A 72,089-nucleotide genomic window follows, 5' to 3' on the forward strand; every position below is an offset into this window, starting at 1 on the left:
TATCTGATGATCGCTCAATTCTAGTTGAAATAAAGGTTAAACTTACTTCCCTACAGCAGGTCTGCAAGTTCAGAAATGTAGTAATGAGTTATCGGTTAAATGGATATAGCATACAGATGATTTCTGATTAAACATTTTGGATTGGATATGATGGTTGTTTGCTATTTAGAAATAAAAGCTGAACAGAGGGATTCAGAACTTATACAGGAGAATTTGCATGAAATTATAGTAGTACTATGTCTATGCATTCTAGAAGAATAAGATGTACAGTGATTTGAGACAGATGTATTGAAGACTGGGAAAAGAAAAGCAATACTTTGAATTTGCATATAAATGTTTATATTAGGTACAGATATCTTCAGAACTGTTACAACCAGTGGTGACATCAGAATGGAAATGGGATAAAATTTTTATGGAATCTAAGCTGGAATTATCTCTATTTTTGAAAAAGAATATGTGGAGCTGTTTGATTCGTGAAATTGAAGAAAAGTGGAAGTAATTCGAGATAGACTGAAAGCAGTTTTGACAAACAGAAATTATATATAGACTTGAAACGTTGGGATATTGAGTATTTTGTTAGAGATATGGTATTTCTTAGAGATTCACCTTGGAAGAACATTTTGAAGATCGGGTTGAAAGAGAAATTAAGTTATTGTTCTGTTGGGCTATGTGAAGTTGTAGAAAAGTCAAATCGGTAAAATATTGCTTGGTTTTGCTTCTGAAGTTACAGAAAGTTTATGATAATTTTCCCTGATTTGAAGCTCAGAAAATGATATAGATCAGATTTGTTACATGTTATATCGACAAAGGATATTGAGATTTGACACAATCTATTATATGGGAAAGAGCCGGTTGAGATACTAGCCTAAGCGGTAATGTCATAATATTGAGGAAACAATACGGGAACCGAAAGAAACAGTGAGATCACTCAACCCCCACCTCTCTTTTAGGCAAATTTCGAGGACGAAATTTCTTAAGGGGGAGAGAATTGTAATGACCTGAATTTTACCGTTACCGAAAAAGAGTATTTTCGGGTCTCCATTTTTAAAAAACGGATTCGTAAATATTTATTAAAAATATTTACGAAGTAAAATGAGTGGTTAATTAGACTTTAATTAAGTAAATTTAGCTTAATTAAGAGTAATTAGTGGAAAGGATTAAATTGAATAAAGTGTGAAAGTTTAATTATAAATTAAAGAAAAGTTAAAGGGACCAAATAGGGAAATATACCAAGTCCCATAAATGAGGCGGCAAATGTGGATAAAAATCTTAGATTTTTTTTCATGAATGTTATTATTATATTATATTATATATTATATATTATATAAATAAGTAAAGAAACATAATAGAAGAAACGAAACAGAGAAGAAACAGGGGAGAAAGAAAGAAAGAAAAGAAAAAGGGAAAATTAAAGGTTTGAAGCTTTAATAGGTAAGCCAATCAAGCCTTTTTTACTTAATTTTGATGTTTTAGAAGTTTTAGAACAAAGTTTTGATGAAATTAAGTTGATATTTTGATAGTTATTAGATTTCTAGATATTGTCCATGTTAAATAAAATGATGGAATTGGGGGTTTATATGATAGAAATTTTGATTGGAATTGAATAAAGGATTGAATCGTAAACTAAGCTATAAGTTTTGAGTTTTAGAGATTAAATGGAAATAAATTTGAAATTATGAAAATATGTTGGAAATTTAATAGTTAAGTATGAGTTTGGACAAAATTTGAATAGAAATAAAGTATGAATTAAGATAGAAAAGTAAGTGAATTTAGTTAGGATTAAATTGAAATTAAAGTAAATCAACATTTTGCACTAAAACTGTTTTAGACAGCAGCAGTATTCTAAATTTGAAAAATCATAAAAAATTATAGAAATCGAATTAGAAGATGAATAAAATATGAAATTAAATCTTATTGAGTCTAGTTTCTTATAGAAGAAACGATATAAGCAATTGAATTGTAAATTATGAGATATAATGAATTTTGAGAGACAAGGTCAGAATGAATTCGGGTTCCCCTATTCTGACTTTGGAAAATCACCAAAAATTGAAGAAAAATAATTAGAGGCTTAAAGTTATATTTTTAGAATCCCTAATGAGTCTATTTTCAGGAGAAATCAACGGGAATATTATCCGAGTTCTGTACTGTGAGATAATTAATTTTTAGTGAAGAAGGGACGAAACTGTCAGACAGCAGAATAGGGGTAAATTTAAAGAATAAACTGTACTTAATGGCTAAACCAAAAATTCTGAAAATTTAATTGTAAGAAGATTTGTGAGTCTAGTTTCAGGAAAAATTAGCGGATCTTAATTTAGAATTCTGTAACTCAAGATATGAATTAGTAATGTATTAATGATTATGAATTGTATTAATTTCGTAGTCAATGTGGTACCGGAAATCTCGGCTAAGAAAGGACAAGACAAAGTCAACGGGAGTTAGCTCAAAAATTACGGTTTGTATTTCTATAATCTGAACTTAGTTATTATTTGTTATATTTATATACATATTGCAATTGTTAGTGTTAGAATTATGATGTTTTACAATTGGAATGGATTGATTTTGGTATGCGATGAATTTATTGAATTTATATTTATTGAAATTATTTTGATTGAATTTATATTGATTGAATTCTATAATATATATGACTTATGTAGAAATTTGAATATTGAATGAATGTTATATTGAAAATATATTGATTGGAAATATGAGGAAATTGATATGAATATATGAGATCGTGATATTTAAATATTTGGTATTGAAAAGTAAATTGAATTGTATTGAATTATGAATTAATGTGCATAATTGAAATATATTTGTTGAATTGAATGAAATTGTATGAATTGTGAAAATTGGTAAATATGTGTAATTATCGGAATGAGATATTGATGAAAGAATTATTAAATTGAGAAAGTGAATGAAATACCCTATTAACTAGTCGGGCTGAGTCGGATATAATTGGCATGCCATAGGATCTGGAAGTGTACGGGATTTGCCGGCTTTATTGATCAGGCACTTTATGTGTCGTATTTCAGGCACCTCGTGTGTCGTATCAGGCACATCGTGTGTCATTTTAGGCACTTTATGTGTCGTATACTGATCAGGTACTATGTACCGTTTTAGGCACAATATGCCGTACTGGTGTGTTTGGGTTGGAATCCGTGTATCCGTCAAAGTCCGGGTTTGTTAATAGGGGTAAATAAGTGAAAGATAAATCGAATAAATTTGATTGATCAAGCTATTGAAATGAAACGAGAAATTGAATTGAGAATTGAAAATTTAGATATGAAATTGAAAATATGAACCAAAGGTTCATGAAATGATTGGAGTTCGAATTGATGATATGTGATGCCACTTGATGGATTGAAATGTCATTTGAGATATATGAATCGTATGTATATACTGAAAGCTATCAGGGATAGTAAGTTGATATGATATAAATGAAATTGACTGTTATTAAAATGAATTAAAATGGAATATGATTGATAAGTGTATAGTTGAATATAGTTTAATGATATTGAATTGTGAGTAAATTAAGGTATAAAATAACTGATTATTACTGAATAATTGACTGTTACTGAATAACTGGTTATTACTGAATATTTGATTGTTACCGAATAACTGACTGTTACTGAATAAATAATTGTTCTGAGAGTTAATGAACATTACTGATTGATTAATTGCTATTGAAAAATAATAAATGATTTTGAATTTAAAGTAGACCAAAACATTTGGTTGGAAAGTGAATGTTTGAATTCTCATTGAGTTTGAATAGTTCAATATATATATATATATATAAATTAATACGTTTTATAATTGTTTAAGTGTTCAGATTATAGAAATACCACTGAGTATACCATACTCAGCGTACGGTTTATTTTCGTGCGCAGGTTAAGTAAAGATAGTACGTTGAATCAGCATCCCAGGACGATCCCGAATTCATTAAGGTAAAGTATGTTGAGTATTGATAATGGCATGTACTCAGGATGTTTAATGAGAGTCATTTAGGTTGTAAAAGTATTGATGAAATGAGTAAATTATGGTTGGTAACGGTATGTAATATGAATTTTGAAATTTACTAAGAATTCGTAGTGATTCTAAATTAGTCCCGAATTGAAATTACTGTTCATATTGGACCGCAAGGGCCTATTAAAGGGACGACATCTTAAAACTAGGATGTGTGTGAATATTTATTTTAATTAATGACCGAAATTGGACTGTACTGACTGGTAATGTCTCGTAACCCTGTTCCGGTGACGGTATAGGGTTAGGGGACGTTACAGCTTGTTTGTGTTTATAATTTCATTAATCCGATATCTTTTCTTTTCTACGATCAAGTCTCATATTTGAGTCGTCCGGATCTTTATAAATAAATTTGATCATCATTTTCATTCATTTCATATTCTAATGCATTTAATTAATGCTCTAGGAAAAATTACCATTTTGCCCCTAAACTTTTAATTAATGACGATTTCATCCTTAAGGTCAGGGAAAATAAAATTCTTGCAATTTAATCCTTATTTCCAGCTATTATTCTCATATGTATTGATAACAGTTCATGAATTCTATAAAATATCAGAATTTTCCATAATTTCAACACTTTTCAATTTAATCCCTAAAAGATGTTTTCCCCCGATCTTGAACTAAATTAATAATTTCATTCAATTTTGTAGTTTAAATAATAAAATAATCCATTTCATGCAATTTGGTCATTTCTGACATTTTTACAAAATTGCCCATAAAGTTTTACTTTTATTCAATTTAGTCCCTGAGCCTAAAATATACAAATTAGCCATGCTAGATGAATATTCATACATATTTTTCCTCCTCCTCCTCCTCTCCATTCCACATCCTTAATGTAGATAACACACTTGTAAGTAACATTATCCATAATTTTTATTATTTACTTTTATGAATATTCAAGCTGTCTATCTGCGTCATAGTCACTAAATTATTTATATATGGAGCTATAGAACTCAAAATTAATATCAGCTAATTTTACCTGAAACTAGACTCATATATCTTCTTACCATAAAATTTTCAGAATTTTTGGTTTAGCCAATAAGTACAGTTTATTCTTTAAAGTTACCCCTGTACTGCTGTCTGACAGTTCTGGCCCTTCTTCACTAAAAATTAATTATCTCCTCGTACAAAATTCGAATGATGTTCCCGTTTGTTTCTATTGAAAATAGACTCATTAAGGATTCTAAAAATATAAATTTAAGCCCAAAATTATTTCTATCCAATTTTTTATGATTTTACAAAGTTAGAATAGGGGAACCTGAAATTATTCTAACCTTGTCTCACAAAATTCATCATATCTCATGATTTACAATTTCATTGCTTACATCATTTCTTCTATAAAAAACTAGACTTAATAAGATTTAATTTCATATTTTATTCATCCTATAATTATATTTCTAAAATATTTGATGATTTTTCAAAATTAGACTACTGCTGCTGTCCAAAACTGTTTTAGTACAAGATATTAATTACCATGTTATAACACCCTTATTTTCTTTTTCTACACCATTTCTCATCACTTTCTTTTATTTTCTCTTCACTAACATATCAAGAACATAGGACCTTATGTAAGAAAACTCTACTATAACATTATTTCCATGCTTTGTCAATAATAACAAACTTAAAAACATATTGAAATCTTGATATACTTACCTTGTTCTATTGATACTAATCTTTAACTTGATTTTCTCTCTCCTCCAGCTTCTATTTTTTGAATCCAACTTGATATTCTAACTCTCCATGGTCTCCTTAACATTTTTTCTCTTAGTAGCTATGGAAATTCTTTTGATTTCTAGGTGAAAATGGTGAATTTATGGTGGAAGGACCAAATTGTAAAGAAAATAAAATTTCTTTCTTTTCCTTCTCTTCTAACGTTGGTTGCATGAGAAAGGAAATGTGATGTTAATTCTTCATCTTTTCTTCCTTTTATACTAAATAAATAATAATATAATAATAAACATCTCATAAAAATATTAATAAAATAATATTTATCTAATTAATTAATTTAAAATATCATCAACATAATCATTACATTCTAGAATTCTCTCTCTTACTTAATTGACCATTTTGTCCTTCATGATCTTTTAGAATTCCATCCTTGAGTCATCACTTAATTTGGTAAAATTGCGATTTAGTCCCTCATAATTTTTCACCTATTCAATTTGGTCCTAATTCATCAATTTTTCTTGGTTTCTAGATCATTCCACCCTTAAAATATTTGCACCATTAGTCCTTCAACTTTTTTATATTTACACTTCAACCCCTTAAATTTTGACTCTTATGCAACAAGACTTTTCTCATCTTTGCAATTTAGTCCTTTCTTGAATTAATATATCATAATACACTTCCCAATATTGACATAACTCAAAAATTCCCTTTTTTTCACTTTATTTCCTTATTTTACTATATCACGGATAATATTTTACTGTAAAAATTTTCGGAGTATTACAAACATTTCCAGTATAAACCAAAAAAAAAAAGAAAACCCTAAGCATTTTCGCGCCGCAACCTCGCCATGTCAACAGGCGTGCCGTCTGACACCCCTTCTACCACTAGCTCCGTTGACTCCAGAGCCACCTGCAAAAAACTAAACATAGCAGCAGCATAAAGAACATGCAAGAGCAGTAGCAAAACAGTGTATGGCAGAAACAGAAAAAGAAAAAGCAAAATAATACTGTAAAATTGGCTATAAAAGCCCAAGATGTGTTTTGACAAAAACAATGAGAAATACAAAAAAACAATCAGCAAGTTTTAAAAAAACTAGATAATCTTTTTGTTTTAAATCTGTTCTTATCTATTATTTTTTTACTTTTTCGAAAAAATAAAAATTTTCTTCTTATCAACGCCATTCGCCTTGCGAAGCCGAGGCCCTGTCTCCGATGAAAGACAATCTGCCATTGAAGGAGAAACTGAAAGGTTTCTTAAAGATTTCCATTTCTTTTTGTCATTTTTTAAATTAGGATAAAATGTTTTAAAAAGAGAATTTAAAACGGTTTAAACGAAGTTAAAAGGGTATTTTTTGGGGTTTTCGGCCACCACAGATGGCGGCCATAGTTGCCGGAGACTGGTGGTCGCCATGGTGGCTCAAAGGCCAAACATGAGAAAGCTTGAGAGAAAAACTGAGGGGCTTCTAGACCTTTTTTTTTTAAATGAAGGGGAGATGATTTTTTTTTGAAACTTTTTTAACTTATATAGACTAAGTAAAACAACATCGTTTTGAAGTAACTTTAAACGTCTCAAAACAACACCGTTTAGAAGCCGAACCAGAAATCTGACCCGGTCCTTTAATATGATCCGCGTGTTTTTTCTTAATGCTCTATTTATGCTTTCGGTCCTTCCGCTTTTTAATGACATTTCAATGCAGTACTATTTCTTTTTTTCTTTTTTTTTAATTTTTACCACGTAATTTTGATTTTAGATCATTTTCGTCCCCATGGAACGATGCGTTTAGAGGGCCTAGGAATAATTTCCCAGTTGGTCCCTACTCTTTTATGCGCATTTTATTTGAGTCCTTATTTATGTTTTCTTATTTAATTTATTATGATTTATGCTTGTAATTTCATTTAAATTCCATTTTAGTCCTTATTAGTCTATTTATTTATTTATTTACAGTTTACACTCCTTAATTTCAATTAAGCCCTCTGTTTATTTAATTTCAATCTTTCTACAAATTGTTTTATTTATTTATTTATCCATTTATTTGTTTATTACCTTTTTCTTACATTTAAAATTAAATTTTTCATATTCTTTTATTTGAGCGATTTTTATTATTATTATATTTATTATATATATTTATTTATTTATTTCTTTTTATTTTATTATTTCTTTTTTTTATTTTTGATATTTTCATGTCATGTTTATTTATTTTTTAAATCATGCATATTCCACTTTTTATTTATTTATCTTAAATTACATCATTTATTTATTATCACTATGATATGATTATTAATGTCGTGTTATTATTATAATTATGTTATTATCACTATGATATCATTATTTTGGAATTAGAAAAGTCGTGTTCTTAACTTATAGAATACAGCTTTTTTCTAAAACCGAGATAGTTGAATATTTACTCTAAAATAAAATAAAAACGGGATTTAAGTGATGATTAAATGCCGTTCATTTTTCTTCTCGAGGATCTAAGGCATTGTGTCCTAATTTAGGTACATGATCCTTTTCTTCTTGATTAACTTCAAATAAGCCCCTTTTCGTGAAAATTAATTTAGTTAAGTAATGTCTTAATAAAGGATCGTATTTTTAAATCTCTCCAAATTTTCAATTTGCGACACTGAAGACATCAAGTAATCAATTAGGTACCAATTTCGGGCGTAACGAGGGTGCTAATCCTTCCTCGTGCGTAACCGACTCCCAAACCCGTTCTCTGGATTTTTGTAGACTGAAAAACATTGTTTTAATAAATCAAACCTCTTATTAAAATAATTAAATTACGAGGTAACCCGATCATATCTCCTAAAAGTGATTAATGGCGACTCCATTTTTATTTTAAAATAAAAAGTTGATTTCAAAAAAAAAAAAAGGTTTTGACAAATGTTTTTAAAATCAGATTGGTGATTGAACTAATTAGACAACCGATTTAATTAAAAATCATAAAAAGAAAAAATCTAGTTCAACCCATTTCATGAGTCAATTGACCCAACCTCTTCTTCTAGATTGATACCTTATCTAAATTCCTAATCCATCCCGATTTAGTTCAAAAAAACCTTGATGATAATTATTAAATTGGGAATATTAAATTCTATTATTTTAAAAATTTTATTTAGTAAATATATCATCCACATATAGGTTGCAAATTGATTAGTATAGGTGTATGTGCTTGTTGACTCACCATAAACAGAACACAATAAAACGAATGATTTTCTTAACACGTTTACAGACTGTTATCCATTTTCCACAGTGCCAAAGGTTTTTTTATTTATTTAAGCGTTACGAGAAAGAGATGAAAGAGCAGATGGGGTTAACAACCACAATGGAGCTCTTTGCTCGCATTACGATTTATGATATCGATGACATAAGGGTGCGCGTGACCAATTTTGAGATTAAAATTGAGTCATTATTGAAGACTGCCGATTTTGCACTCGGTGAAGAAGATGCGTTGAAGCTTGTAATGGATGAAATCAAGAAAAAGTTAGGAGAATTTATGGAAATCATCGAGAAATTAGGTGAACAAGCCGATAAGTGTAGCCGTGATATTAGGATGGCAAGGGCAGTGATTTTGCACCGGATGATGACACACTCTAGCACGTCAACAACCGGATCCATGCCTTTGGATCTCTAGCAACAGCAGACCGACCTCGCAGTGTTTGTCTTATACCGAATTTTTACGCTCTCGAGATAATGAAATCCTGCTTCTACTCATAAAGTGAATAGTTATAAATATATCGATTCTGAAACGTACTTGCTAGTTCAATGTTATATACGATGTTTTCAACATATCTAATACATGCTTGTTTCGTTGCAGGTGTTGTTGTACTTCACATTGTAACTGTGCTATGGATATTCTAGTAAGGCCGGTTTTGTTCGGACCGATTTTCCGTCAATAAATCGGGTCTCTTTGTTACTTTTAGCAATAGAGTAAGTTGTGAAAGTTGAAAGAGTTAATTGAAAGAATCTGAATTCTCAAAACTTCATACTAAAAGGAAGTGTTTGTTCAAAACTTCCAAATGATTGAATTAGATGTGTTGAGCTTCATCAATGTGTTAGAAATTAAAATAAAAATAAAAATTTATTTTGGTTTTAGTCCCTCTACTATGTTATCATTTAATATTTGATTTTTTTACTTTTTTTTGATAAATTAAACAAAGAATTACATAAAGTAGATCATAGACAAATTATCAAAAGAGCTATCATCCTTTAATATTTCTTTAATCCCCAAAGGGGGATTCTCAAAAATATGCAGAGATTTATCACTCGAAAGGGTCATTTTTGCCGAAGCATCAACTACCCGAATAGTCTCTCTAGGAACATAAATCAAGGACCAATTCTCTTCAAAGGCTAGAATTTGTTGAATACTTCTTATCAATGAATTTTTTTGGACCACCAAACTTGTTCTTGCTGATAGAAATCACATTTTCAAGATTATCTGATTGAATAATGACCTCATCGTAGCGTTGTTTGTGAAGGATAAGTATTCCATACAATAAACCTCACAATTCAATTTTGTGATTGTGATTTAAAAAAAAAAAAAACATTCCATTGATATGTAAATTAACAACATTAACTGATAATGTTATTAATTCCAACATGTTGATAATGTTATAATGACTAAATTATATGAGATGAAATTTCAGTTGAACCGAGGATTCAATTTTTTTTAATTAATTGGTTTCTTTTTCTTATTTCCAAGTGGTGTACTTTATTGTAAAAATACCATGAGTAAGTGGTGGAGTTCATAAAGATTTAATTAAAAATCATAAAAAATAAAGAAAATTAGTTCAACCCACCAACCTCTTCTTCTAGATTGATACCTTATCTAAATTCCTAATCCGTACGATTTAATTAAAAAAAACCTTGATGATAATTATTAAATTCTATTATTTTAAAAAAAATTATTTAGTAAAAATATCATCCAGATATATAGGATGCAAATTGATTAGTATAGTTGTATGTGCTTGTTGACTCACCAGAAACAGAACACAATAAAACAAGACAGTCAAACGTGTAAAGTGATGTCCGAATGATTTACTTAACACGTTTACAGCCTGTTATCCGCATTTTCCACAGTGCCAAAGGTTTTTTTATTTATTTAAGGGTAAACTTTAAAATAGTCACTTTTATTTTCCTTAAGTTATATTTTAGTCACTTACGTTATCGTGTTGTAACATTTTAGTCATTGAGTGTTAATTGTTGTTAACGGTATAGCAGTAAGCTGACATGGCACATTAAATCATCATTTTAAACGAAAATTTTAGGTTAAATTATACAATTGGTCTCTAATTTTTTTTTTTTGTTGTGAGCAATTTAATTTTTTTCTTTTACATTAAAAGAGATGGAGAAGGGAGGAAAATAGAGAAAGAAGTAGAAGAGAATGGAAAATAAAGGGAAAAAAAGTTAATAGAACAAATAAATTGCTCAAAAAAATATGGGAACCAATGTATAATTTAATCTAAAATTTTTATTCGAAATGATGATTGAACATGCCACGTCAGCTTATCATTATATGGTTAACTGAAATTAATGGCTCAGTGACTAAAATATTACAACACATTAATATAAACAACTAAAACGTAATATTTCAAACATAAGTGACTAGAATGTAACATGAGAGAAACAAAAGTGATACTTTTAATAATTTACTCTTTATTTAATAGTATACTAGTCATGGGCCTAAAACTTAGTTTAACATTATTCCTTAAAAGCTTAAAAGCATAGTTGTTTTAACAATATTTTTATACTTAGAAACAGTGGTATAAACTCGCCCATAATGTTTGCTCGCTGATTACATTAAAAAACGCGAGTGTTGTCCAAATTTACATCCCACGGCCTGTAGTTGCCTATATATATATATTTATTTTACAGAAATCAAAACTTTACTCTCACAATCAACGTCTTTGAACCCTCGGCTAAGTTCTAACACTTGAAAACCCTTTCTGACTTTTCACGATCTTGTTTATTTTGTTCATTTGTTGAACTCCAAGGAATTTTCTTGAATTTCCCAAGGAATTTTTCACTTGATTACTGGATTTTACTTTGATTTCTGTATTAGGATTTGAATCTATTATCAGCCACGATGGCATCATCTAGTAGTTTTGAACCGTCATTCGGAATTGACATGCCACCGGATTCCCGATCCGAAGCTGAATCGAACTTGAACAGGGTTGCTAATAGTGCTAGTGATACTCTCCCGAATCGTATTGACAGTATCATCAACTCACTTGCGGTCGATTTGGACTTCAAGAATTTGATGAAGGAATACTTTACCGACTTCGAAATGACTTTGAAGTTCTGTATTGCCCTTAATGATTGCCTCGAACATGCTCCACACAATCACGGAATTATTGAGTCAGCGCTTAAATGTTATGATGAAGAGGACAAATTAGAAGTCGGGACCGTCGAGAAGAATTCCGTTGAGGCCTTGGAGGAACTGACGAGGTTCAAAGCAGCTGAAAAGCTTTTCGTTAAGGAGTTCCTTGTACTGAAAAGAATGGCCCATAGGCGGTACGAATCGATGCAAGGGAAGGTGCGTGCTCGGAAAAAAACGCTCGAAAAGAAGGTGGAATCAACGGCAACACGGAAGCGGCTGTCAAAGGCCTTATTTGTTGCCACTTTTATTTTATTGGTGGTTTTTTCCGTGGTGGAGCTAATCATATCCGCAAAGACTGTCATAACAGCCTTGGCAGGTGTGTTGACGTCTGCTATAGTTACGGTGGAAACATGGTGCAGCAAATGTTGGAAGCGGAACAAGGAAAAGATAAAGATGAAGAAGAAGTTAACGGTTATAATGGAGATCTATGGTTCTAGTGCAACCACCATATGGATGCTTGTTCAACAATTGGAAATTAAGAAAACGTCACTGTTGCACTCCGTTGATTGCGTGGTCAGAGAAGGATATACTTTGAAGGTTGGGATGGATGATATCAACGAAAAATTGAAACTTGTTACGCCTATAGTCACAGATTTGCTTCGAGAGACCGATGAATGTAGCTATAAATTTAGGACGGATTGGGAAGAGATTCAGCGGCAGATGATGCTCATGCTCTAGGACATCAACCGGAGAGCGAAGACAATCCCTTGGGAACTCTACATTTAGGTTTGTAAATACATATATGATAATAATGATTCTATGGTCCTATGTGATCATATACATTTGATCATAAACAGTAGTGGTTGTACTTTAGTCTCTTAAAGTGCTATACCTACTCCCTCGTTTCTGGGTTCCTTTGGACCGATTTCGGCGATGACTCGGAACTCTTTGATACCTTGAAAAATAATATTATTACATTATTAAATGCTTTAAATTGGATATGTACATTCAGCTGTGAGAATGCATACATTTATTTATATATGTGTGTGTGATGCAATGTTGCTATGTTCTTACTGTTGATTGAATCATTAGCCCCCAATCTCCATGCTTGTTTCCTAGCAGGTGTTGTTGTACTTTAGTCTCTTAAAGGACAATCCCTATTTCCCCGAATCCGGTTTTCTTTGGACAGAGCAATGAATTGGAACTCTTTGTTACCTTGAAAAAAATTTATTACATTGAGAAATGCTTTAAATTGGATATGTACATTCAGCTGTGAGAATGCATACATTTATTTATGTATGTCTGTGTGATGCACTGCTGCTATGTTCTTAGTGTTGATTGAATCATTAGCCCCGATCTCCATGCTTGTTTCCTAGCTAGTGTTGTTGTACTTTAGTCTCTTAAAGTGCTATCCCTATTCCCCCGTATCCGGTTTCCTTTGGACCGATTTCGGCGATAAATTGGAACTCTTTATTACCTTGAAAAATAATATTATTACATTGGCCAATGCTTTAAATTGAATATGTACATTCAACTGTGAAAATGCATACATTTATTTATATATGTGTGTGTGATGCACTGCTGCTATGTTCTTAGTGTTGATTGAATCATTAGCCCCCAATCTCTATGCTTGTTTCCTAGCAAGTGTTGTACTTTAGTCTCTTAAAGTGCTATCCCTATTCCCCCAAATCCGGTTTTCTTTGGACAGATTTGGGCGATGAATTGGAAATCTTTGTTACCTTGAAAAATAATATTATTACATTGACAAATGCTTTAAATTGGATATGTGCATTCAGCTGTGAGAATGCATACATTTATTTATATATGTGTGTGATGCAATGCTGCTATGTTCTTGGTGTTTATTGAATCATTAGCCCCCGATCTCCATGCTTGTTTCCTTGCAGCTGGTGTTGTACTTTAGTTTCTTATAGTGCTATCCCTATTCCCCTGAATTCGGTTTTTTTTGGACCGATTTTGGCGATGAATTGAAACTCTTTGTTACCTTGAAAAAAACTTTTATTACATTGACAAACGCTTTAAATTGGATATGTAGATTCATCTGTGAGAATGCATACATTTATTTATATATGTGAGTGTGATGCAATACTGTTATGTTCTTAGTGTTGGTTGAACCATTAGCCCCCGATCTCCATGCTTGTTTCCTAGCAGGTGGTGTTGTACTTTAGTCTCTTAAAGTTCTATCCCTATTCCCCTAAATCTTATTTTCTTTGGACCAATTTCGGCGATGAATCAGAGCTCTTTGTTACCTTTAAAAAGAATATTATCACATTGACAAATGTTTTCAATTGAATATGTACGTTCAGCTGTGAGAATGCATACACTTATTTATATATGTGTGTGTGATGCAATGCTGCTATGTTCTTAGTGTTGATTGAATCATTAGCCCCCCATCTCCATGCTTGTTTCCTAGTAGGAGGTGTTGTACTTTAGTCTCTTAAAGTGCTATCCCTATTCCCCCGAATCCGGTTTTGTTTGAACTAATTTCGACGATGAATTTTAGTGTTGATTGGATCATTAGCCCCCCATCTCCATGCTTGTTTCCTAGTAGGAGGTGTTGTACTTCAGTCTCTTAAAGTGCTATCCCTATTCCCCCGAATCCGGTTTTGTTTGAACTAATTTCGACGATGAATCGGAATTCTTTGTTACCTTAAAAAAAGATTATTACATTGACAAATGCTTTAAATTGGATATGTTTTTTTTTTTTTTTTGGTGCTACATTAGAACAAGAAAGAAAAATATCCATTAACTATGGTCCTAGCGTGCCAAAGCCAAGCATATCTTCCTCCATCAAAACTCGAACCTGTTGAGGGGGAGCGTCAGTAACACCATGCAGGGCATCACGAGTCATGTTCGCTAATTGATCCGCACACCTATTTCCTTTTCGGAAAATATGTCTAATTTCCAAATTCTAATCGCCTTTGATGAGTTCCAAGCAATCTTTAACCAAAGTGTAATAAGAATGAGAATTAACCATCGTGGACTTAATAAAATGAACAACCACTACTACATCGAGCTCTACTATCAAAGGAAAAAATCCTCTCTTGCCAGTAATAACCCTTGTTGTATGCCCCATAGCTCAGCTTCAAGGATGTTCGTCACTCCAATGTTGATCACAAACCCCGACATCCAAATCCCTACAACATTCCGAATTAACCCCCCAGCCGAGGCATGACCATCATCATGCCGTCTAGAGCCATCGATATTTAACAAAAAGACACCCTTCGAAGGATGTTTCTAGTTCACAATCTGACCTGAAGCACCACCTAAACTCATTGAAGAAGAAAACACCAACCCCGCTTCACGAGCAAGTTTAGTAGCATAAGCAAGAATACCATCCGCACTTGGGTTTTAGCATTGAAAATAAAATCATTCCTAGCCTTCCAAGTACTCCATAACAATAAGGAAAACAAAGAATTCCAATTACAACCATGATGACTTACGCGGATCTTCTTATTGATGTTGGTGAACAACCAATCCACTAACTCATGTTTGTCACCAAACTGAACCCCAAATTGCCTACCTATACATTCCCAAATACCAGCCACAAAAGGACACCAACGGAATATATGATCTACATTTTCCAAATCCGCTCTGCAGATACGACAATTAGACTCTATATCAAGTCCCTTTTGACGCAAAACGTCGAATGTGTTCAAGCAATTGAAAAACAGAAGCCAAATAAAGAAACGAACTCGTTCAGGCACTGAAAGTTTCCAAACTCATGAACATTTGCGCTTCCAAACATCACTACTGTTAAGATTCGCTAGGCCCCCATAAGCTGACTTTGCGGAAAACAAACCACGAATCTCCCAACCCCAAACACAACGGTCACCCTCCTTATTAATAGACATGAATGACAGTGTGGCTTGGATTGAAAGAGTAATGAAGTTAAATTATCAAGCTGCCAATAAGCATCTTGGGTCAAAATCGGTTCCACTTTCAAGTTGGTGTCCAGTGCAGCATCTATCCGAGTCACAGCATGTAACAAAGGACCCTCACCCACCACCAATCGACACATAACTTGGTCAATTTGCCATCTCCAATCCGCCACCTTATCCCTCTCCTGATACAATCTCGCGTTTGCAACAAACCCCTTCGGGTCGAAGAAAAATACCATGACTCACAGCCTCAATAAACTATTTATCATGAAGGAATTTTCGTTGAAATATCTCATTACACAAAGACTATTGTCTCGTTTGCAATTTCCAACCCACCTTTGCCATTAACGCCTTATTAGAAAGTTTTGCCTTTCGAAGACCAAGGCCACTATTCCCCTTCAGTCGACATACTCTATCCCAACTTACAAGATGCAATGGGATTTTTCTACATTGCCTCCCCATAAGAAATTTCTATTGCACTGATCAAGATGTTCACATACTGAAACTGGCAACATAGCTGTCTGCGTCGTATAAGTGGGAATCGAACTCAAAGTAGATTGAAACAAAGTTCTCTTCCTTGCATACGTTAATACTTTCCCTTTCCAATTGGACAACTTATTGATTACCTTGTCAACAATGTGACTATAGGTTGCTTTCATCACCTTCCTATGTATTATTGGGACTTCGAGATATGTCCCTAACTCAGAGGCTAAGGGAATACCACATAATTGACTAAGACACACAGGTCTGGCCAGAGACACATTAGGCGACACCCAAAGCTTAGACTAACTTGTTTTTTGAATCCTGATGGATCATTAAAATTCATTATGAGAATAGAGAGAGTAAAAATACCATATAAACCTTTGTACTAGGAGTTATATTGTATTTTGTTCTCTCTATTCAGAAAATGGGCAAATTAATAATTTTGTTAAAAATTTTATTCAACTATATTGTTAAAAATCAACTGGCTTAGAGAATAACTAAAAAGTGATAAGTAGTGTGTCATGTGTATCTAATGCTAATGTACATAGATCAGTTTTTAACTGTAGGAATGAATGAAATTTTTAACAAAAGATATTTATATAAAATATTTGATATGTTTTCGTCTATTTATCAGTATTATCGACTTTAATTTTTTAATAATATTATTATAGGTTCCGATTATATTTGCTCTTTTTTAACATAATGCTTAGAATTACCCATAGTCCCACCCAACTCATCAATGCACTTTGCGTTTCAGTGCACTTGAACCCACGTCCTCCTACATTGACAATAATGCCTATACCAATCGAAGTAAAACTCAAATGACCCAACATTAATTGTTTTTAATATACTATCAATATATTTGTATTGGAACCCACCCATTGTTTGAAAAGTCAAAAAGGGTGGGCACCGAAAGTAGAAAGTAAGATTGGTTGGCAAGTTGGGTTAAAAGTTGGCATGGGATAATTACAATTTTGGTCCCTAATTGTATAGGGACATTGCAAGTTGATCCTTGAACCTCAACTATAAATAGGCCTAACCATTTCTTACTTTCTTCATCCCATAATTGCCATTCTCTACTTAAGGCATTATTCTCTCTCTCTATTTGTAAATTTCACTTGTAATTTTGGAGTGAAATATATTTGGTAGTGCAGGGGCGTAGGCAAAATTTTTGAACCTCGTTAAAATTCTAGTGTTCTTTATTATTTATTTTGCATATTTTGTGAATGTGATTGTAGTGATTTATTGTGCTATTAAATTACGATAGAGGGATATTCTAGCTAAGAAAGACTTGGTATTTAAGTGATCTTTGTGATCTACCTCTCTTTCCTGAGAATTGAACTTAGTGTGATTTTTCAGTACAATATTTTTTTTCTCTTTCACACGCTTCCGCGCAACAATTGGTATCAGAGCCAGATTCGTACTTGGGGAATACAACCATTTACGGTACTATTTACGTATACGGTACTATTTACGATATCTGATCTTTGTTCACGATATCTGATGAGTTGGGATTGAGGAGAAAAATGGCGAAAGATCGTCATCGCAAGGACTCTTGTGACAAATGCAAAAGTAGAGAAATTTGACGGTACCAATAATTTTGGTATGTGGCAATGTGAGATCTGGATGTCTTATGTCGCAAGAGCTAGATATAGCCCTTGAAGAAAAACCGACAAGATGGATGACAAGGAGTGGGCCAAGATCAATAGGCAGTGTGGTACAATCCGCCTATGTTTGGCCAAAAGCGTAAGTACTCTGTCATGAGGGAGACATCGTGAAGAAGTTATGGGATACTTTGGAAGAAAAGTTTCTAACGAAAAGTCTTGAAAGTAGGCTTTATATGAAAAAGAAACTTTATCGATTCACGTATGCACCCGGTATGTCGATGAATGACCATGTGAACTCATTCAATAAAATTTTAGCAGACTTGCTAAATTTGGATGAGAAATTTGAAGATGAAGACAAGGCATTATTGTTGTTGAATTCCCTTCCTGATGAATATGATCATCTTACCACCACATTACTTCATGGGAAGGACACGATCACATTTGATGTAGTCTGTAGTGCGTTGTATAGATCTGAGACTCGAAAGAAAGATAAAAGAGATCACAGAGATACAACCGCAGAAGTCTTAACATAAGAGATCGTTCACACAGCAGCAAATCTGGTAGAAGGGGAAAGTCCAAAGGGAGACCCGCAAAAGATGAATGTGCTTTTTGCAGTGGAAAAGGGCATTGGAAAAAGAATTGTCCTAAGCTACAAAAGGGCAAGGCTATTTCTAATGCATGTGTAGCGGAGCATGATGAGGAGTCAGACTTTAGCTTGGTTGGCATGGCAATGGCATGCCAAACGGATGAGTGGATTTTGGATTCAGGATGTACTTACCATATATGTCCTAATAAGGACTGGTTTTCTAGTCTTAAAGAGCTAGAAGGTGGAATTGTTCTTATGGGCAATGATAGTGCTTATAAGACAATGGGAGTGGGTACAGTCCAATTGAAGAATCACGAAGGCTCAATCCAAGTCTTGACAGATGTTCGCTACGTACCTAGCCTGAAGAAAAATCTCATCTCATTAGGGACCCTAGAATCTAAAGGGCTCACAATCACTTTGAGAGATGGATTACTAAAAGTAGTAGCTGGGCAATTGACGGTGATGAAAGGCACAAGAAGAAATAACTTGTATTTTTTAAATGGAAGTACAGTTATTGGATCAACATCAACAGTTTTTACAAAAGATGTAGATTCAGAGGCTACCAGATTATGGCATATGCGATTGAGACATACTGGTGAAAAAGCTTTGCAGACTTTGGCGAAGCAAGGCTTGTTGAAAGGTACAAATTCTTGCAAATTGGAATTCTGTGAACATTGTGTTCTGGGCAAGCAGACGAGAGTAAAATTTGGTCTAGCAATTCACAATCTGAAAGGAATTCGGACTACGTTCACGATGATGTGGGGACCTACCAAAGTGGCTTCTTTGGGAGGTATGCACTATTTTGTTACTTTTGTTGATGATTATTCAAGAAAAGTATGGGTGTATCTAATGAAAAGAAAAAGTGAAGTTTTGGATGCATTTCGAAATGGAAAAAGATGGTGGAGACTCGATGGTTGAAAGGTCAAACGACTTGATCGATAATGGCACCTGAGTACAAAATGATCCATTTCTACAAGTATGTCAAGATGAGGGCATTGTGCAACACTTCACATTCGGGATACACCACGCCAGAATGGGGTGGCAGAATGCATGAATCGAACTATCTTGGAGAAAGTTCGATGTATGTTGTCCAATCTTGGATTGGGCAAGGAATTTTGGTGAGGCGATTACATATCGTGCCATCTAATTAACCATTTGCCATCACCGCAATAAATGGAAAAACTCCTATAGAGATGTGGATGGTAAATCACATCGATTATGATTCTTTACATGTATTTGGTTCCTTGCATATTATCATGTAAAGAATCTAAGTTAGACCCAAGAGCAAAGAAAGCATTATTCTTGGGTATAACGATGGAGTAAAAGGATACCGTCTCGGTGTCTGATACAAGGAAAATTGTTTTCGAGAGATGTGACTTTTAATGAATCAACCATGTTAAAGTACAAGGATTCACAAAGGATGACAAAACCAAGAGTACTTTGCGTGGTGGAGCTTGAAAAGGTTAACGATGATCCAGCTAATATTGAAGGGACAAATGATGAAGAGGTTTCTACCCAAGAACCTCTACAGTAACAAGATTCAATTGCATATAGGAGGCCAAGAAGAGAGATTCGTAAGCCTGCTCGCTTTGATGATATAGTGGCCTATGTATTTCCAATTGCAGATGATGATATTCCTTCCACTTAGACAGAAGCAATAAGTAACCCTGATGGTGTAAAGTAGAAGCAATCAATGAATGAAAAAATGCAGTCTCTTCATAAAAATAGGACCTGGGAGTTGGTGACACTACCCAAGGGAAAGAAGGCAATTGGATGCAAATGGGTATATGCAAAGAAGGAAGGATTTCCTGGTAAAAATGAAATTTGATACAAGGCTAGATTGGTAGCAAAGGGTTACGCTCAGAAAGAAGGAATAGACTATAATAAAGTGTTTTCTCCAGTTGTGAAGCATTCATCTAAACGGATTTTTCTAGCCTTGGTTGCGCAATATGATCTCGAACTAGTTCAACTTGATGTGAAGACGCATTTTACGGTAATTTGGAAGAGAAATCTATATGACTCACCGGATGGATTCAATGTTCTTTGGAAAAGAAAATTGGGTTTGCAAACCGACAAAGTCGCTTTATGGATTGAAGCAATCTCGGCGATGCTACAAGCGATTTGATCAGTTCATGAAAGGGCAAAGGTACACAAGAAGTAAATTTGATCATTGCGTATATTTTCAGAAGCTACAAGAAGGAACTTTCATATACTTGCTCTTATATGTTGATGATATGCTAATAGCATCTAAGAGCAAAATTGAGATTGAAAGATTGAAGACTCAACTCAATCTTGAGTTTGTGATGAAAGATCTAGGAGAAGCTAAAAAGATTCTCGGCATGAAAATATGGAGAGATAGAGCTCATGATAGAGTTAGCTTGTCTCAGAAGCAGTATTTGAAAAGGGTACTACAGCAGTTTGACATGAACGAACAAACAAAACCTGTAAGTACCCCGTTGGCTTCTCATTTCAAGCTTTCTGCACAACTATCTCTTTCAACGAATACAGAACGAGAATACATGTTGCAAGTTCCGTATTCTAATGCAGTGGGTAGCTTGATGTATGCAATGGTGTATACAAGACCCGACATTTCACAGGCAGTTAGTATAGTGAGTAGGTATATGCATAATCCTGGAAAAGGACATTGGCAAGCTGTGAAATGGATTCTACGGTATATTCAGAAGACCGTGGATGTTGGATTACTGTTCAAGCAGGATAATACACTTGGTAAAGGTGTTATTAGGTACGTTGATTCTGACTATGCCGGTGATTTGGACAAGCGAAGATCAACCACCGGTTATGTGTTTACACTTGCTGGAGGACCAATAAGTTGGAAGTCTACACTACAGTCTATAGTTGCGTTGTCAACCACAGAAGCCAAGTACATGGCTGTAACAGAGGCTGTAAAGGAGGCTATTTGGTTACAAGGTATGACTAAAACCTTGGGATTGGTCCAGGAGCATATTAACGTGTATTGTGATAATCAAAGTGCTATTCATTTAGCAAAGAATCAAGTTTATCATGCACGTACAAAGCATATTGACGTACGTTTCCACTTTGTGCGAGAAATTATTGATGAGGGGAAAATTTGTCTTCAGAAGATCAAGACTGCAGATAATCCCGCAGATATGATGACCAAGGTGGTAACAGTAACCAAGTTTGAACATTGTTTGAACTTGATTAATATCCTGCAAGTTTAACAGTTGAAGAAGGCACTATCAAGTATTGTTGTCAAAGACAGAAAGAATTGTGTGAAGATAAGATTATCCTAATTAAATCTTCAAGGTGGAGATTATTAGAACCCACCTATTGTTTGAAAAGTCAAAAAGAGTGGGCACCGAAAGTAGAAAGTAAGATTGGTTGGCAAGTTGGGTTAAAAGTTGGCATGGGATAATTGCAATTTTGGTCCCTAATTGTATAGGGACATTGCAAGTTGATCCTTGAACCTCAACTATAAATAGGCCTAACCATTTCTTACTTTCTTCATCCCATAATTGCCATTCTCTACTTAAGGCATTATTCTCTCTCTATTTGTAAATTTCACTTGTAATTTTGGAGTGAAATATATTTGGTAGTGCCGAGGGCGTAGGCAAAATTTCTTTGAACCTCGTTAAAATTCGGTGTTCTTTATTATTTATTTTGCATATTTTGTGAATGTGATTGTAGTGATTTATTGTGCTATTAAATTACGATAGAGGGATATTCTGGCTAGGAAAGACTTGGTATTTAAGTGATCTTCGTGATCTACCTCTCTTTCCTGGGAATTGAACTTAGTGTGATTTTTTAGTACAATATTTTTTCTCTTTCACACGCTTCCGCGCAACAATTTGTAATTAAAAAACTCATTCATTGCTCCAATTTATTAGTTAGTCATGTAACTCTCATTTCTCACGCCTATAAATGGATTACATTTTATCCCTTTACTAAAAAAACAAGCAAACTAATATCTATACATAAAAAAAAAAAAAGCAAACCGATCCTTTTGTTAAAAAATTTATTTATTTTTACTATTAAAAATTGGTTCATGTACGTCAGAATGACGTATAAGAGGCACGTAACATGTAACTGTTTGATTATTCTGTTAGTTATGTCAGCTTTTAACAATAAGAATAAGTGAAATTTTTAATAGAAATGATCAATTTTTTCTTTAATCTAATGTGCCTGAATAATTTATATATTTTCAAATAAAACAAATAAAATACAATTTTACTTTCTATCATAATTTAACCTTTTAGATAATCTGAATTTGTAGGTAGATCAAGTTGATTAGATTGGATTTATTTTAATTGAATAGTATTGGTTTGAGCCTTTGTTTACTAATTAAAAACAGAATCAAATAATAAAGACAACCTAACACAGTTACATTTCTGTCATATTCCAACAGCCTATAATTGCCTTTGGGTCAACGTTTATTTATTTATTTTACAAAAACCAGAACTTTATTCTCAAAGCCAGGGTCTTTGAACCCTCGGCTAACACTTGAGAACCATTTCTGGGTTTTTTTAGATCTTGTTTATTTTGTTCATTGTTGAACTTCAAGGGATTTTTTTAAGGAAGTTTTCGTGTGAGAAGACGGATGGCATCATCTAGTAGTTCTAAACCGTCATCCCGAATTGAAGTGCGACGGGATTCCTTGTCGGAAGCTGAATCGAGCTTGAACTGGGTTGCTAATAGTGATAGTGATACTCTCCCGAATCGTACTCACAACGTCATCAACTCTCTTGCGGTTGATTCGGACTTGAAGTCTTTGATGAAGGAATACTTTGACAACTTCGAAAAGACTTTAGAGTTCTGTACTGCCCTTAAGGATTGCCTCGAACATGTTCGAAACAATCACGGAATTATTGAGTCGGCGCTTAAATGTTATGATGAAGAGGACAAATTAGAAGTCGGGACCATCGAGGAAAATTCTGTTAAGGCCTTGGGGGAACTAAGGAAGTTCAAAGAAGCTGAAGAACCTTTCGTTAAGCAGTTCCTCGTACTGAAAAAAATGGCCCATAGGCGGTACGAATCGATGCAAGGGAAGGTGCGTGCTCTGAAGAAAACGCTCAAAAAGAAATTGGAATCATGGGAAACATGGAGGAGGGTGACAATGGCCTTTTTTGTTGCCGCTTTTATTTCTGTGTTGGTTTTTTCCGTGGCGGCGGCAACCAAATCCGCAAAGCCTGTCATAACAGCTTTGGCAGGTGCGTTGACGGCTGCTATAGTTCCGCTGGGAACATGGTGCAATAAGTGGTGGAAGCGGAACAAGGAAGAGATAAAGAAGCAGAAGAAGTTAACAACTATAATGGATATCTATGGTTCTAGTGCAACCACCATAAGGGCGCTTGTTGACCAATTGGAAATTAAGAAAAAGTCACTGTTGCACTCTGTTGATTGCGTGCTCACTGAAGGATATACTTTGAAGGCTGCGATGGATGATATCAACGAAAAATTGAAACTTGTTATGCCTATCATTACACGTTTGCTTCGAAAGACCGATGACTATGGCAGTAAATTTAGGACGGATCGGGAAGATACTCTGCGGCAGATGATGCATATGCTCTAGCACATCAACCGGAGAGCGAAGAGAATCCCTTGAGAACTCTAGCAATGACATACCTCATCGTATTTATGGCGTATCAATTTTACATTCCAGTTTATGTGCATTCATGTTTGTAATTTCATATATGATATAATGATTCTATGGTCCTATGTGATTATATACATTTGATCCTATATGATATAATATTGATATTGTTGTATTCAACGCTATATGATGATATTACGATATATATATATATGTGAGTGATGCAACGCTGCTATGTATTACGAGACTGTAGAGAATATTTTAATAAAAAAAAAACGTTGCAAATAAGTGAATAAAAATATACGAAAACAAGTGAAAAGAAAATTTCTATAAACAATTTATTTAATATGTACATATATTAGGTGTATGACTCACCTCAATTCGAGCTTTTAATAATAATCATTATTGTTAATTTAATATTTAATATGTTTGTATATATATATATATATTTTTCTTACAAACTACATGTATTAAATATTTATAAAGATCTGTATAAAATATTTGACATGTTTTATCCACTTTATTAATTAATTATGTATAAAATATTTAATAATAATCATTGTTACTAATTTAATACTTAATATGTTTTTCTATATAAAATATTTCTAAAGTATATGCTTGGTTGGAGTTATTTTAAATTCAAATTAATTTAGATTCATAATAATAAGATTTTGAGTTTAATCAAGTTGGTAGCTAGGTGGCAAGCCTTGACTCTACTTAAAATGGGATAATTGTGCTTTAGACCTTGAAATCTACCATCTTACAAGTTAATAAATAATAAAATTATAGTTTAATCACTCTAAAAATGATAATTTTTTATTTAATTCTTTAAAAAACTGCAGATGTAAGCTAATGCACTGTTGAATTATATTTTAGCTCTTATAAAAATATAAAACTCAATCTTAACCCCAAAAATCTATAGCTTCGCCTGTTTAAGATCAATTTTGAGTGATCTTAATCAAGGTTATTTGAATCAAACAACATCAACTAGTCGAACCGAAAACTGGCTAGGATACTAATTTGAAGAAGGACATTAAACCTATTGATCCCAAAGCTGATATCACAGAACAAAAAATTGATTTAACAAAGTCTTTAATATTTTTTATTTTTATAAATTTTTTAATAATTTATTTAATCGAACTAAATTAATTAATTGTACTAATGTAACCTACAAATAAATTACATGACTGATTTGTCCAGTTTTAAAAACCTTCACCAGTATAGCCGTAGGCGTTTGCTAAGTAAAAACAAAACAGCAGAAAAACAGGACGAGAGACTAAAGTGGTGTCCAAATGATTTCCGTAACACGTTTAGATTGTGTCATTTTCCACTGTAGTTACCTTTGGGACAAAGTTCATTTTATTTCCACACAAGTTGCCTTTTTCCCAGATCAGCGGAGATCTTTAGTGGACTAAAATTTTAAAATGTTATCGGAGCCGGGCCCTCCAGTCCCTGTTGCCTCCTCTGAACTGTCGATCATCATCAAGCTTGTCACTCTCAAAGTCAGGGTCATTGAACAGTATACCCCACATGTTGAAACAAACACTTCCCTTCAACTTTCCTTCCATTTTCTCGCGCATTAACTAAATTCATTATAATAAAGCACCCTTTTTAGTCATCAGCTGAAATTTCAGGTACTTTAAAGCTCATACATCTATATAATCTCTCAAAGATTTGATGTTTTTAGTGTCTATACTTGAAAACTATTTCTGGGGTTTATAAGATCTTTCTTATTTTGTTCATTTGTTGAATTTCAAGAACGTACTGTCATTGCAAGTCGAACGGGGACTGGATTCCCGGTCCGAATTCAAATGGAGCTTGAATAGGACTGATTATAGACATCGTTCAACTCTGCAACATTTGGATGATTCTCTCAGTGACCCTTTCATTAATTCACTCGCGGTTGGTTCGGACTTGAATTTTTTAGTGAAGGAATCCTTTGACAACATCAAAAGAACTTTTGAGTTTTGTACTGCCATTGAGGATTGCCTCATACTTACTTGCAACAATCATGAAATTAATCAGTTAGCGGTTAAGTGTTTCGATGAAGAGGTCGAATTAGAAGTCGGGATTGATAAGAAGAAATTTGTTAAGACCTTTGTCGTAACCATTTTTTTGGAAAACTGGTATCGATTCGGAGAAAAACGAAAACAGGAGTCGCCACCAATCTTTTTAGGTGTGATTGGATCACCTTGTAAAAGTGGTTGTTTTTAATAAATGGTTTGATTTATTTAAACAACGATTTTGGTCCACGTAAATCAAGAAAACAGGTTCGGGAGTCGGTTAAGCACGAGGAAGGATTAGCACCCTCGTAACGCCCAAAAATTGGCACCTAGTTGATTAGTTAGTGTCTTAGTGTCGAAAATTGAAAGCTTGAAAGACATTGAAATACGATCCATATTATTAATGCTAATTTAAAAATGATCGAATAAATTAAAACGGATGTTAGGACTCTCTCATCTCGAAGTAATAAAATGTCACTCCTAGTAAGTTAGGACACATCATCTCGTATCTTCGAGAGTAAGCATTTATTTCAAAACTCGTATAGCGATTTAAAAGAGTATTCCGTTATTTAGGTTAAATGAGAAAAATTGAAACCCAGTAAGTTAGGGCACGATTGATAAAGGTTGAGAAGGATGAACGCGAAAGCGGATCGTAAAGTTTGTCAAAGTCGCGGATTTGACTTAGGGCTCTAGACGTTCGGAAAGAAACTTGGATTTTTCTTGACACAACCTGAAACGAAATTAAATCCAAGTTAGATAAAATAATTAAAACAAATAATAAATCAAGGATTCAGGAAGTGAATAAAGAAGATAAATGGAAAGATAGAACGTGGCGTGTAGAAGTCCTAAGAAGCCTTGGAAACACGAAGAATCCACAACCCCCTTCAAGCGGCTCTAATTTCCCCTCTGTACAGGCCAATTTTAGGCCCAAAATCCAATACCCATTACAAATATTAAACCCTTAACCCCAGCCCAATATTACTTAACCCGGAGCCCACTTAAAACCAATACCCATTACAAATATTAAACCCAAAGGCCCAATCTTAAACCCAAGTCAGAAGCCCGCTAACCCATACCCACTAATCTAAACAACCTAGCCCAGCAGCCCAAAACAAATCAGCAGTCAGAAACCCCAACCCCACTAACCCTAGCCCACTCAGCATCCCACTTGCCTCCCCACTTGTGCCGCAACCATGAAGCAGCCCCATACCCCCTACTTGCCCACATGCCTCATACCCCCACTACAACAGTCCCATACCGTCTGAGCCCTCACACACCCCACCGTCCGTGCCCATTCCCTGCAATCAGACAAGACAAAAGGAATAAAAAAATCGGTGAGAAAGGGTTATAAAAACCCAAGTCAAAAACTGCCAAGGGGTTCTTCTTTTTTTTTTCGGTTTTTGGATAGTCTTCTTTTTCGGTTTTCGATAGTTTAAAACAAAAGCGAGAGAACACACACATCAGTTTTAGGAACAACAATAGATCAAGATTGATATTATCAAAACCGGATCAAGGAAAATGTGAAAAAAACTATTCTCTTTCATATTACCAAGAATCATTTTTTCTTTTTATTGGATTTTTCCTAGACTCTAATACATTTATACATATATATATACAATATTATAAAAATATAAAAAAATCAAATTTTACCTTTCCGCCATCCTTGACGCTGCTGGTGAGGCGGACCTCGGCCATGTCCGATGGATGCGGCCCGTGGCCGGAGCTCCCCTCCCTCTCTTCTTTCCCGCTCCTCTTTTCTCTCCCTCCCCTTTTTTTTTTTCTTTCTTTCTTCTGTTTCAAATGAAAAAACAAAAAAAATTGGCTTATATAAGGGTCCAAAACGCACCGTTTTGGATCCCCCCCTTTTAAGCAGAAAACGACGCCGTTCTGATGCGGGTCGGGTTGACCCGACCCGTCCGACCAGGGGATCCGCGTGTTTTTTAAGGGGGCTATTTGTGATTGGCCCTCCGCTTTTCAACGTTTATAATCAAGTTTTTTATATTTTAAATTCGCCCATTGTTTTGCCTCGATTTCGTTCGGTCCCCACGCTGCATGCGTTTTAACATCTGGGTTTATTGTGCTTTTGACCCTCCTAGTTCTACGCGTGTTGTAATTAAGTCCCTCCCTTTATTTCCTTTTAAATTGACCCCATAACTTCGTTATTGTTTTAATTTTAGTCCTTCTTCGTCTCTTTTGTTGTTTTTATTAAATATCATCATTATTTTTGAATTATTAATATCATTAATATTGTTATTATTATCATTATTATTATTATGTGTTAATATTTTTTTCCGCTTCATATGTGTATGTATATATGTATTGCTTAATATTCAATATTTTTGATTCCATTTTATTCAATATTTCATGAATGTCGTGTTTGTTTCTTCTTAGTTCAATATTATCTTTATTATTATTATAATCATAGTACATGTTTTGTTATGTAATTTATATGTTGTATGTATTATCATTTTAATTATATATTATATACATGTTGGATGTGGTATTGTTCATGTATTTTATTATATATGTACATAACTTTAATATATTATATATATATAATTATTTTTATGTGATATTAGTACTCAAATATGTATTTAACCTTAAAATCACATGTGTATATTATGTAAATGATTTAATATTATATTTCTTTTACACGTGTTATGTACATAAGTTTTAATTATTATATTTTATATATATTATTATGTATATTTTAATATTATTAGGTATCTATTTTTCTTTACTATTATGTGTATCTCTAATATTATACGTTTCTAATACTATTATTTATATAAAATTATATATGTATATATATATGTGTATGTATGTGTGTAATGTGCAAAAATAGTTTTATTATTATTATATTTATTATTTCTAAGGTAGGTATGTATTATATATGTTCAATATATGTCATATGTATTTTATCGATAATAGTTATGTATTTTACTATCTTATGTATATACTCCTAACACTATATATATAGTATATTTCCAACACTACTACTATTTAAATATATATATATATATACATATTTATATATTACATATATACTCTTAATTATCCGTGTATGTATATTCGTTGTATTCTCATTGTATTCTCATGTATGATACTATTGTTACATTTAATATCACGCGTATTGTCATTATTTTTAAATATCATTGTTGTATGTATTATGTGCCATGATGTGTTCCCGACTATTATCTTTCGTTTTCCGTCCGTTCCTGTATATTTCTCTTTTTTTCATTATTTTAAAATATTTATTCGTGTTTTTATTAATCTCAATACGTAAGGCAATATATCGATTTAACACTATGTCGTCGATTTCATCGCTATGTTGGGTGAACATCAATTGACTCGTGTTAGGACGGTATATCCTTCTCAAAAAAAAAAAAAGAAGGAAATCAAAAATTGAAAGTTTTCGTCTTTTGAATCGGATCACGATTGAATATTACTTTGAACTCATATTTTGAAAATCAAGACAACACTTGTTTATGAGATAGCAATTTTTGGGCGTCGCGAGGGTGCCAATACCTTCCTCGCGCGTAACCGACTCCCGAACCCTAATTTTTCTCTGGCTTTTTAACGTAGACCTTAACTCGGCCTTTTTCTCGTTTTAAATAAAGGAAATCTAATAGGTGTCCGATCACACCTAGAAAAAGGACCGGTGGCGACTCCCGGTTTATTTTAAATCAAATTTTAATTTTCAAGTTTTTAATCGCCACAATTAGCGACCGAAGCTAAAGCTAATTTTTACGTCGCTACACCCTCCAAGATAAAAACCTTGGCAAGAAAAAGTTTGAAGATGATCCCCACAATCTAAAAAGATTGTTAAAACTCTTCTAAAAGAAACTCAAGAGAAATTCTTGAAAAGAAAAAACTCAAAGAGAATTTATTAACTCAAAAGAGAAATAGAATAATAATCAATTGTCTCCCTGTGTACACAGCAAAGGCCTATATATAGGTTAGATAAATAAATCTAAATAAAACTCCTAAGTATACTAGAACTCTAATTTAATCTAAACAAGAAGTAGTTTTAAACTAAACTTTCTTGTTAACATAAAATTCCTAAATAACTTAAAATACTTAATAATTATCAAAAATTCGGAATAAAATAATAATAAAATAATAAGAGCTAATAAACAAAATATTGTGCTTATATATAATAAAAATTAAGCCTAAAACTTAAACCCAATATGAAATGTCTAAGCTTGTAAGATCAATTGGGGTTCTTAAAATGAAATGCTTAAGCTTGTTAGCATTTTCCACATGGGCTTGTCGTCATAGATTGAGAGTTTAGGCCCACAAACATAATTAGTCTCTTCTAATTCGTCATTACTCCAGAATTTATTGTCTTGAAACTTCAACTCTTCTTCTTGAATTTTTTTCGTGATAAAGTCTTGAACCACTAAGTTGAGTTTTGACTTTATTTGTTTGTATTTGGATCTCGTAATTGGGCCTTGAGGAAAACTAAACTCATCTCTATTATGGCCTTTGAATTGGGCTGAGTTACTCGTATCATTCCCCTCTTCCACAAAAGGATTCGCCCTCAAATCTGCAATATCAAAAGGAGAAATGTCAGCGACATTAAAAGTGGCACTAACATTATACTCACCAGGAAGGTCGATTTGATATGCATTGTCATTAATGCACTTGAGTACTTGAAAAGGTCCATCGCCACGTGGGTCCAATTTTGTTTTGCGTTTAGTTAGAAATCGCTCTTTTCTCATGTGGACCCAAACCCAGTCACCGGGCTCAAAGATAATTTGCTTGCGCCCCTTGTTAGCTTTGTTGGCAGTTGTTTCATTTGTTTTGGCGATTCGTTGTCTTGCTTTCGCATGCATGGATTTCACCAATTCAGCTTTCTTCTCACTGTCTAAACTAGAAATGTTTTCTATAGGCAATGGTGCAAGATCAAGTATAGTTAGTGGATTAAAACCATAAACAAGTTCAAATGGGGAATATGCAGTTGTAGAGTGAATAGATCGGTTATATGCAAACTCAACAAATGGCAAATATTCTTCCCAACTTTTAAGGTTCTTACCTACAACAGTTCGTAGTAAAGCACTTAAGACTCGATTGACTACCTCAGTTTGTCCATCTGTTTGGGGGTGACATGTAGTAAAATATAATAATTTAGTACCAAGCTTACCCCACAATACTTTCCAAAAGTGGCTTAGGAACTTTACGTCTCTGTCCGATACAATGGTGCGAGGTATCCCATGTAGGCGCACCACCTCTCGAAAGAACAAGTCAGCCACATGTGTAGCATCGTCCGTTTTGTGACAAGGAATAAAGTGAGCCATCTTTGAAAACCTATCAACAACAATAAAGATACTATCTCGACCCTTTTTTGTTCGTGGTAAACCAAGAATGAAATCCATAGATAAGTCTACCCATGGCGAAGAAGGGATCGGTAAAGGAGTATAAAGTCCATGAGGCATTACCTTAGATTTTGCTTGTTTATAAGTAATACAATTAGAACAGACCTTTTCAACGTCCTTTTTCATGTGCGGCCAATAAAAATGTTCATGTAGAATATCTAGTGTTTTGGCGACACCGAAGTGTCCCATGAGGCCTCCACTATGTGCTTCACGAATTAATAACTCTCTCAATGAACATTGTGGAACACATAACCTGTTTAGGCGAAAAAGAAACCCATCTACAAGATAAAACTTGTTAAAGGCACCATTCCCACAATTAGAAAAAACATTTGCAAAATCAATATCATTTAAGTATAAATCTTTTATATGTTTAAACCCTAAGACTTTAGCATTTAATGTAGTTATCAAAGAATATCTACGAGATAAGGCATCAGCAACTACATTTTCTCTACCTGTTTTATACTTAATTGTATATGGAAATGTCTCTATGAATTCCACCCATCGAGCGTGTCTCTTACCTAACTTACATTGTCCCTTTAACCATTTTAGGGATTCATGATCGTATGGATAACGAACTCATTTGGCAACAAGTAATGTTGCCAAACTTGTAAACTTGGACTAATGCCAACAACTCCTTATCATAAGTTGAGTAGTTTAATTGTGCCCTCTCGGTTTTCACTAAAATATGCAATTGGCCTTTTTCTTGCATCAACACGGCACCAATTCCAATACCAAGCATCACATTCAAGTTCAAAAGTATTAGAAAAATCGTAATTTAAGAACCGGAGCGAACATAACTTATCTTTTAAAGTTTGAAAAGCCTTTTCCTGAACTTCTTCCCATTTAAAACCCATGATTTTTAATAATCTCGAGTTAATGGAGCAGCAATAGTGGAGAAATCCTTCACAAAGCGTCTATAAAACTTGCTAAACCATGGAAAGATCTCACCTTGGTAATTGATTTAGGAGTGGGCCATTCTCTAATTGCCTTTACTTTGTCCTCATCGACATGAATACCTTAAGCACTTACTATAAAACCTAAAAAGATTAGTTTATCACAACAAAAAGTGCATTTATCAAGGTTGGCAAATAATTTTTCAGTTCGCAGAATATCCAAAACTGATTTAACATGAAAAACATGGTCATCTAAAGAAGTTGAGTAAATCAGAATATCATCAAAATATACTACCACAAATTTACCCAAATAAGGTCTCAAAACATGGTTCATCAAGCGCATGAAAGTACTAGGTGCATTAGTCAAACCAAAAGGCATGACTAACCATTCATATAAACCAAACTTAGTTTTAAATCTTTGTTTTCCATTCATCCCCTCTTTCATTCGAATTTGATGGTAGCCACTTTTTAAATCAATTTTTGTAAAGATACAAGCACCATAAAGTTCATCAAACATATCATCAAGCCTTGGAATAGGATGTCTATACTTAATAGTAATTTGGTTAATTGGTCGACAATCGACGCATATTCTATCGCATACCATCTTTCTTTGGTACCGAATTAAACCTTGCACAAGGACTTAAACTTTCATGAATGTGACCCTTCGCCAAAAGTTCATCTACTTGCTTTTGTAACTCCTTCGTCTCATCGGGATTGCTTCTATAAACTGGTCGATTTGGAATTGTTGACCCAGGTATTAAGTCAATTTGATGCTCAATACCCCTCAAAGGTGGCAATCCTTTAGGTGCTTCTTCAAAATATCTTCATATTCCTACAAAAGAGACATAAAACACTAGGCAAAGAGTTATGAAGGTTAGTCAAAGATAAACAGTTTTGCCTAAATCGAATAATGATGCAAGGTTGTTTAGTGAGTAAGGCTCGTCGCACATCTTTTCCACTCGCATAAAAATTATGAACCACTCTTTTTTTCTCACAAGAGGATGCACTCACCATTGGGTCATTATTAATTTGGCTTTTTTCACTAGAGACCTCTTTTCTCTCAGCCTTTTTTGAATTTTGTGTCTTACTTCCCATAACCTCCTTACAAAACTTCATCATGTCGATTTGATCATTGTGAATATCTTTCGGATTCAAAGGGGTGAAAGTGTACTTTTTCCCACTGAAAATAAAAGAATATCGATTTAATTTACCATGATGAATAACATCACGATCGTACTGCCATGGTCTACCAAGTAACAAGTGGGCGGCATACATGGGAACGACATCACACCAAACATCATCAATGTAAGTCCCAAGTTTAAAAGTGATCAAGCACTGTTTTACCACACGGACCTCTGAACCTTCGTTAAGCCATTGAAGATGGTATGGTGTAGGGTGTTTGCTACATGGCAAAGCAAGAGAATCCACAAGGTAGCTGCTCACAACGTTAGCACAACTTCCACTATCAATGATAAATGAGCAAAGTGTACCTTTAATCAAACACCTCGAATGGAATATATTACTCTGTTGAAGATTATGATCATCCTTCAATTGGATGTTGAGTGTGCGCCTCACAACTAAACATCGGGGATGAGTTAGTGGTTCCACCAACTCTTCTTCACCATAAAATTTACCACAATCGTTGACATCATCAATTAATTTGGGCATATCTGGGTCTGTTTTATCGGAATCAGAAGTATAATCACCATCTTCTTTGATCAACAAAAGTCTTGTGTTGGTACAATCACGGCTATAGTGCCCACGCCCTTTGCACTTAAAACATTCAATTTCACGAGCTCGTTATTTTTTTGGTAAAGTAGTAGAAGTGAACTGCTTAGAAGATGAAGAAGAAGGTTTTGTAGGAGCCCCACTTTTCCCCTCAAAATATTTAGTCTCATCATGTTTTGGCAAACAACTTATTAGTAGCAAAGGAAATTTGAATTCTTGAAAGTGGAATTAGAACTCGTACCTCTATAATATTGTGAAGTACTAAATGAACGAGATTGACGTTGTTGAAACTGTCGCTCAATCTCAATTGCCTTACGTACCGTATCTTCAAGATCAATGTAGGTTTGAAGATCAAGAACATTGGCTATCGAAACATTCAAACCATCTACAAACCGCACCATGGTAGTCTCCTCATCTTCTTGGATATTTGCTCTATGCATAAGCATCTCCATCTCTTTAAAGTACTCATCAACAGATCGATTACCTTGAACAAGGCGTTGAAGTCTTCGTTTAATATCCCTATAATAATGAGGTGGGATAAAATGTTTTCGCATGATTTGTGTCAACTGTTCCCATGAATCAACATCTCGTTCACGATTCCTTTGGTGGTTCAACACAAGTTGAGTCCACCAACTCAATGCATAATCAGAAAATGCCAATATAGCTAATGGAACTTTCTCCTCCTTCGGACACTTATAACAACAGAACATGATCTCCATTTTATCCTCCCAATCGCAATATGCATCTGGATCATACTTTCCTTAGAATGGTGGAATGTTGAACTTTGGTTTAGCGACAGAAGGATGGCCTTGATTAGAAATACCCAAAGTTTCATCAATGTGACGATATTCGTGTCTACCAGGATTAGAACGAATACGAAGTTGTTCATTATCCCTATCATGATCACTATCACGAGCACGAGATCGTCAACTCGAAGAAGTCTCCAAACGAGCAACAGCTTGAGTGAGCAATTGAATATGATTGGAAAGCTGATTAATGTTCTCTTGTAGTTCTGTTCGACACGTAGTCAAATTGGCCTCAAATGTATCACGTACCTAATTCAATTGTTGATGTTGCAATTTTACCATCCCCACAATATTCTCCAATGTAACATCTTGTTCTTTGTCATCAGATGGTATCTCATCATGGTTTTTACGGGCACGAGTGTCACGAGTCATAGTGAAAGCCTGGAAAAGCACAACACTTCAAAAGAAAAAATTAAGCAAACCTCACCTATATGCACTCAAAAAAAAATTCTCAATGAGGTAAGAATTAATCTTGTGAGTCTTTTAAAAGTGTCTATATCAATCAATCAAGATGTTTTAGAATCAAACTATCAAAGCAAACCTAATAGCACTATGAGTCCAAAATTTGCTTAGACATCAAAGAATTTTGTTGCACGGATGAAAGAATATGCAACGTGCTTTAACCTACTAACACAAGAAACAAGAAAGTGTTAGAATGCGCAAGGAACAAATAAAAAGGAAAACAAATGAATACTTAAAGCTAAGAGTCAATGAAAATTGTTGAAACCCGAAAACCCGAAAAACTACGAAGCAACTTGACAAACTTCGTTCAAGGTGTTCCCGATTTCTAAAAATCACAAAATTTAAACTAAAGCCTCCTCAAATAATGTAGATTTGATCTGGAAAGTTTCGGCACAAAATTCAACCCACAGAATTTTTTTTATTTTTTATTTTTTTTCGTATTTTTTTTGTACTTTTTTTATCACTTTTTTTTTGTGGGAAATATTTTTTTATACTTTAAAATAGTGCCAAGAAATAGTATGCAAAATTTTAGATCATTTGAAAATCGTTTACCCACTGAAAAATATTTTTTCTAAAAACTGTAGGGGTAAAATTTGTTTTGAAGCTGTTTTCGAGAAATCAATTTAAAAAAGAACACCTAAAACGCCCAAATCGATACCAAATGATAAAGGTTGAGAAGGATGAGAAGCGGATCGTAAAGTTTGTCAAAGTCATGGATTTAACTTAGGGCTCTAGGCGTTAGGAAAGAAACTTGGATTTTCTTGACACAACTCGAAACAAAATTAAATCCAAGTTAGATAAAATAATTAAAACAAATAATAAATCAAGGATTCAGGAAGTGAATAAAGAAGATAAATGGAAAGATAGAACGTGGCGTGTAGAAGTCCTAAGAAGCCTTGGAAACACGAAGAATCCACAACCCCCTTCAAGCGGCTCTAATTTCCCCTCCAAGATAAAAATCTTGGCAAGAAAAAGTTTGAAGATGATCCCCACAATCTAAAAAGATTGTTAAAACTCTTCTAAAAGAAACTCAAGAGAAATTCTTGAAAAGAAAAAACTCAAAGAGAATTTATTAACTCAAAAGAGAAATAGAATAATAATCAATTGTCTCCCTGTGTACAATCAAAGGCCTATATATAGGCTAGATAAATAAATCTAAATAAAACTCCTAAGTATACTAGAACTCTAATTTAATCTAAACAAGAAGTAGTTTTAAACTAAACTTTCTTGTTAACATAAAATTCTAAATAACTTAAAATACTTAATAATTATCAAAATTCGGAATAAAATAATAATAAAATAATAAGAGCTAATAAACAAAATATTGTGCTTATATTTAATAAAAATTAAGCCTAAAACTTAAACCCAATATGAAATGTCTAAGCTTGTAAGATCAATTGGGGTTCTTAAAGTGAAATGCTTAAGCTTGTTAGCATTTTCCACATGGGCTTGTCGTCATAGATTGAGAGTTTAGGCCCACAAACATAATTAGTCTCTTCTAATTCATCATTACTCCAGAATTTATTGTCTTGAAACTTCAACTCTTCTTCTTGAATTTTTTTCGTGATAAAGTCTTGAACCACTAAGTTGAGTTTTGACTTTATTTGTTTGGATTTGGATCTCGTAATTGGGCCTTGAGGAAAACTAAACTCATCTCTATTATGGCCTTTGAATTGGGCTGAGTTACTCGTATCAACGATTGTCTCGAATTACCAAATACAGAATATCACTTTTATGAAAGAATTATTTTAAGGCGTCGAGTAAAAAACATAATGTGATTTATAGTAAAACATAAAAGCAAATTACGGTACTAATACGTAATAATAAGCGCGACAGTGTCAAACATAGTAATACGAGCAATTATGAAAGGTGAAACAATAGCAAGGCTAATAAACAAAAGCATGAGGAAAATGAAATGATCGAATACATAAGTAAATTATCGAAAATAAAAATGAATAAAACATGGAACAAAAAATGGCAATGATAACGAAAACGATAACAATAATAATATAAATAATAGTATAAAGCGATAATAATACATATAGTATTAAACATGATAATAATAGCAATAATGTAAACATGGAACATATATATGTAAAATACGTAGTACTAGATTAAAAATAAAAATATAATATTTATTGAAAACAATGATAATATATACAAGAGTAACTAATAATAACGATACATAAATACATACATGCACGTATTGAAAAATATATGTAATAATAGAAATAATAATAAGAATATACGTGATATTAAAATATATGTACATGATATAGTTTTAAGAATATACACAACATGCATGGTATTAAAATGATATTAAAAAACATAATACATACATATAAGTATTGATAAAAATGCTAATACTAATAATGGTAATAGTAATTACAATAAGGATGATAATAATAATATTAAAGTAAAGTAAACAAAAGTAATCCAGTATATCAATATATATATATATACATGTAATGAAAATACACACTACTATATAATAATAATAATAATAATAATAATAATAATAATAATAATAATATAGAAATACAAAGAGCAAATATAATAAAAATATTAAATAATGAAAAAGCAATGCTATATATAAAATATATATATACGTGTATGTACATAAAATATACACTAATATATAATAATAATAATAATAGTAATAATAATAATATTAAAATGCAAAAAGTAAACATGATATAATAGTAATATTAAAATAAAGTAATTAAAATAATACTATATATAGAAATGTACATACGTACACATGTAATAAACATACATTAATCAATAGGAAAACAATAGAAGTGCTAATAAAACTAGTATTAGAATAAAATAAATGCAAACATAATAATATAAATAAGATAAATAGAAACAATCAAAAGCAATAGAAAGGATATAATTGAATCTGAGAACACAATTTTGGGGCAAATCGTAATAAATAAAAGAAGAGGGGATTAATTCGCACACGCAAATAACCATGAAGGACTAAAACGGACAATAGCCCTTTGTCCCAAAACGTGCAGCTTCAAAAGGACCAAATTGGAAAAGGAGTCAAATTCCTGGGCAAAAATTAAAAACAGAAGAAAAGAAATTTAAAAGCAAGAAATTGCGGTAGGGCTAAACGCGCAAATAGCCTTCCGCCAAAACAAACACGCGGATCTCTTCCAAGCGGGTCGGGTCTTTGGGTCGGCACCTAAGCAGTATTTGTTTTTGGGTGCAGGTGCAGGTGCAGGCACAAAGCGGTGCCGTTTTAGTAGGCTATAAAAGCCTAAAATTTTCCAAAAAAATCATTTTCATCAGATTTAAAAAAAAAAAGCAGGAGAGAGCTCTCCTCTCCTCTCCTCTTCTCTGCAGATGGCGAGGACTCCGGCCACAAGCCCGATCATCGCGCGCCGTAGGTGCCGCCGCGCCGGCCACCGTGTAAATAAAAAAATGGTAAAAATTTAAATTTTTTTATTTTTTAAAGTATATTTATAATATATGTATATATGGGTAAATAGATTTAAAAAAAATCAACGATAATAATTAAATAAAATCACCTTGGGCTATTTTGATTTTGACTCTTTGTTTGGGACTATTTTTCTGTTTGGTTTGTTATTATTTGCTTTGAATCACTGTTTGTTTACATTCAATGTCTCAAAAAAAAAAACTCTTTCATACCATCGGTTGCCCCCCTTTACATAGAATTTTTAAAGGCTTTTATAGCCATTTACAAGTTGCTTGTTGATCATTATTTCTTCTCTCTGCAGGTGCAAGTTGGTAGTGGTTGGAAGTGGGTGTGTTGGTGGCAGACAACTGGTAGAGGAGTAGGTGGCCAAGGTGGGGCAACGGCTAGGGTTCATCACCACTTTTCTTTGCTGAAAATTATTTAGGTTTGGGCTAGGGTTTTTTTTAATTTTGGGTTTGGGTAGTTCTAATTTGGGCTAGTTTTAGGTATTGGGTTTGGGTAGGTTTAGTTATTGTAATTGGGTAGTGGAGGTTTATTTCGGGCCAAAATTGGGCTTGCACAACCTTGGTGGAACTGAAGAGGTTCAAAGCAGCCAAAAAGCCTTTCTTTGAGAAGTTGCTTGTACTGAAAGGCACAATCTGTGGGCAAGAAAAATTAATGCTAGGTAAGTTGTGTGCTCAAAAAGGTTGGATAAGAAATTGAAATCATTGGAAACATGGAGGATGGTGTCGTATGCCTTGTTTGTTGCCGCTCTCGATTCTGTGTTGGTTTTTTCTGTGATGGCTAGTGCGTTGACGGCTGCTATAATTCCGACTTGGAAATAGTGCGATGGGCGTTGGAAGCGTAACGTGGAAAAGGTGAAAGAGCAGAAGTTAAACTACAATGGACTATGCTCCACTTCTTAGTAAGATAATCATCATAAGGGTGCATGTTGAGCTATTGGAAGAAAAGATTCACTTCTTAGTATGAATATTTACGCTCTTGAGATAATGAAATCCCGCCTCTACTCATAAGATGAATAGTTATAAACATGCCGATTCTGAAACGTACATGCTAGCCCAATGTTGATGTTTTCGACAATATCTAATACATGCTTGTTTCGTAGAAAATGTTGTACTCATATTATAACAGTGCTATGGATACTCCCATGAGGCCGGTTCTCTTTGGACCGATTTTCCGTCGATGAACTGGATATCTTTGTTACCTTTAGCAATAGATTAAGTTGAAAAAGTTGAAAGAGTTAATTGAAAGAATTTGAATTCTCAAAACTTCATACTAAAAGGAAGTGTTTGTTCAAAACTTCCAAATGATTAAATTAGATGTGTTGAACTCCATCAATGTGTTAGAAATTAAAATAAAAATAATGATTTATTTTAGTTTTAGTGTCTCTATGCTATCATTTAAGATTAATTATTTTTATTTTTATTTTGAAAATAATAGAAGCACTCATTTTATATGTAAATTTAATGTTGATTGAACATAGGTAATTAGTTTTTTCGATTGAATATTTCAGGTGTTTCTTAATGTTAATCAAATTAAATGAGATAATTAAATTTTAAATTTCAGTTCAATGGAGAGATTTAAATTATAATTAATAAAATTCACTTCAATCACAGACTCAATCGATTTTAACTTAATTTAATTAATTTATATCACATGTCAATTGATTTTTTCTCTTACTTTGAAGTTGGTGTACTTTATTATAAAATACTATAAGTAAGTGGTAGAGTTTATATTTGTACTTTAATTTGATTATTTTAAATTTATATTATTAAAATTTAAAATTTCAATCCTAACTCAAATAATAATTAAGGTTTTCAAAATTAGATTGGTGATTTAACTAGTTAGACCATCGGTTCGAGAATTCTGTCAATTTGATTAAAAATAATTAAAATTCATAATAAAAAATCAATTCATCTAATTCGTACCATTTTATAAGTTTATTGACCCAACCTTTTGTTTTAGTTTTGTATTTAGTTAATTCCCCATCCAACATATCCGATTAGAAAAAAAAGGATAAAATTTAAGTGTATCGTGACATGTGTATTAGTTTAGGTTGTAGAAAATCGAAGTACTTTAAATTGAATAGGATAGGTCTAAGTTTGTTGACCGACGAAATGCACAACATACTAAGAGAAGCAAGAGAATCAATAAACTGATATTCCAATGATCTACTTACTTAACAAGTTTACAGGCTGTAATCCATTTTCCACAGTGCCAAAGGTTATTTATTTAATCATTCCAAATTCCAAACTTTACCTTCTTTGAACCCTCGACTAGCACTTGAAAACCATTTCTGGGTTTTTTAGCATCTTGCTCAACCTTTGCTTATTTTGTTCATTTCTTGGATCTTTTTAGGAATTTTTTTTGTGTGAGAAAACCATATTAGTTCACTTGATTACTGGGTTTTACTTGGATTTGTGGATTATTGAAGCTTATAAAATCATCATACCATTTCTGTGTTAGTACTTGAATCTTTTATCAGCCATGATAGCATCATCTGGCTGTCCTGAGCGGTCCCTGTCCGTAGCCGAATCGAGCTTGTACAGGGAAGTTTTTGGACATGGTTCAACTCCTCAGGAACGTATTGATCTTGTCAATGACATACTCGCAGTCGATTCGGACTTGGATTCTTTAGTGAAGGAATACTATGGCAACTTCGAAAAGACCTTTGAGTTCTGTACTGCCCTTAAGGATTGCCTCGAACGCGCTCGAAACAATCATGGAATTATTGAGTCGGCGGTTAAGTTTTATGATGAAGAGGACAAATTAGAAGTCGAGACCAATGAGAAGAAATCCGTTAAGGCCTTGAAGGAACTGAGGAGGTTCAAAGCAGCTGAAGAGCCTTTTGTTGAGGAGCTTCTTGTACTGAAAGGAGCGGCCCGTAGGCGGCAGGAATCGATGCAAGGGGAGTTGCGTGCTCGGAGGGGAACGCTCAAAAAGAAATTGGAATCACTGGAAACATGGCGGAGGGTGTGGGATGCCTTGTTTGTTGCTGCTTTCATATCTGCGTTGGTTTTTTCCGTGGTGGCGGCAGCCTTGTCCGTGAAGCCTGTAGTGACTGCTTTGGCTAGTGCGTTGACGGTTGCTATAGCTCCGGCCTGGAAAAGGTGCGATGAGCATTGGAATCGGAACGAGGCAAAGGTGAAAAGGCAGAAGAAATTAACAAATGCAATGGAGTTCTTTGCTCCTTGTACAATCAAAATATGGGTGGGTGTTGAGCGATTGGAAATTGAGATCACGTCACTGATGAGGACCATTGATTTCGTGCTCGGAGAAGAATATGTGTTGAAGTTCGCAATGGATGAGATCAACGAAAACTCGATACATATTGCGAAAACCGTCACGGATTTGCTTTGGGAGGCTGATAACTGTGGCTGTAATATTAGGACGAATTGGGATATGATTTTGTGGCAGATGATAGACAATCCTTGGGAACTCTAGAAATGGCATACTTCACCGTGTTTTTGTCATATCAGTTTTATGTGCATTCAGGTACATATATGATATAATGGTCCTATGGTCCTATGTGGTTATATACATTTCATCCTATATGATATGATACTGGTATTGTTGTATTCAATTCTATAAGATGTTTAAGATGTGATATGTACATTCAACTGTAAGAATACATACATTTATTTATATATGTGAGTGTGATGCAATGCTGCTATGTTGTTAGTGTTGATTGAATCGTTAGCCCCTGCTCTCCATGCTTGTTTCCTAGCAGGTGGTGTTGTACTTTTGTCTCTTAAACTGCTATCCCTATTCTTCCGAATTCGGTTTTTCTTTCGACCGATTTCGACGATGAATCGGAATTCTTTGTTATGTTTAAAAAAAATATTATTACATTAACAAATGCTTTAAATTGGATATGCTTATTTTCTGAATCCCAATTTAAATTGGATATGCTTGTTTTCTGAATCCCAATGGATCATTAAAATTCATTATGAGAATAGGGAGAATAAAAGTACCACAAATGTCCACAAATGTACTTGCACAAATGTACTTGTACTAGGGGATATATTATATTTTGCTCCTTCTATTTAGAAAATAAGTAAATTAATAATTTTATTAAAAATTTCATCTAATTATATTATTAAAAATCAACTAGGCTAATAGAATAATTAGACAGTAATAGGTAGTGTGTTATGTGTATCTAATGTTAATGTACATAGATAATTTTTTAACAGTAAAATGAATGAAATTTTAACAAAAAAAATTAGTTTACTATTTGATTTAATGTAAATGGACAAATTTAATTAATTAATTTTTTAAGTAAAAGATATAAAATCTAAATTAATTGATTCATATACGGACGAATTAAAAATCCAAATTTGTGGTTAGACCAAGTTGATGGGACTGGATTTTTTTTTTCTAATTGACAAGTAGAGGTCTGAGTCTTTGTTTACTAATTAAAAACAGAACCAATTAATCAAAGACAAAAGTAATGTCCAAATTATGCACCTAACACATTTACATTTCTGTCATTTTTCCACAGCTTATAATTGACTTTAGCTAAAAGTTTATTTATTTATTATTTTACAAAAATCAGAACTTCACTCTCAAAGCCAGGGTCTTTGAACCCTCGGCTAGCACTTGAAAACCATTTCTGGGTTTTTTTTAACATCTTGTTCATTTGTTGAACTTCAAGGGATTTTCTAAGGAATTTTTCGTGTGAGAAGACGACCTTACTTCACTTGATTACTGGGTTTTACTTAGATTTGTGTATTAGTTGAATCTTTTATCAGCCACGATGGCATCATCTAGTAGTTCTGAACCGTCATTCCAAATTGAAGTACGACCGGATTCCCGATCCGAAGCTGAATCGAGCTTGAACAGGGTTGCTTATAGTGGTATTGATACTCTCCAGTATCGTACTGATTGTGTCATCAACTCACTCCCGGCCGATTCGGACTTGAAATCTTTGATAAAGGAATACTTTGACAACTTCAAAAAGACTTTAGAGCTCTGTACTGCCATGAAGGATCGCCTCACACGTGCTCGAAACAATCACGAAATTATTCGGTTGGCGGTTAAGTGTTTCGATGAAGAAGTCGGGACCGACGAGAAGAAATCCGGTAAGACCTTGGAGGAACTGAAAAGGTTCAAAGCAGCCGAAGAGCCTTTCTTTGAGGAGATACGTGTAGTGCCAGGCAGGGTCCATGTGCAGCAAGAATCGTTGCAAGGGACGTTTAATGCTCGGAAGGGAACGCTCGAAAAGAAATTGGAATCACTGGAAACATGGAGGAGGGTGTCGTTGGCCTTTTTTGTTGTCGCTTTTTTTTCGGTGTTGATTTTTTCCGTGGTGGCGGCAACCAAGTCCGTAAAGCATGTCATAACAGCTTTGGGTAGTGCGTTGACGGTTGCTATAGTTCCGGTCGGAACATGGTGCAACGAGCATTGGAAGCGGAACAAGGAAAAAGAGAAAAAGAAGCTGAAATTAACAACTATAATGGAGTTCTATGCTGCTCGTACACCCATCATAAGGGTGCTTGTTGACCGATTGGTAGTTAAAACCAAGCCACTGCTGGACTCCGTCGATTACGTGCTCAAAGAAGGATATGCTTTCAAGGTCGCGATGGATAAGATCAAAAAAAATTCGAAAGATGTTACGGAGACCATCACGGATTTTCTTCGACTGGCCGATGACTGTGGCAGTGAAATAATGACGGATTGGCGAGAGATTTTGCAGCGGATGATAGACACGCTCTAGCACATCAACAGGAGAGCGAATACAATCCCTTGGAACTCCAGCAATGACATACCTCACCGTGTTTATGTCGTATAGGTTTTACATTCCGGTTTACGTTTGTAATTACATATACGATAGAATGCTTCCATGATCCTATGTGATTATATACATTTGATCTTGTATGACATGATATTGGTATTGTTGTTTTCAATGCCATATGATAATATTTATGATATATGTGTGTGATATAAGGCTGCTATGTTTTTATGTTGATTTTCCAAAATTTTACTAATTTATATTCAAATAAACAAAATTATTAAGAAATCTTAAAAATATAAAAATGCTAATATATTTATATTAAAAATTCAAAATGATAAATTTGAGGAATGACTTAATTATTATTACCGTTTTAGATTCAAATTATTTTAATTTAGTAAAAATATTATGGAGGCCCTTAAATTAGAGTCGGTTGTATTTTCTCCCGCTACTCAAAAAATGAAGAAATTAGTCCCTATACATAAGAAAAAAAAAGCAACCTAGTCATTCTATTAAAAACTGATTCATATACGTCAAGTATGAAGTACACATAATGGCGAGTCAAGGGGATGGCGGGGTCGGTCCTTCTAAAATGGAAAGCCCTTTATATTTTATAAAATTTTAAATTAGTAATGATAAAATTACACTTTAATCCCCAAAAATAATAAAAATTAGATTTAATTTTTTAAAAATTATAAAGATATAGACTATTAAGATAATAAAATTATATTATTACTATCGTAAAAATATATAATTTAATTCTACCTCCAACAAAAATTTACTGAAATTATATATCCTTAAATATTTTTTATTTAATCATCCCAACTCCCAAGCATGATTTTTTTAAAATACTTTTTTAATTTAATTAATCACATTTCAAAAAAAAGTTTAAACTCGAGTCGGTTTGAATCAAATATATAATTAATTTTTGGGTCTGGGTTCAGGGCGGGCAAAAATCCGCCCCACCCCCTGTTGCGATCACTAGTTAAAGTTATGCTGCTAAATTACAGGGACCTGTGGCAGATTTTAATTTTAATCTTATCTTTTGCCAAATCAGCGGAGATCTTTAGTGGACTAAAAAGTTAAAACTTTTAGGCGCGTGCCCCAGGACTGTCAATCATCATCAAGCTAGAGAAAAATCAACTCTAAATTGTCGACTACACTTTCCTTCAATTTTCCTTCCATTTTCTTGCTCTTATCTCTTGCATTGACTTGATTCATTATACAAGAAGTTCCCTTGTTGATCATCAGCTGAAAGTTCAGGTACTTTGAAGCTTATACATTTATATAATCTCTCCAAACGAAAAAAAAATCCACTGAAAGTTCCCTTTTTAGTCATCAGCTGAAAGTTCAGGTACTTTATACTTGAAAACTATTTCTGGGTTTTTTCAGATCTTGCTTATTTTGTTCATTTGTTGCACTTCAAGAACGTAGTGTGTGGATTATTGGAGCGTATAAAATCATTATGCTTCTTGGTTGTTTTTTTAAGATTAACTTTATTAGTATTTGGATCTTTTATCACTATCGATGGCATCATCTAGTTGTCCTGAACTGTCATTGCGAGTCGAATCGGGACCTGATTCCCCGTTCGAATTCAAATGGAGCTCGAATAGGGCTGATTATAGACATGGTTCAACTCTGCAAAATTTGGATGATACTGACTCTTTCAGCGACAAACTCGGGGTCGGTTTGGACTTGAATTCTTTGGTAGATAAATACTTTGACAATATCCAAAAGACTTTAAGAGTTATGTACTGCCATTGAGGATTGCCTCATTAGTACTCGAAACAATCACAAAATTATTCAGTCCGCGGTTAATTGTTTCGATGAAGAGGTCGGATTAGAAGTCAGGATCTATGAGAAGAAATTTGTTAAGACCATGGCGGAACTGAAGAGGTTCAAAGCAGCCAAAAGCCTTTCCTTGAGGAGTTACTTGTACTGCAAGACACAATCTATACACAGCAAGAATTGATGCTAGATGAATTGTGTGCTCGAAACAGAAGGCTGGATAAGAAATTGAAATCATTGGAAACATGGAGGACGGTGTTGAATGCCTTGTTTTTCGCCACTTTTGTTTACGTGTTGGTTTTTTCCGTAGTGGCGGCAGCCTTGTCCATGAAGTCTGCAGTGACAGCTTCGGCTAGTGCGTTGACGGTTGCTATAGTTCCGGCCTGGAAATGGTGCGACGGGCGTTGGAAGCGGAACGAGGAAAAGGTGAACGATCAGAAGAAGTTAACTAGAATGTATTATGGTCCACTTCTTAGCAAGATAATCAACATAAGGGTGCATGTTGAGCTATTGGAGAAGAATATGTTTTGAAGGTCGCGATGGAAGAGATCAACCTAAGGTCAAAAGATATTACGAAAACGATCAAGAAATTGCTTCGAAGCACCGTTCACTGTGGCTGGTATATAAAGCAGGATAGGCATCTAATTTTGCGGCAGCGGCCGATGATGGGCACAGTATAACACATGAACCGGAGAGCAAAGACAACCCCTTGGGAATTCTAGCAATAACACACCTAACCGCGTTTAGGTCATATTGGTTTTATATTTTGCGTAACGAAATTTCATTTCTATTCATGAAGTGTATATAAATTCGATGCTGTATAGTATTTATCTTAGTTCAGCCGATCTAATTTCGGTTCATTTCTGAAAAATAAGTGAGTTGAAGAGAGAATATGATATTTTCATTCAGCTTTGTGATTACATGTATGATATGATGCTCCTATTCTCCTTTGTGACTATGTACTTTGATCTTATATGATATAATAATGGTGGTGTTGTATTCAATGACATATGATGATATTACCTAAAAAAATAGCATTGTTACATAGACATATGCTTTAAATTAAATATGCTTGTTTTCTGAATCTCAATGAATCATTAAAATTCATTATAAAGGATGAAATTATACAAAATTCGTTGATAAAGAGATTAAGCGTTGCAAATAGACCAACAAAATGTATCAAAATCTCTACAAACAACTTATCTAATATGTATATAGCCCACCCTAATTCAGTGTTGGATCTTTTAATAATAAATCATTGATACTAATTTAGTCCATATACATAAGAAAAGATAACAAACTGATTTTTCTATTAAAAATTCTATCTATTTCTACTCTTAAAAATTGATTCATGATGTACACATGGCACACCACATATAATTGTCTAATTATTCTGTTAGTCATGCTAGTTTTTTTTTTTTTGAACAATCTCATTATAGGTTCTGGTCATACTTTTTCTTTTTTATACAAGATGCCTAAAACTACCTCTCAACCCATAAATAGGAGGATAATACATTTTAGCGCACTTGAACCCACATCCTCCTGCATTGGCAACAATGCCCATGTCAATTAAGCTAAGACTCAGTTAGCTAGTCATGACAGTTTTTAATAATAGGAATGGATGTAATTTTTAATAGAAAGATTAGTTACAATCTTCCTTTTCTTCTTCTCCTAATATATCCTGTTCACTTGTTTACAACGTTTCTTTTTATCACCCTAAAAACTCTCTACAAAAGCATGATAGTGTTGAAACATTTTCTAAATATTTATAATGTTTTGATAATTATAAATGAAGGATTATAAGTGATTTAAAGGTTATAACAAGTACAGAATTATGTCTCTTAATTATTAAAAATTGTATCTAAAACTACTTACTAAAACTACAACGTTCTGTCTAAATCAATTAATTAACCAAGTTGAGTTGATTTTGAGTTAGGTTTATTTGTATAGCTAACTTTTTTTTGGGTCATTACTGTTCAAGATAATTTGGGTTTAGATCAAGTTCGAATTCAAGTTATTTTGAGCTTGAATTATTTAGGATTCAAATCCATTTGAATTTGGGTCATTTTAGATTCAAATTAATTTAGATTAGCAATAATTAGACTTTCGAGTTAAATCAAGTTGATGGGATCGAAGGTAGCAAGGTTGGCAAGAGCCTTGACTTCCCTTAAAATGGGATAATTGTGCTTTAGACTTCCAAATTTATAACCTTTAAAGTTAATGCGTTGTAAAATTATAGTTTGATCACTTCAAAAATTTTGTTCTTTTCAAAACTATAAAGATGTAATCCAATACAATGTTGAAATTGTATTTTAGCTTTCTTAAAAATATATAACTCAATCTCAACCCCAAAAATCTATAGCATTGCCAGGGGCGAAACTAGGGGGGCTGGTAGGGGCCCCGACCCCCTGAAATGGAAAAATTTCTATTTAGGCCCTTTGAAATTTTTAAAATTTAAAATTAGTAAAGGTAAAATTGCACTTTGGCCCCCTAAAAATGATAAAAGTTTGATTTAATCTTTTAAAAATTATAAAGATAGAGGCTATTAAAATGATGAAATTGTATTTTTACTATCACAAAATTTACAATTTAATTTTGGCCCCTCAAAAAATTTTTTCTAGCTTTGCCCCTGAGCTTTGCCTGTCTGGGATCAATTTTGAGTGATCTTAACTGTCGAAACCATTTTTTTTGAAAACAACGGTCGACATTTTATTTTGAAAATGGAAACGAATATGGGAGTCACCATCAATCTTTTTTGTTTAGGTGTGATCAGATCACCTTGTAATTTGATTATTTTAATAAAATGTTTTGGTTTTGCAAAAACAGTGATTTTGGTCTACGAAATTCGAGAAAGCGGGTTTGGGAGTCGGTTACGTACAAAAAAAGATTAGCACCCTCGTAACACCCAAAATTGGTACTTAATTGATTAATTAATATCTTTTTTTTTCGCTCAGTAAATGAATACATAAGCACATAATCAGGAAACACTGACAAATGCAACAAAGCTTTTACAATCAGACCATACCCAAATAGCTGAACACATCTCCAAAAATAAAAACATCAAGAAATCACTACTCAATTCCAAAAAAAACCCCTATAACAAAATCTGATCAAACATATCAGCAGTAGCAAATCCCAGCAGCGTATTCCTTTGCATACCAGTCACCGAGAAAAACAAACCTTGAAAAACGCATAATTTTCATAGACCAATCTCACCACCAAGCCTTAAACAAACAAGGCCTACTCATACCAGCAGAAGCTAAGGCATCTGCCATTTCATTTCCACCCGCCTCAGCTAATGTAAATGTTAACTTTCTAGTACAGGCCCTCCTTCTATCAAGTTCTGCAAAAACAGGATGTTACGACCAAGGTCTACTTGATTTCTCTAAAATCCAATTAAAGACCTCCCTCGATCCCATCTCAACAATTAAAGAACATGAACCCTTCCATCCTATATCATTAAAAACATCCATAGCTGTGATAATTACTCCCAATTCAGCAGACTCCGCATCACAAGCAACACTCGGGCCCGAGAAAAGAGCTCTAACAATACCTTCCTCATCTCTCATTACACCTCCAACGCCAGATTCGCCCTCAAAAGCAACACCACTTACATTAAATTTCAAGCATCCATGTGGAGGAAAGCACTAGCCAGCTGACCCTGAATTGGATAATCCGCATCTATACGGGCATAACCACCATAATCTCTCTTGAAACCTGCATTCTTCAGCAGCAGCCCTTACCCACAATAAAGCCCTCATTTTGGAATGGAAAATCAAGGTGTCCATTGTTAACACTTTATGTAACGCCCCTAACCAGAATCCGTCACTGGAATAGAGTTACGGAGCATTACCGGAGTTACCGATTTATTTATCAGATATTTCATTTCATCTAACGTTCATATTTGGAACCAATTAAAATCAAACATATTGATAACAACCCATGAATTCTATAAAATATCAGAATTTTCCATAATTTCAACACTTTTCAATTTAATCTTTAAAACATGTTTTTCTCTGATCTTGAGCTAAATTAATAATTTCATTCAATTTTGTAATTTTAAATAATAAAATAATTCATTCCATGCAATTTGGTCATTTCTAACATTTTAACAAAATTTCCCATAAAATTTTACTTTTATTCAATTTAGTCCATGAGCCTAAAACATGCAAATTAGTCATGCTAGCTGAATATTCATACATATTTTCCTCCTCCTCCTCTCCATTCCACATCCTTAATTTATATAACATGCAACAAGTAACATTATCAATAATTTCATTATTTACTTATATGTATATTTAAAACTGTCCATTTGCGTTATAGTCACTAAATTATTTATATCTTAAGCTACAGAACTCGAAATTAAGATTCGCTAATTTTCCCTAAATCTAGACTTGCAGATCTTATAACCATAAAATTTTTAGAATTTTTGGTTTAGCCAATAAGTACATTTTATTCTTTAAAGTTACCCATGTTCTGCTATCTGACAGTTCCGACCCTTCTTCACTAAGAATTAATTATCTCATCGTACGTGATTCGGATAATGTTCCTGCTTATTTTTATTGAAAATAAACTCATTAAGGATTTTAAACATATAAATTTAATCCCTTAATTATTTTTATCCAATTTTTGATGATTTTCCAAAGTCAGAATAGGGGAACCCGAAATAATTCTAACATTGTCTCACAAAACTTATTATATCTCATGATTTACAATTCCATTGCTTACACTGTTTATTCTATAAGAAACTAGATTCAAGAAGATTTAATTTCATATTTTATTCATTCTCTAATTCGATTTATACAATTTTTGGTGATTTTTTCAAAGTTAGACTATTGCTGCTGTCCAAAACTGTTTTTAGTGCAAAATGTTTATTTTCATTTTGCCCCAAATTTCACAATTCATACAATTCAGTCCTTACTTAATTAACCCCTCAATTAAGCTCATTTTCTCAATTAATACTTTTCCTAGACATTATAAGTTATTTCATAAATATTGAAATTCATAATTTCCACATAAGACTCTAACTTCAAACTCTTTTACAATTTAGGTCCCAAACATTCACTTTCTATTCAATTCTTTCAATAAAATCAGCATATAAACAATTTAAAGCTCTAATTCCATGCCAAATCATCATATACTTCCAGCATATATTCATAGAAACTTTCAATTTCTTTCATAGAATCAAAAACTAATGAATTCAACAAGTGGACCTAGTTGTAAAAGTCACAAAAACACAAAAATTTCAAGAAATAATCAAGAATTGAACTTAATTACAGTAAAAATATGAAAAAAAACAGCTTAAGAGAACTCTTCCATGGTGTTTTTGCTGATGAGAATGTAGAAAAATAAAGAGAAATCTAGATAATTCCACTTTAGTCCTAGCTTGATTAAGTAAATTTTGCAATTTTGCAATTTTGCCCTTAATTCTCCTTATTTTCTTGCTGATTTCATGCCCTTGCCGTCCAGCCCAAATAGACCTTAGGTCTATTTGCCTTTTAAACCCTCTTTCTTTTATCATTTAAGCTATTTAATCATTTTCCATAATTTTACATTTGATACAATTTAGTCCTTTTTGTTCAATTAGCTATCAATACTTTAAAATTTCTTGACGAAACTTTAATACTAACTTATCAACACTCCATAAATATTTATAAAAATATTTATGGCTTGATTTAAAATTCCCTAGGTCTCGATACCTCGTTTTTATTCTAATTATTTTAATATATATATATTTTTAGTACACTATTCACTATTTCAAATTTTTTCCCAACTTCACATTTAACTTATACTTATTAAATTAATAATATTTCCTACTCATTTGTCGGATTTAGTGATCTCAAATAACTGTTCCGACACCACTGAAAATTAGGCTATTACAACTCTCCTCCCCTTTAGGGATTTTCGTCCCCGAAAATCTTACCAGAAGAAGTTGCTTTCAACACTCATAAAACACTTTTACTAACTTCTCAGAATCACAATTTGGTTTAACCTCGAATATCTTTTTCCAGCCACCTTTGAACTCTAGAACACAATGTTGGAACATACTGTCAAAATTCTAAATTACCCTATTACGGACATTATACTTAGCTGATCTGTCAAATGAAAACTCTATACCTACTGAAATGATCATACAGGTCTTTCTTGTCAAATGAGCAACCATAAACTAAATAACATTTTCCTTTCCGATGTTAATGACAATCCCAATTCGAAATCTATAGTCATTCTATCTCATAACACACTAGTCTTATCACTGACTGCAATAATCTTAAATGTTCTTAATGTTCGACTTACTTGCTAACAAATAGACATCTGAACATGAACTCAAAATATTATGTAACGCTTGTGCAATCACTAGTACATCTAACTCACAAAAAGACAATAAAGATCTTGATAATTTCTCAAAGAAAGCCAAAAGAAAAACACTGCTTACCGACTCTGGACTTCCATCATAACATAGATAATGTATTTCCTGCATGTATAAAACAAAATCATAATCAGTAGAAACATAAGAATAGTCTCACATAAATTTTTACTATTAACTTCATTTCCAACATATTAAAATAGAATTCCAAAAAGATGAAGAAATGACGATCATAAACCGACCAGACCAATAGGGCTTTCGTCTAACATCATAATTAACTAGCATTCTCAAAACATCAGAACTCCACCAGAGACTGAATAACCACACACATATCTCTAAGGATAAAAGAATATATAGAATACCCAGAAAAGATGATCATATTCGTTTCAATTGTAACTATCACACACAGACATTTTTACTACTCAATTATCATTTTTCTGACTAATTCTGTCATCATGAACCCCGCATCATTCCATTCACTAACGAAAACCAATTCGGGAAAAATTTCAGCAAACACATACTTCAGACATCATATCTGAATAAGTTGACTAGCCGAGGTTAACTTTTTCTTTAACCGTGTCATTACGTAATCTGAATGATCTTTAGAATAATCTGATATCTTTTTTCAAAACTGTATTCACTTGTCAAACTATTTTCAACTCCGTCTGCATTATTAATTATTCCATTTCTGTACTCTTTAGTTTCACATTTGTGAACTTATTCAACATAATTTTTTTTTGTAAATTTTCGTTATAAAATACTACATTGGTAAGAGGGTGAGGTCGTAAAGCCTCTAACTGAGCTCTCATAAATACACATATAACTTAGCGTTTATCATCAACATCATATCATCACAATTACATAATTCACTTCAAACGAATTAACATACATAATTATGTTACACGAACTTTTCAATTATCCATTTCAAACTAGTGTACTTAAACATAAATTTCATGAATTTTGAGTAAATTTACTCATAGCATTTACTTAACCGAACAAGTCAAACACATAATATCATATGAATGCCACACAAACATAGATAAGCTTATCACAATATAAACTTTCATTTCATTCACGTTTCATCATTTCTCAACTTTTGATTATCTCATTTCGTACATTATCACATACATATCATGAACTTCTATTCATACCTTTCTAAGTTCCTTCTCATCATAAACACATTTCAAATATCTCAATATCACTAACTCATACTTCTCTTACCATATACATAATTTAAATTTAACATTTAATAATAAATAATTTGAATTATAGTAATACAACCATACGTTGAGTATGTTTATACTCGATGGTATTACCATAATTCAAATTATAAAACTATAATAAATAATAGACATCAAACATGTAACAATATAAGTCATATGTGTTAATTATGCTTTAATTTCATATCTCGACAATAGTCTTTCATCAAATACCATCATATATCATCCATATTATCTTTAATCAATTCATGAACCTTTGGTTCAAGCTTTCAATCTCATATCTCAATTTCAATTCACATTTCAATTCTTAATTCCACTTTTTTTTTCATACTTTCAAAAGTTCAACCGATCAAATTCATTGATTTTCTCATTTCATTTATTCAACTGATTTCAATATCAATAATTCGATATTTTAGCAAATTCATGAACCTTTCTAAATCTCACATTTCATTTCAATTGAGAATTCAACTCATAATTTCTTTCTCATATTTTTTTTAATAGTACGAGCAATCAAATTTATTTAATTTTCTCATTTCAGTTATTCACCCTATTAACAATCCAGACTTTGACGGATACACGAATTCTAACTCAAACACACCAGTACGACACATAGTGCCTCATCGGCCAAGGCGAACGAAACAAGATAAAGATAGTAGTGCGATTATACGAGTACCTCATCGGAACAAATCCGAACGAAGAATGAGTAATAGTAAGGTACGAAGTGCCTCTTGAACGAATCAAAAGCGATAAAGATGTGATGCGGTAACAATATCCGACACACAAAGTGCCGAATCGATGTGATAATAATAATAATATTCGACACACAAAGTACCGAATCGTAAGCGTATGCGAAGACTAATATTCGACACACAAAGTGCCGAATCGGTAACAGTAGCAGTAGCGGTAACAGTAACCAACACATAAGTGCCTAAAATACGGCACATAAAGTGCCTGATCGGTAAAGCCGATAAATCCCGTACTCTTCCAATCCTATGGCATGCCAATTATATCCGACTAGCCCGACAAGTTAATAGGGAATTTAATTCTTATTTTAATTTTACTTAATATTCATATTTACCCTATTAACAAGACTCGGACTTTGGCGGATATCTGATTCAACCAAACACACCAAGATGGCACTCGATTGCTGAACACTTCCAAATCCTATGGCATGCCAACTATATCTGACTCAGCCCGACTAGTTAATAGGGTATTCAAATCATTTTTCTATTTCAAATTCGCTTTCAATTTAATCACAATTTCTCATATTTCAATATCCAACCAATACACACTTCAATTAATCATAATTCCATTCCATTCAATTCAATTCAATTCAAATTCACTTTTCCACTTTCTAATCGTATACAATTCAATACAATACATATTTCAGATATTCACATATAACCATACTTGATTCAATTCCAATCACTTTTCAATCAATACACAATTCACATATTTACACATATTCATAATTTAATTTATTTTTATTCAATTTATATTTTTTTATTGTCTAATCAAATTTAAAATCACTAATTTCTTTTCAATCAATATACATTTCAATAATCACATTCAATTCAAATTTGATTTAATTCCATTCACTTTTCACATTTCAAATCCATTCATTTCCATATCATCGAATCAAAGCCATTCCAATATTAACTTCTCATGTATTATATTTGTTTCACTTTTCCAATCAATGTACATTTTAATTTCAATTTCAATTTTCAATTCAATAACAATTCACTTTAAAATTCACTTTCCAACAACATACTATCAAATATTTATCTCAATTTCATTCAATTCAATATTGATACTTACCTTAAAATTTTTACTTACTATACACATAAATTTAAATATAACATTTATTCATACATTTATAAGTTCGGACTCATCATAATCATCTTTTGCTCATATACTTGAGTATCGCTTTCAACATTATTAGAATTAGCTCGGTTGGGAAACATCTCTATCTTTAAGTAAAACAAATCTCATCAGAGTCAGAAGATATCATACTATCACAGGTTATGTAATGTATTTATAAACTTCACATGTACTACATTCGGTTCGAGAACCGACTAAACCTTAGCTCTGATACCACTAAATGTAACGCCCCTAACCCGAATCCGTCACTGGAATAGAGTTACAGAGCATTACTGAAGTTACCGATTTATTTATCAGATATTTCATTTCATCTAACGTTCATATTTGGAACCAATTAAAATCAAACATATTGATAACAACCCATGAATTCTATAAAATATCAAAATTTTCTATAATTTCAACACTTTTCAATTTAATCCTTAAAACATGTAAATTAATAATTTCATTTAATTTTGTAATTTTAAATAATAAAATAATTCATTTCATGCAATTTGGTCATTTCTAACATTTTTACAAAATTGCCCATAAAATTACTTTTATTCAATTTAGTCCATGAGCCTAAAACATGCAAATTAGTCATGCTAGCTGAATGTTCATACATATTTTCCTCCTCCTCCTCTCCATTCCACATCCTTAATTTATATAACGTGCAACAAGTAACATTATCAATAATTTCACTATTTACTTATATGTATATTCAAAACTGTCCATTTGCATCATAGTCACTAAATTATTTATATCTTAAGCTACAGACCTCGAAATTAAGATCCGCTAATTTTTCCTGAAACTAGAGTTGCATATCTTATTACCATAAAATTTTCAGAATTTTTGGTTTAGCCAATAAGTACATTTTATTCTTTAAAGTTACCCCTATTCTGCTATCTGACAGTTTTGACCCTTCTTTACTAAGAATTAAATATCTCATCATACGAGATTCGGATGATGTTTCAGCTTATTTTTATTGAAAATAAACTCATTAAGGATTTTAAACATATAAATTTAATCCCTTAATTATTTTTATCCAATTTTTGATGATTTTCCAAAGTCAGAACAGGGGAACCCGAAATAATTCTGACATTGTCTCACAAAACTTATTATATCTCATGATTTACAATTCCATTACTTACACCGTTTCTTCTATAAGAAACTAGACTCAATAAGCTTTAATTTCATATTTTATTCATTCTCTAATTTGATTTCTAAAATTTTTGGTGATTTTTTCAAAGTTAGACTATTGCTGCTGTCCAAAATTGTTTTAGTGCGAAATGTTGATTTTTATTTTGCCCCAAATTTCACAATTCATACAATTCAGTCCTTGCTCAATTAACCCCTCAATTAAGATAATTTTCTCAATTAATACTTTTCCTAGACATTATAAGTTATTTCATAACTATTTAAACTCATAATTTCCACATAAAACTCTAACTTCAAACTCTTTTACAATTTAGGTCCCAAACATTCACTTTCTATTCAATTCTTTCAATAAAATCAGCATATAAACAATTTAAAGCTCTAATTCCATGCCAAATCATCATATACTTCCAGCATATATTCATAGCAACTTTCAATTTCTTTCATAGAATCAAAAACTAATGAATTCAACAAGTGGACCTAGTTGTAAAAGTCACAAAAACACAAAAATTTCAAGAAATAATCAAGAATTGAACTTACTTGCAGTAAAAATATGAAAAAAACAGCTTAAGGGAACTCTTCCATAGTGTTTTTGCTGATGAGAATGCAGAAAAATAAAGAGAAATCTTGATAATTCCACTTTAGTCCTAGCTTTATTAAGTAAATTTTGTAATTTTTCAATTTTGCCCTTAATTCTCCTTATTTTCTTGCTGATTTCATGCCCTTGCCATCCAGCCCAAATAGACCTTAGGTCTATTTGCCTTTTAAACCATCTTTCTTTTATCATTTAAGCTATTTAATCATTTCCCACAATTTTGCATTTGATACAATTTAATCCTTTTTGTTCAATTAGCTATCAGTACTTTAAAATTTCTTGACGAAACTTTAATACTAACTTATTAACACTTCATAAATATTTATAAAAATATTTATGGCTTGATTTAAAATTCTCGAGGTCTCGATACCTCGTTTTTATTCTAATTATTTTAATATATATATTTTTTTAGTATACTATTCACTATTTCAAATTTTTTTCTAACTTCACATTTAACTTATACTCACTAAATTAATAATATTTCCTACTCATTTGTCAGATTTAGTGATCTCGAATCACTGTTCCGACAGCACTGAAAATTAGGCTGTTATACTTTATTATAAAAAACTATCTCATTTCTTACTAACCAAATCGACCAACAAGATGCCGCGATTGAAGTCAGCCATAGACTTTTACAAGAACCAATAATCTTCGACTTAAAACATAACAAATATAATTCCTCAAAGTTGCTTACCGCTAACCAGCCAATGTCCCATCAGTTGAATATTCTCTTCCAAAACCCTACAATAAAATTACAATTAAAAAACACATGATTCGCCCTCTCCAGCTCCCTATTGCACCACGGGCACACGTTCAAGCTGACATGAATTTTCACCCCTCTTTTAATTAAAAAATCTTTTATTGGAACTCTGTCAATGGCCAATAACCAAAGAAAATTTTGCACCCGTGGCGGAACTTTTAACTTCCATATTTTATCGAAGGCAAAGACTGGACCTTCCCCCTCACCCTCAATCAGTAACTTGGATAATTGCTTTACTGAGAACTCACCATTTTTGTCGTGATCCCATAAAATCCTATCCTCCACCTCCGGGACCAGGACAACACAACTCACCCTATCGATAAGCCGGCAAAGGATCCCCATTTCCCTATCCAGTAGAGGTCTAACGAAAATATCTTCCCAATTTACATTGCTAAAACCACAGTTTGACGAATAATCAAACACTGAAGCATATTTGAGTTTAGTTAATCGAAAAAGCCTAGGGAAATCCAATTTTAATGGGTCCTTACCGCACCATTTATCTACCCAAAATAACGTAGTCTTTCCATTCCCTATCTTCCAACTAAAATCTTTATCCCCTACCCATCGAACCACTCTAGCATCCAACGAGTTCTCAACAATCCCTTTCCACACCTTTGACGTATCTTTTAACTTATTCGCACTGAATCTCCATCGGACCACATTAGAACCATACTTTGTTGAAATCACTTTATTCCACATCGTATTTTTATCGATCATAAAGTGCCATCCCCATTTTGCTAAGAGAGCTTTGTTTTTTGTCCTAAGATTAACCACTCCAGCTCCCCATTTTTCTTTTGGGCAACATATCTATTTCCAACTTAGTTTCGCCATTTTTCGTTTTCCCTTAACCTCACCTCACAGAAAATTTCTCCTAATTTTATCTATTCTTCTAATAACAGATTCTGGAGTCAGAAATAATGACATGAAGTAAATTGGCAGATTTGATAATACTGAATTTATCAAAACGATTCTAGCAGCTCATGACATCGATCGACATTTCCAACCAGACAGCTTCTTTCTAAAACTCTCAATTACAACCTCCCAAGTAGCCGCCCTCTTCGGATTTGCTCCTAAAGGGATACCTAGATAATTCATAGGCAATTTCCCAATCTTACATTTACAAATAGCAACCATATGATAAAGAAATTCCTCATTCACCTCAAACCCCATAATACAAGATTTTTTGAAATTTATACTCAAACCCGAAAAGATCTCAAAGCACCGTAGAATAAATTTCATATTTTCCACCCCCTGTTCCTCTACTTTTAAAAACAATATAGTGTCGTCTGCAAACTGTAAATGCGTGATCATATAGCCCGGGATAACCCCATGAATGCCCTCTATTAATCCCAACGCCCCAGCCTTTTCCAGCAACAAGTGAAGCACTTCCGTAATCAGAATAAACAGGAAAGGGGATAAGGGATCACCTTGTCGCAACCCTCTGCCTAAATAAAATTCGTTCGAAGCCGAACCATTTACAAGAACAGTCGCTCTTGCCGTAGAAACACATTCCATCATCCATCCAGACCATCTGACCCTAACTCCCATCTTTTGTAGAACTAATTCTAGAAAATCCCATCAGACGCAATCGTACGCAATCGTACACCTTAGAAAAATCTAGTTTAAAAATCAAATTTCCCCCATTACCCACCATTTTATCCATCGAATGAATCACTTCATTAGCAATGAGGATACCATAAAAAATCTATCTTCTTCTAATAAACACACATTGAGTCTCACTCACTAATTCGCCTATAACCGCCCTTAACCTTTGGGACAGAACTTTAGCTACAATCTTATACAGTGAGCTAACCAAACAAATTGGGCGAAAATCAGCAATCTTATTTGGATTATCCATTTTTGGAATCAAAACAATAAACGAACAATTAATAGATTTTTCCAGCTTTCCAGTTCTATGAAAGTTTGACATCATTCTAAACACATCCTCTTTTACTATATTCCAGCATCTTCTGAAGAAACACATATTAAAACCATTCGGTCTAGGAGCTTTGATCTCCTCACAACTCCAAATAGCATCTCGAATTTCCTCTATTGAAAAAGGAACCTCCAATTTTTTAGCATCACTCTTTTTTAATCTCTTAAAGTCTAACTCCATTTTCATCCTCCAATTCCTCCCACTCCCTCGAAAATGATTTTTAAAAAAATCATACACTTTCATTTTTAATTCCTTTGGATCGTTACACCAAGACCTCCCTATTTTCATTCTGTAAATGGTCTTCTTCTTTTTTGCTTTTATCTTTCTAGCTCAATGAAAAAAAGCTGTGTTCGCATCTCCCTCTTTCAACTACATCATTCTTGATTTTTGTCTCCATAGTGATTCTTTGAATTTCATTGCTTCCCAAAACTCCACGTTCAATCTTTTTAGCTCCTCCATTTCACCTTCATTTAACACTCTCTGATCACTAATTCCATCTATCATCTTAATCCTATCTTCGCACTCAACAATTCTGTTTTCCAATACATTGTGATTATCCCTGTTCCATTTCTTCAAAGCCCCCTTTAATTTCCTCAACTTCCTTGTTAATTGCCCATTCAAACTCCCCATATTTGACCATTCTTCCTCTATCAAACCTGCACACTCATTATTCCTCAGCCACCCGTTTATGAATTTAAAAGGCTAGGACCCTAATCAATTTCAGCATCAGCTAACAAAATTGGGATATGATCAGAAACTGATCTCTTTAATCCCAGTTGCTGAATATCCTTAATCTGAATCAACCAGTGTTCTTCCACCAAGAATCTGTCAAGCCTGCTTTTTTTTGTTATCAGGTCCATACCAAGTAAATTTCTTTCCCACCAATGGCAAATCAATATGCTTACAATTTTGGATAAGATTATCAAATTCTTTAGACCCCTTCGCTGAACCCACACATCTGCTCCTTTCACTTCTGCATCTCACCGCGTTAAAATCTCCTCCCATAATCCAAAGACTTGCAAACTAAATTTTCAGCTCTGTTAATACTCCCCATAAAACACTCTGCTCAGACGCTAAGTTGGGAGCATAAATATTAATTAATACCACTTCTAGATCCTCCTTAATCCATCTACCTTCAATAACTAACAATCTGCCATCACTCCATTCTTTTGAAAATAAAAATTCATCTTTATTCCACATAGTCAACAACCCACCCGATCTACCTTCAGCTGCCACAAACCTGAACTCACAATTATCATCCCCCATAATTTTCTTACAACATCTATATTAATCAACTCAAGTTTAGTTTCCTGTAAAAAGCAAACATTTGCTTTAACAAGTCTACAATTTCTTTTTACCGAGGCCTTTTTCACCTCCGAACCTACTCCACTAATATTCCAAGAAAGAATTCCCATCCCCCTAAAAACAAATAAGGCTTCACAATAAAAAATAACACTGAAATTCCAAACCAGAATACTCACTCGCTTTCTGTCCCTGACGCCCCCGATGCCATCAACCTTTCCTCTATTAGCCTTTAATCTCCCTATTTCTTCAATCACCTCTTCCTCGTCGCCTCTCACACTCAGCCCCACTTTATTTCCTACTTTCCAAGTTCTTTTAGCCTCCCTGAAGATGACCCTACGTCGATTGTTAATATCTGAATCAGATAGAGATAAATTGACTATTGAATCTTCACACCTTGCTACCGCTTTCCCCTTCTCTAGCTTCTCTTTTCTATCCCTCTTTTGTTTCTCTTTTGTCGACAACACTCTATTTTGGATTTCATGCATCGACCTAATTTTTTTGTTCAAAGACTTTTTCTTCCTCCTATTTTGACTCAGTTGAATAAAATCCTCCCAAAATTGAAACCTACTATCTCATCTTCCACATACCTATCCCCCGGTCCATTTCCCCCTTCATCAGACCCCACTAGGTTATTACCCCTTCCTAAAATCAGCCTATTTTTGCCTAAAGAGCCCGCCATTTGATCCACATGATTATGATACCCACAAACCTCACTCGGACCCACATGGCTGTTAAAGCTCGTATTTATCAGATCCTCTCTGGCCCTATTTGTTTCTAACCCTGTCCCCACTCCCTCATCAGATAAACTTTTATTATTTTCTAGAAAATTTTCCTCTGACATTTGATTCTCTGTCGAAGATCGTATGCCACATTTTTTCCATTACTCCTCCTTCAAAACTAATTGCATTAATATCACCTCCCACATCGTTTCGCATCCTCTCCGGGCAACATTCCAATTTTGACCTGGTTCCTGATTCTACTTCCGGTGATTCTCCTCCATCCTCCTCCGGCATATTCCTTGTTGTAGGCCAATTTTAGGCCTTTTACAAAATACCCGCAGCCCAATATAAACCCATCTCCCTAATACCCTTAACCCATTAGTTAACCCTTACCCAAAACCCATTACAATACCCATTTAATAACCCCTGTGCCCCTAACCCATTTATCCAGGAGCCTAATAACCTAAAACAAAAACCCAAATACCCAACTAATGCCTAAATTAAGCCCAACAGCCCAATATCTTAAAACCCTAACCAGCCCCACTTGCTTCCCCACTTGCCTTTTACCGACTCAGCCCCTGACAACTCTGCAACACCGGCCACCTGCCCTCTGCACCCCATCACCTCCACCGTGCCCACTCCCTGCAATCAGACAAGACAAGAAGCAATTAAAAATGAGTGTAAAAGGGTTATAAAAACCCAAATTAGAAACTGTAAAAGGGGCTTTTTTTTCTTTTCTTGGCAGTAAAAAATCAAAAAACCATCAAAAATCCAGAATCAGAAATAGCAGTCCATTAAGCGTTTGAATTCAATAGTAACGTTCAAAGCATACAAGCAAATCAAATACCAAAATCAAAGTATCAGAAGCTAAGAAAAACTAAAGGTTATTTCTTTCTTTATTATTTCATTTTCGCTATAAAACCCATTTTACCGCATATATACATAAAAACATAATAAAAATAATAAAATAAACAAGCAAGAAAAAAAGGGAAAAAACTGAAAGTTTACCTTTTTTCGGCCACCGTGTACGGTGGCCGGCGCCGGTGCCGGCGAGCCTCCGGTGAACGACCCGTGGCCGGAGCACTCCCCTCTCTCCTCTCTCATTTTTCCCCTCTCTCATTTCTCTCTCTCTTTTTTTTTTCTTTTAACTGCTTCAAATGAATTTTTTTTAAAAAAAATTTACTTATATAGGGGACCAAAACGGTGCGTTTTGGTCCCCCCTTTAACAAAGAAACGACGTCGTTTTTGGCCTTGGGTCGGGTCGACCCGACCCGCTCCGACAGAATCCGTGTGTTTTTTAAAGCGAAAGGGCTATTTGCGCATTTAGAAGGGCTATTTGCGCATTTAGCCCTTCCGCTTTTCCATGTGTTTACAATCAGATGTTTTTCTTTTATAATTTAGCCCCATAATTTTTAGTGTTTTTCAATTTAACCCCCTGTTGATGCACTGCGTTTTAGAACGTGGAAATATTGCGATTTCGGTACTCCCAGGTTGTGCGAACATTGCAATTTGGTCCTTTTCTCTTTACTCCCTTTTCAAATTATCCCAAAACTCTGATTTTAGTTTCGATTGGGTCCCTTTTCACTTTAACCCGTTTTATACTATTATTTTTTTTACTTTATTATTATTATTATTATAATTATTATTATTATTATTATTATTATTATGAGTTTATGTATATATCTATAATACGTATATGTATTTAATATATTTATGTATATACTTACGTAGTATCATTATTAGTCGTTTTTTATGTATAAATTATGTAAATATTCTAATATTTTATTATATATATGTTTCATATATTATATACATGTGTTCTTAATATTATATTTTATATTATTATGTATATTTTAGTATATATATATTTGTGAAATATTATCATTAATTCTATTTTATTATTATCTTTAATATGTATATATTATTTTTACATTTATTTTATTCTTATCATATTTACTATCAATTACATATATTTTATTGTACGTATATATATTTTATATAATATTATTTTCATGTGTTATTATACTAGTTAATATATTTATTATTTTCCTATCGTCACTTATGATCTTAATATTACTATATGTTATTTGGTGTACATATATCTTTATTGTTATTATTGTTACTATTATTATTAGTATATGTATTTCATTATAAATATATATATATATATATGTTTTTTATAAATAGTATTATTTACGTATATCCTTATATTTATTATTATACTTATTATTTTATTCTAATATTACTATGTGTTTATTTTAAAATATATGTATACATTTGTGTAGTATTGTTAATGTATATAGTTTTTATGTTACTAGTATATATAATGTATCTTGCACATGTTCATTTTATATAATATGTAGGTATATATTACTTATGTATTTTAGTATTGCCACGTATACACTTTTCACTCTTATCATTACACATACTTTAATATATCTATATGTATATATATATATATATAGCACTATTAGTATTTTTACGTTACTTCATTTGTTATTATTATATGTTTATATATATTCATTGTTTTTATTTCGTGTTTGATACTATTATTGCATTTAATATCGCGTGCATTGTCATTATTTTTAATATCATTATTGTATGTATTATGTGCCTTGGTGTATTTCTAACTATTATCTTTCGTTTCCCGCCCATTTTTATATATTTCCCCGTTGTTCATTATTTTAAAATATTTATTCTTGTTTTTATTAATTTCAATACATAAGGCAACATATCGATTTAACACCATGTCGTCGATTTCATCGCTATGTTGGGTGAACATCAATCGACTCGTGTTAAGACGGTATATCCTTCTCAAAAATTAGAAATTTAAAACTTCTCGTCTTCTGTTAATCGGATCATGACTAAATTTTACATTGAACTCGTATTTTTGAAAATCAAGACAACACGTGTTTATGAGCTACCAATTTTTGGGCGTCGCGAGGGTGCTAATACCTTCCTCGCGCGTAACCGACTTTCGAACCCTAATTTTTCTCTGACTTTTAACGCAGACCTTAACTCGGCCTTTTTCTTGTTTTTTAAAGAAAAAAAGAAATCTAATAGGTGTCCGATCACACCTAGAAAAAAGATCGGTGGCAACTCCCTGTTTATTTCAAAAATCAACCGTCAATTTTTAAATCGCCACAATTAGTGACCCGAAACCAAAAATTTTTACGTCGCTACAGCTGGCGACTCCACTGAGGACAATGTTTTGAGAGTCATGTCTGGAATTAAACTCATGTTGTCAAAATTTTCAAAGTTACTTGTTCAAATTAACATTTAGTCGTGATCCTCAAATTTTCGTTTTCAAAAAGTCATGCATTTGCATTATGTTGTAAATATTTTTTTAACTCGTTTTTGTCCTTTTGTTTTTTAGCTTTAAATTTTTATGGTTTTACTTTTGATTTAGTTTTTAAATAAAACGTAAAGGTTTGTGAGTTTCTCCCCACACACCGTGCACTCGCATTTTCGCATAACATGAGGTCTCTACCCGGGCTCCATCCGTTTAAGTGAAAGTAAACACTACGCCTTCGTGAGTTAACTCGTCCCTCCGCACAGGCTAGTGAATACTTTCGGGTTACATATGACTTATGCTTTCGTGAGTTAACTTGTCCCTCCGCATAGGCGTAAGTAAATGTAATCCCTCGAATTGAACTCGTGAGCCTGTGATGGGCTATGACCGAGGCTCCGTACTAATCTTAGCAGATGATAGTACGGGCAATTCAAGTACCTATCTAGAACTAAAACCGCATATAATGAACCATACGAGCCACCTAACTAGAGCCATGCCGAACTTCCGTCCGTTTAGTAGTCACCAAAATAAGTGCACAGGAGGAACGCCTCTAGCCTTTTGCATTTCCGCTTTCTATACAAGGGGATTGGGTCTATGTAATAAACTAGATCGGGTAGTTCGATTTGTTGAATTCTCCATGTTTTTCTGTCTGTATTAAATTACTAATCAAGGTTGTTTGTCTTTGTTTTATTGTTTTCCATCACGCATTATAGGCATCATATTAGAAAGGTGTTGACTAAAGATCGGTTGCCAAAAAATAGGTTTCTAATGGAAGAGTTAATTATACCAACAACCGAGAAAAATACCGCGGTCCGGGACTGGTCTCTTAAAACTCAGAAAGGAAAAGGAGATAGTCTAGCGGAAGGATGTATTGCCAACCTGCCCGAGTATATAACTGTGAATGTTCGCCAAAACAACCTCGAAGATTTGGTTTGGATTTGGAATCAGTGGGACTCGGACACTAGGGTATCTTCACTGAGAGATATGGGGACATAACCAACTTGATTGCTGTCAACATAGATGAACGATTAATCCAAGCCATGGTCAGATTTTGGGATCCGGCCTACCAATGTTTTACTTTCAATTAGGAAGACATGACCCCGACTATAGAAGAATGTGCTGCTTTGCTTCGCGTCGATAATGTGCAACCCTATAAGATATATGTGAAAGAGCCCAAGCCAATGACCTTCAAGAAGAAGTTAATGAGATTAACAAACATGACCGACACATGGGCCGAGAAACAGATAAAGAAGAAGAATGAAACCATTTGCATTCCATGGTCCTCCCTACGAGATTTGGTTCTGAACCATCCCGACATGCTGAAAAGGGTAAATCTATTCGCTTTGGCCATTTATGGTTTGGTTATTTTCCCGAAAGTTCTAGGACATATTGAAGTTGCAGTAGTTGATTTCTTTGAAAGGTTAAAACAAGGAATCAACCCTGTCCCGATTATTCTAGCCGAGACCTTCAGATCCCCGAGTAATTGTCGAAGGAAAGGGGAGGGACGATTTATTAGATGCGCGCAGTTGCTCAATGTTTGGATTTTGAGTCACTTCTGGAAAGTAGAGCGCACACCGTTCCATATGTTTTCTAAAACATTCTCCCCGTTGGAAGCTTATTTCAAGAAAGAATGGCCTAAGGAAGTCACTGAGCAACATTGCGTCTCAGTTTTTCAGAACCTTCGCGCCGAGGATATAACGTGGAGAGCACCGTGGATACGCCCTTCAGTTTTATTATACAGAGTTAGAAATCAAGACTGGGTACCACTACTTGGGTTATGGGGAGGAGTTGGATATGCCCCACTATTAGTCTAAAGGCAATTTTCTTCACGACAATTCATACCCGTCACCGGAGGGCTAGCGCAGTCTGAGTTTACTTTTACGGGTGAAGGATATATGAAGAGGGTCCGAGACACTACAAAATCTTGGAAGAAAGTTCACCTGATAGAATTGGCCCTATATGCTGATACCCTAACCCAAGATTATGACAAGTGGAGGAAGCAACGGGTAAATAGTCAGCAAATCTCGTCAACAAACTACACTGTCCAGAATCCTTTCTCGGAGGAAATGCCGTCTGAACTAGAAATGGCAAGATAAGAATTTGAACGAGAAAAGGCCAAGATGTTTCGGGACCTTAGTGCCCTTCAAGAAGAAAACTACCAATTGAAGATCGACATTCAGATTAAAAGATCCAGAACCGAGAAAGTGCAAAAAGAGGCTGAAGTCGTAAGAAATGATTTGAGAGATCTTCACCGGGAAAATAAGAAGTTAAGAGGCATAATAAAGAACAATGGGCTGGGTAAGTCGTCGGCAGAGTGGAAAGAAGAGATAAGCAACATCAAAGGTGGAATGGAATTTTAGAAAGGAAAAGCCAAGAAAGAGGAAGAAAAGGCTGCGCGGGCTACGATGGAGCTAAGGAAAAAGAACGCCGAATGTGAAGCTATGTCTGCTGAGGTAATGACTAGTCGATCTAAATGTCAAGAGCTAAAAGAAAGGATACGATATTTAGAAGGTATGCTGCAAGATCGTCAACAGCAACTAGATACTCTATTAAAAGATTTGGAAGAAAAGAGTAATCAATATGATAGAGACGTTCATGCTTACGAAGAGGGTCTCCAAGAAAAAGAAATGCAACTTAACTATTTGATCAATGAGATTCGTAGAGTAGCCATGCACGTGTTACAATTATCAGATGAAGCGGAGGATCTCAGTTGCCAATTCCCGCTAAGCCAACGATCGAGCATATCGGAATTCTTAGAGCGAGTAAAGAAATATGGCAATATAGCTAGGAAGTTTGTATAATAGTTGAATAGGAGACGGCAAAATGTTTTGTAATGAACTCTTTTGATGAATGAAATGCCTAAATAGGGGCTATCTTGAAATCAACACCAATTTTTGCATTCCTTTCATAATTAGCATTTTGACATTCATGCATTCATTCATGCATTCATTCATACATTGCATATCCCATACTCGGTCGCTGAAGATAAAATATACAATTCGCAGTTGTAATACCACAAGACTGGAACCACGTCATCCGTATAAAACACGCCGACAAGTTAGAGTGATGGAGGCTGAATTCAGTGAGAGAATTGAAAAGATGGAAAGGGCTCAAAAGGAATTACAAGAGCAACTGGCCAAGTCGCAACAAGAGACAAGATACCTAATAGTGAGATCTCGAGAGGAATCACTCGAGCAAAGAGATCAGATGGCCAAAATGATGGAGATGATGACAACTTTGGTCAAAGGAAAAGGGCCTATACATAACCCCGATGTTATGGAACCTCAGTCAAGAATTCACCACGATCAGGATCCACTCTATCCCCCGGGATTCACTTCACCGCCCGCATATACTACACAAAGAGGATATACTCAAGGAGAACCCACAGGCTTGGAACAACGACCCATGCCACCTGCTCCACCCACTAATCCGGGGCAAGGAATATTCGCGTCAAACCCAGGGGCTAGTCCTGCTGATCCATTAGTTCCAGATTTGGACGACCCAGCAGAGGTAGCCAAGTTGAAATTGGATAATCATGACGCAAAATATAGGAGTCTAGAGGAAAGACTCAAAGCGATAGAAGGCACTGAAGCCTTCTCCGCACTAGGTGCCAAAGAACTCAGTTTGGTACCTGATCTAATTTTGCCTCCGAAATTCAAGGTGCCGAATTTTGAGAAGTATGATGGGACAAGGTGCCCAAAAGCACATCTCATCATGTTCTGTAAAAAAATGACCGGTTATGTGAACGAGGATAAATTACTCATACATTATTTTCAAGATAGTCTAACAAGGTCAGCTCTTCGGTGGTACAACCAACTTAGTAGAGAGAAGATTCGATCCTGGAAGGACTTGGCGTCAGCATTCTGTGAGCAGTACAAGCATGTGTCAGATATGGTGCCAGACCGGATGACCTTGCAAATGATGGAGAAAAAGTCGTCAGAGACCTTTAGACAGTATGCGCAGAGATAGAGGGACGTCTCAGCCCAAGTGGAACCCCCGCTAACAAAAACGGAGATAATCGTTCTCTTTATCAATACTTTAAAGGCGCCGTTTTATGACAAACTAGTGGGAAGTGCCACGAAAGAGTTTGCGGATATTGTAATATCTGGTGAGCTTATAGAGAATGTCGTCAAGAGCGGTAGAATGGAAGGTTCAGAAGGTTCGAAAAGGGCAGCGCCTATGAAGAAGAAAGAACCAGAAACCTACATGGTGGGAATAGAAAGCCGTTATGCCTCTAATCCATATCCAAACTAACCCCGACCTCGAAATTATCCACCTCCAAATTTCTATTATCCCCCTCAAACCCCTTATTACCAAGTACCACCTCATTCCTACCCCGTTTACGCCACGAACAACCAAAGACCCGTCACCTCATTCCCACAAAATACGGCACCCACCCAAAGCCAACCCAGAAACGGACCAAGACCAGCAAGGCCTAATCCCGAGAGACCACAGTTTACTCCTATCCCTGTGTCGTATGGGGAATTGTACCCAAAAATTTTGGAGAAACAACTGATTTCTCCTCATTACATGGCACCCCTTAAACCTCCATACCCAAAATGGTACGATCCAAACGCTAGTTGTGCATACCATGCGGGGAACCAGGGGCATTCTACTGAGAACTGTCTTGCTTTCAAAAGGAGAGTTCAAGGGCTCATCGATGCGGGCATTTTGCGATTTGATGGTACTGGCGGTACAGCTGGGAATCCATTCCCAAACCACACCGAAGGAAATGTCAGTGCAGTAGGAGAGGAAGGTAAACAACAAGGCAGAAGATAGGTTTCTGAAATAAGAATACCTCTGCAAAGAATCTGGGAGGTACTAGTTGAAAAAGGGTTGCTCTGTCGTCTTAATGGAGCATTCGAAGGAAAAGATGCTAAAGGTCACAGTTTTTGCGAGTTCCATGGTATCGGGGGACACGACATTCAGTCCTGCGAGGAGTTCAGAAGTTTACTACAGAATATGATGGATAATAAGGAGATTAGGATTTTTTGTAGAGCCAAAGAGGCCGATAGTGGAGAAATATGTGCCTCTGACAGTCAATCATCAGGTTTCCCGTATAGCGCCGACTGACCGTTAATAATCTATTACAACGCGAAGAAGGAGCCGGTGAAACCAAAAGTGATAATTGAACTACCATCTCCTTTCCCTTATAAGGACAACAAAATAGTACCGTGGAGGTACGATGTCAACATCGTCGCACCTGAAGGTGAAAAGCCCGAAGCCACAACTGGAGATATTGGGGAGGTAGGCCATTTTACGCTTAGTGGGCGGTGTTATTCTAAAGAGGTCGAACCAGTAAAGAAGAATAGCGACTTGAAACAAAAAGGAAAAGCAGTGATGTACGAGGCCGAAGTCGAGCAGGAGACCCCACCCGTGCAAGAAACTAAAAAGCCTGAGGATGAGAAAGAAGCTCAGGAATTCTTGAAATTTATCAAGCACAGTGAGTATAGTGTGGTGGAACAATTGAGTAAGCAACCAGCACGAATCTCAGTTTTATCTCTACTCTTAAATTCAGAGCCACACCGGAACGTTTTGCTGAAGGTGTTAAATCAAGCTTACGTTGTAACGGCCTAATTTTCAGTGGTGTCGGAAATGGTGATTTGAGATCACTAAATTTGAAAAATAAGATTGAACAAGATAGTAATTTAATATTTATGAGCCAAGTAAGAATTTAGAAGAATTTGTGAAATGGTGAAATTAGTGAATTAAAAGAATTTATTAGGTCAAACGGGTCAAAAATGAGGTATCGAGACCTCAAAGTTGAAAATCGAGCTATAAAAATTTTTATAAATATTTATGGAGTGTCATTGAGTTAGTATTAAAGTTTCGTTAGAAAATTTTAACGTTTGGATGGCTAATTAATTAAAAAGGACTAAATTGAAAATAGCACAAAATTTGTTAAATTGTGAGTAAATAGCTTAAGTATTTAAAAATATGGATTTAAAGAGCAATTAGACCCAAAGGTTAATGGCTGGACGGTTTGGGTATGAAATAAGCAAGAAAACAATGTGAACAAGGGGCAAAATTGGAAATAGATAAAAGTTAATAGTTAAATAATGATGTAATTGAAAAATCTAGACATTTTCTTCATATTTTCTCAGCCAAAACGCCATAGAAGGTCTGGAGAAAGCTGGTTTTTCATATTTTTACATCATGTGAGTTTAATTCTTGCTTTTTCTTAATAATTTTTATGTTTTTATGACTTTTACAATTAGGTCCACTTGTAGAATTCATTAGTTTTTGATTTTATGGGTGAAATTGGAAGTTACCCTGGATGGATAAGGAATTTTATGATGAATTATTATGAAATTTAAGTTCTAATTTCATATTAAGGTGGTTTTATTAAGTGATTTTGATAGGAAATGATATTTAGGACCTAATTGTGAAAAAGTTGTGAATTGAAGGTTGCTGTTGAAATTCAGAATATAAAAGGTTTTGAAATAGTTTATAATGATAAAATAAAGTGTTAATTGAGAAAAATTAGTTCAATTGATGGGTGAATTG

At 33.9% G+C, this 72,089-nt stretch overlaps 6 protein-coding genes and 2 long non-coding RNA genes across 10 annotated transcripts in view; 7 read left to right on the forward strand and 1 right to left on the reverse strand.

The window, feature by feature from the left end:
* The window catches only part of LOC128285667 (uncharacterized), a 6,653-nt gene extending 2,537 nt beyond the window's left edge, over nucleotides 1-4,116 (forward strand). For 2 of the 3 annotated variants that reach the window (XR_008276190.1, XR_008276188.1), the window contains exons 2-3: nucleotides 2,381-2,452; nucleotides 3,888-4,116. This is a non-coding gene — a long non-coding RNA (uncharacterized LOC128285667). Of the gene's footprint in view, nucleotides 1-1,344; nucleotides 1,432-2,380; nucleotides 2,453-3,887 lie in introns of those variants that run through there. The other variant, XR_008276187.1, reaches the window with a different exon arrangement.
* Nucleotides 4,117-8,870: 4,754 nt separating this feature from the next.
* On the forward strand, nucleotides 8,871-9,777 carry LOC128285664 (uncharacterized). The gene is made up of 2 exons (XR_008276185.1): nucleotides 8,871-9,400; nucleotides 9,500-9,777. It is a non-coding gene; the product is annotated as an uncharacterized LOC128285664 (long non-coding RNA).
* Nucleotides 9,778-11,767: 1,990 nt separating this feature from the next.
* Nucleotides 11,768-12,739, forward strand: LOC108479808 (UPF0496 protein At2g18630-like). The gene has a single exon (XM_017782612.1). It carries the CDS (start codon nucleotides 11,768-11,770, stop codon nucleotides 12,737-12,739), a length of 972 nt encoding a protein of 323 aa, XP_017638101.1.
* A 10,284-nt stretch (nucleotides 12,740-23,023) lies between these two features.
* On the forward strand, nucleotides 23,024-24,387 carry LOC108487300 (UPF0496 protein At2g18630-like). Its single transcript, XM_017791607.2, has one exon. It carries the CDS (start codon nucleotides 23,153-23,155, stop codon nucleotides 24,122-24,124), a length of 972 nt encoding a protein of 323 aa, XP_017647096.1. The 5' UTR covers nucleotides 23,024-23,152; the 3' UTR covers nucleotides 24,125-24,387.
* Nucleotides 24,388-33,203: 8,816 nt separating this feature from the next.
* LOC128289406 (uncharacterized) lies at nucleotides 33,204-34,866 on the reverse strand. The gene is made up of 3 exons (XM_053025252.1): nucleotides 34,468-34,866; nucleotides 33,431-34,192; nucleotides 33,204-33,251 (listed from the first exon to the last, which is right to left on the reverse strand). The coding sequence occupies exons 1-3, from the start codon at nucleotides 34,864-34,866 to the stop codon at nucleotides 33,204-33,206; spliced, it is 1,209 nt and encodes a 402-aa protein (XP_052881212.1).
* A 6,481-nt stretch (nucleotides 34,867-41,347) lies between these two features.
* LOC108479830 (UPF0496 protein At2g18630-like) lies at nucleotides 41,348-42,304 on the forward strand. The gene has a single exon (XM_017782646.1). The coding sequence runs from the start codon at nucleotides 41,348-41,350 to the stop codon at nucleotides 42,302-42,304; it is 957 nt and encodes a 318-aa protein (XP_017638135.1).
* Nucleotides 42,305-43,396: 1,092 nt separating this feature from the next.
* LOC108487149 (UPF0496 protein At2g18630-like) lies at nucleotides 43,397-44,806 on the forward strand. Its single transcript, XM_017791410.2, has one exon. It carries the CDS (start codon nucleotides 43,617-43,619, stop codon nucleotides 44,574-44,576), a length of 960 nt encoding a protein of 319 aa, XP_017646899.1. The 5' UTR covers nucleotides 43,397-43,616; the 3' UTR covers nucleotides 44,577-44,806.
* Nucleotides 44,807-67,987: 23,181 nt separating this feature from the next.
* Nucleotides 67,988-72,089, forward strand: part of LOC128289407 (uncharacterized) — a 10,610-nt gene continuing 6,508 nt past the window's right edge. The window contains 2 exon segments of the mRNA XM_053025253.1: nucleotides 67,988-68,373; nucleotides 69,206-69,807. Of these exon segments, the coding sequence (XP_052881213.1) occupies nucleotides 67,988-68,373; nucleotides 69,206-69,807 (988 nt within the window).

This window comes from Gossypium arboreum, chromosome 2, assembly GCF_025698485.1.
Source record: "Gossypium arboreum isolate Shixiya-1 chromosome 2, ASM2569848v2, whole genome shotgun sequence".
Taxonomy (NCBI): Eukaryota; Viridiplantae; Streptophyta; class Magnoliopsida; order Malvales; family Malvaceae; genus Gossypium; species Gossypium arboreum.

What these genes read in the sequence shown, in the direction of transcription:
- LOC108479808 (XM_017782612.1), top strand. Translation starts at nt 11,768, where the DNA reads ATGGCATCATCTAGTAGTTTTGAACCGTCATTCGGAATTGACATGCCA.
- LOC108487300 (XM_017791607.2), top strand. Translation starts at nt 23,153, where the DNA reads ATGGCATCATCTAGTAGTTCTAAACCGTCATCCCGAATTGAAGTGCGA.
- LOC128289406 (XM_053025252.1), bottom strand. Translation starts at nt 34,866, where the DNA reads ATGGAGATCATGTTCTGTTGTTATAAGTGTCCGAAGGAGGAGAAAGTT. An exon ending in ACATTGATCTTGAAGATACG is followed by an intron (nt 34,193 to 34,467) that starts GTACGTAAGGCA and finishes GAATGTTTTAAG; the next exon opens with TGCAAAGGGCGTGGGCACTA. An exon ending in AAATTAATAATGACCCAATG is followed by an intron (nt 33,252 to 33,430) that starts GTGAGTGCATCC and finishes TCTCTTTTGTAG; the next exon opens with GAATATGAAGATATTTTGAA.
- LOC108479830 (XM_017782646.1), top strand. Translation starts at nt 41,348, where the DNA reads ATGATAGCATCATCTGGCTGTCCTGAGCGGTCCCTGTCCGTAGCCGAA.
- LOC108487149 (XM_017791410.2), top strand. Translation starts at nt 43,617, where the DNA reads ATGGCATCATCTAGTAGTTCTGAACCGTCATTCCAAATTGAAGTACGA.